This window comes from Malus domestica, chromosome 01 (genome assembly GCF_042453785.1).
Source record: "Malus domestica chromosome 01, GDT2T_hap1".
Lineage (NCBI taxonomy): Eukaryota > Viridiplantae > Streptophyta > Magnoliopsida > Rosales > Rosaceae > Malus > Malus domestica.
This window is the reverse complement of record NC_091661.1, coordinates 3230010-3302098: the sequence shown is the minus strand read 5'-3', so window position 1 is coordinate 3302098 and position 72089 is coordinate 3230010. Positions and strand designations below refer to the sequence as shown.

General features: G+C 38.0%; 1 protein-coding gene and 1 pseudogene across 1 annotated transcript; one reads left to right on the top strand and one right to left on the bottom strand.

Moving 5' to 3' along the window:
- Positions 1–12470: 12470 nt before the first annotated feature.
- Positions 12471–25128, bottom strand: LOC139196317 (uncharacterized). The gene is made up of 5 exons (XM_070822018.1): positions 24784–25128; positions 24285–24518; positions 13463–13594; positions 13299–13394; positions 12471–12845 (listed from the first exon to the last, which is right to left on the bottom strand). Exons 1-5 carry the CDS (start codon positions 25126–25128, stop codon positions 12471–12473), a joined length of 1182 nt encoding a protein of 393 aa, XP_070678119.1.
- An 18790-nt stretch (positions 25129–43918) lies between these two features.
- Positions 43919–52667, top strand: LOC103435915 (uncharacterized oxidoreductase At1g06690, chloroplastic-like; annotated as a pseudogene).
- The last annotated feature ends 19422 nt before the right edge of the window (positions 52668–72089 follow it).

The window sequence follows — 72089 nt, the reverse complement described above, 5'->3', positions numbered from 1 at the left end:
GTGATGAAAGATACGACTGCGTTTGGCTTCAAAATGGGTAATGTCTCACACAACAAAGGTAGGGAATTAGGCCATTTACTAGTTAAAACATGCATAGCCTAACATCATCTCAATGAATTCATTCATGGTTGATAATAAGTACAAGTATCCACAAAAGAGAATAACTCTTAGTATTCAATAAAAAATGAGTAATGAGATCATTTGAAATGAATTTGAAAGAAAAGGATAGAAGTAGAAACAGTTTAATCCCTCTAAAAGAAGCAAATAGGCACAAAATTTCACAAAAGGCAATCTCCATTATCTTTCTTCTAAGGATTGAACTAGTAACTTTTCACAAGTATTCTCATAAATGTGAGCAGTGGTATTATATAGTAGATACAACAACTTTCAAAACATAGCCAAAGTTATGATTGCAAGACTAAGTTAAGAATGTGCATTCTCATTATTTAATTGCAAATGGCTCTAACCATGACTCAAAAAGACTAAATATTCAATACCACACTCTTTGTAGCTACTCTAAAGCAATGGACTACTTGAATGGATTGAAAGATATACAACTAAAAACAAAATAAATTAAGTTCCTTTCGAGTGCAAATATAAGGATAGTATAGTGGCACAAGTCAGGGTGTGGAACCATAGGGACAAAGAAACAACTTAGTAAAACCTTTGACTCTTTCAAATTAGCATTAGTTAAAGACTCCTATGACTTAAAATGGGGGGTTTGAGTAATTTTGGAAAAGATATAAAGACAAAAAGAAAAGGGAAAAATTAGAACTATCTAAAAATAAATCTAGGACATGAAATAGGTTAGAAACGTTTTTAGAACATAAATCTAACTTCAAATAAGCAAAGGCCTTCCCCTAAACATTCTTGAATCAGTGATATGATCTTTTAACTTATCCCTTTCAAATGCACAACTAAGATGTCCACATATCTAGCATGGCATATAACTAGATTGTATGAATCCTCTCTTACGTTGCATGTTAGATGCATGACATATACATAAAACTTATATTTGTAAGTGCAACCTAGCATGGGATATATTCAGATTTAGCACCTAGAAACTCATTAAGAACAAAGAGGATTATGTACATCATATGAACCCTAGAACATGGCATTTATCCTAGATTTTCATGGAATCAGTTTACATGATTAGTTCTGAACCTAACCACATGTTGCTAATGAATGAAAGAAGATATGGCAGTCATCCTTATCATTCTCAACAGAAAGCAAACATAAACAAGGTAGCTAAGCTTGAAAATATGTGCTCGAAATAATTGAGACAGAAAATTGATTCTAGCTTGCAAATGAAATTGATAAACTAAAACAGCATCATAACATTAATTCAATCATGTCTAGGGCTTCAAAGCAACCTGAAGTATCCATAAACTAAACTAGACACATAACAAAATACATAAAAGTTAGGAAAGCTAGATCCTAGAAACGGCTCAAGGCTGAAGACTCATACTCTCTCCAGATTCTATATTTTTCTTTTTTTTTTCACCTCTTAAAAGGCTTAGGACTTATCTAACATTTGACACAATTACATCCTTGAATTGACTCTCATTTATAGCTCATAACAACTAGCTTTTAGTATTAGAGTAACTAAAAACTTGTTGTTATCAGAATTCGTAATTGAACAGCTCCTCTTTATTATATCATAATTTCTTGTCGAAACCTCCAAATCACAAGCTGGAAAGACCATCAGAAATAAGACTTCCAGGGCTTTCCCATTTTCTAATTCGTTCTGAGCACTTTGGGGCAAAGCTCGAAAGTTGGCTATTCTGCAAGAGCCTTTTCTGGTGGATCCTAGGCAACTTGTGTGCTATGGTCTGTTCTTGGGCGAGTTAGGCTTCAAACTATCCATTCTAGGCTCTTAAGATATTCAAAATAAGATGATTTCTTCAAGCCCTTACTTTCATCGTGAAATATAATACAAACAACAAAATACCTTGTGATGCATAGAGATTTTAAGTCAAAAACCTAAGTAAAAGAGGGCATAAAAATATAACTTTATGCACTCAACAATTTGCGTTGTTTTTGACATTAATAAAAACAAACGACCGTGTATTTGACACCCATTGTAACTTAAGCAAATAAGCACATATAATGCACTTATAGGACCATAAAAATGCGTAATCAAAAGATTAAAAGCTAATTGGGGTGTCAAAAGTACATAGTTTTTCTTTTTATTTGGAGTGCATTTTGACTATTTTTCGCATTAAAAAAATACAAACAAGTATGTGTTTGACAACCATTGGAACTCAAGCAAATAAACCCATATAATGCGCTACTAGGACCATAAGAGTGAATACTCAAAATATCAAAAGCTTACTTGGAGTAAAAAGTACACAGTTCTTACATTTAGGGTGTATTTGGACAGTTTTCGGCATTAATAAAAACAAATGATGGTGCGTTTGGCACCCATTCAAACTTAAGTAAATAAACACATATAATGCGCTACTTGGACCATAAGAATGAGTACTCAAAAGATTAAAAGCTTAATGGGTGCCAAAAGTCCACCTTTTTTTTATTTGGAGTGTATTTGAATTGTTTTAGGCATTAATAAAAACAAATGATTGTGCGGTTGACACCCATTGGAACTTAAGTGTAAAATCCCACATCGCCCAAACGTGTGAATCCTGTAAGCCTTATATTCCCATCTCTACCTAGCACGAGGCCTTTTGGGAGCTCACTGGCTTCAGGTTCAATCGGAACTCTAAAGTTAAGCAAGTTTGCACGAGAGCAATCCCATGATGGTTGACCCACTGGGAAGTTCTCGTGTGAGTTCCTAGAAACAAAATCGTGAGGGCGTGGTCGGGGCCCAAAGCGGACAATATCATGCTACGACGGAGTCAAGCTCGAGATGTGGTAGGGGCCCGGGTCAGGTTGTTACAATTTGGTATCAGAGCCAATCCTTGGCCGGGAGTGCGATGACGAGGACGTCGAGCCCCTAAGGAGGGTGGATTGTAACATCCCACATCTCCCAAAGGTGTGGATCTTGTAAGCCTTATATGTATATTCCCATTTCTACCTATAACAAGGCCTTTCAGGAGCTCACTGGCTTCAGGTTCCATCAGAACTCCGAAGTTAAGCGAGTTCGCACGAGAGCAATCCCATGATAGGTGACCCACTAGAAAGTTCTCGTGTGAGTTCCCAAAAACAAAACCATGAAGGCGTGGTCGGGGCCCAAAGCGGACAATATCGTGCTACGACGGAGTCGAGCCCAGGATGTGGTGGGGGCTCGGGTCAGGATATGACATTAAGCAAATAAACACATATGATGCGCTACTAGGACTATAAGAATGAGTACTCAAAAAAATAAAAAGCTCATTGGGTGTCAAAAGTAAACAGTTTATTTATTTGGAGTGCATTTGGACTGTTTTTGGCATTAACAAAAATAAACGAGCGTTGATAGGAGCATATTTATGCGCCTTAGTTAGTTAGTTCTTATGCATTTATGTTGTGTTTTCTTAGTTAAAGTTAGTCTTTTAAGCTATTTTCATGTGTTTTCAGGTTTTAGAGACAAAGTGAGCAAAAGGATGCAATTTGGAGCATTTTGGAGCAAAATTGGGCTAAAATGGAGTTCATGCACATGAAGCACAAGGGATGGACGAATTTGAGGAATTGGTGAAGCTAGGAAGGCGTTTCAAAGTTGAAGAATTGAAGATACAAAGTTTCCTAGTTGAAGAAGGAAATGACTTGAATGAAGGATTCCTAAATGAATTGGGATTCCTAATCACTAAAGGAGTCCTAATTGAAGATGGATTCCTAGATATATGAAGTTTCCTACTCAAGCAAGGTTTCCTACATGAAGAAGAAGAATTAAAGCCAAAGAATCAGCTCAAGATAAGGAGTATTATCCAAAACCTCATCCATAACCTTATCTTAGCTTATCTTATCCAATCAAACCTTATCCTATCCTATCTTATCCTTATCCTAAACTATCCACATTCCAGCCACTTAGGAGGGTTTCTAATTAGATTAGGATGCTTAAAATGGGATTTCTAGAAGACCTTATCTTATCCTACCAAGATGACACCTAGGAACCTTTCTAGAAGCCTAAAAATCTGCCTTGCATTATCTTCTAGAACCCTAGATCCTTGCCGCACCTAATACCTATTTCCCTTGGGATTTTTGGTTTCTAGAAGTCTTATCTTTTCACACTCTTTCTGCTGCACATTATCTCCCAATCCCTTTGGGTTTTTGACTTGTTTTCCTTATAGGATTGGATGTTATTATCCTATGCAATTTAGGCCTTTAAAACCTTGTCCTTTGCTACCTAGGAGATGGGATTTTCAGCCTATAAATACAAGGCCTTGCCGCACATATCACTCACCACCCTCTACCAGATTTTCACTACACCATTCACCATTCATACCTCTTGTGCCGTGAGTTTGCAAGGAGAAGAAGGAAGACAACTTGGAGCCGTGCATGCCATTCAAGGAGCTTGGATTGTGGAGCGTTTCTAGGTGTTTTCTATCTTTATGTCAATGTTTAAATTTATTTGTCTTTGTGTATTTGCGAACATGAGGAACTAATTTCTTTATAGTTAGAGGGGAATTCAAAGCCACGATCATATGTTTTATATGACTTGATTTCTTCCAATTATGATTTCATGAATCGCGAATGTGGTTTACTTATCTATTTGATTGATAACATGTTTATGTATGTTGATTGAGGGTCGACACTTAGTTTGCATGCATGAATTTGATGCTAGAGTATAAGGGAATTTCACCTAATCGTTATTAACTTATATTCATAAGTAGTAAAAGTCGCTAGTCACGATTGTGTTAAGTAAATCCTAGGCAAGAGTAACATGCGTATCCCATAGTTATGAATGCCTCGTCAATGCTTATGATTTCCATTGAACTTAATGATCTTTGATATGTGTCTCTATCATGCGTATTCCATAGTTAGGGTCCTTGATAAGAATAATTTGGTTGTAATGCGTATCCCATTCAATTCAATGAATCTAGGGAAATCTGAGAGTTAATTGGTCAATCTAGTTAATTTGGGGCATTGTCATTCATGGTTCGTTGAAAGAGTAATTGGAGATCGAGTCGTATGCATATGTTTCATGTGTGGAGAAGGAACCTTCTAACTAGCCTTTCCCCATTCTATTTCATCAAAATCGTTTTCATTAAAGTTTGTTTTTAAAGTTTTTGTTTTAAAAGTTAAATTCGTCCAAAATCAATCCCCATTTACTTAGTTGAGTCATAGTAGTTAGAAATCACTTTAGTTTATGTTTTTAAGTGTCTTAGGTCAAGATAAAACCAATTTTCGTCCAAGATTGAGTCTAGTGTTCAAAACTGCCCAGATTGTGGTTTTAAGGCAGTTTTGAGTGTTTTTGGGCTGTTTTGAGTCTTTTGGTTTGTTTTGGTGTTTTAAAGTTTAGTTTTGCATTCTTTGAGTTTAGTTTAGTGTTTTAAACTTGTTTTTACGTATTTGAGTCAGTTTTCAAGTGATTTTGCAATCCCTCCTAATCCCCGGTTTAGAACGATCCCTACTTACATACTTTGCTACAATTGATAAAAAGAGGGTTAATTTGAGTGTCAACATAATTTTCACATCAAGCGTGTGTTGACAAGCTTATTGGGAGTCAAAAGTACATAGTTATGATATTTAGATTGCATTTGGACTTTTTTTGGAAATAAACAACCATGTGTTTGACACCCATTGGAAATTAAGAAAATAAACACATAAAATGCGCTAATAGGACCGTAAGAATGAGTATTCAAATGGTCAAAGGCTTATTGGGAGTCAAAAGTACACAATTGTTTTATTTGGTTTGCATATTGGCTTTTTTTGGCATTAATAAAAACAAACGACCGTGCTTTTGACACGCATTGAAACTTATGAAAATAAACACATATAATATACTAAAACCTAGAAGGGTGAAAAACAAGGGTGAGTTGGCCTAAAAATAGAGCTTTCTAAAAACCTTTATGAAAACATAATAACCCCTCGCCGTAAAACAAGTATAGTCTCCAAAATATACATACTACGTATAGTATGAAAATACTTACCGTAGTCTGCAATATCTCAAAAATTCTATACCAATATTTCGTATATAAACACCTAACATCGGGCAATCACATAATCTTGCATAAAGAAAAATATCATATCAAGTGCTCATCGACATATGCTAACACACGAGTTCCTGAAGACATATTCTGATATTTTGACATTTGCGCTCTAGTACTACAATCACGTGAAACTGGTGCTACGCGAATCACATACGAGTCCTAATTTAGCAATCTAGGACAGGATTGGCACCTACAATGGATCCAAAGTGAGCGTACGGTGCAATGTGAAGATACATGTGAGCCTGGCCCTAGCCCGAGCGAGTACTAACATCAATGTAGCACACGATGAGCAGATAACGTAAATATGATAGTGCCATAGTAAATCAATAATTCTAGTCAAAAGAATACTATTCCTGGCCGTAAATATAATTCAGGCATCCCTGTATAGTATGCTTACATGTGCATCCCGTAAGATTATTTCATAATTTCCCAAGAATACGACATTTCTTATAAACGTTAATTTAATTATGGCAATCACGTATGAACTTCATTATTAGATGTATATATGGAACCTAAAAGTCAACTAAGCCGCCTTGGGTGCCAAATAAAGACTCGGGGCGTCGAAATTAGCCCAGGAGGGTTTCCAAAAAAATTTCCAAAAAGTCAACAAAAGGAATATTCTAGATACATTTGGTAATTGGGCCGACCGGATCTCAGGTTATTGGGTCATGGGTGAACGGCCCAAAGGTTTGGGTAGGGCTTGGATCCGGTTTTGGGCTGGGTTTGGGCTTAAGGCCTTTTTTTTTCTTCGGTCGGTTACCGTTGCAACTGTCGGAGACTAGAAAAAGAAGGTTGGAACTGGGCCAAGTTTGGCCAGGAAACTTTCAAAGGCTATAACTAGTTTATTTCTTAACCAAAATCAGAAATTCAAAAGCCAAAATGAAGCTCAAGAGGTAAGGAACAAAAATGTACCTAAGTGTGGCTAAGTCGTGGCCGGTACTGGCCAGAAACAACTTGCAACACCTCTGATGGTTCGCCGAAAAAATAGGGAGTTCTTCCCCGATGTGGTTGTCTATTCAAACATCACTATAAACTCTCTACATTACTCTAATCATACTCTAAAATATGATCAAAGAAGATTTAAAAGGTTTTAGAAGCTTACCTTCGCTGGTAACGGCGAGAATTCGCGGGAGAAATTTTTGAACAGAGGCGACACCACTGTGCAAAGAAAGAGAATAAGTGAGGGTCCTCCGCCCAATCTTGGTTTATGATGGGGAGGTTCAGTGGGTGGTCGGCTTACTGGAGAAAACTCACCGATGATGGTGGTCTTGGTGTGTAGTTCTCGGAGAGGGAGGGTGAGAGAAAGAGACGAAATGAGAGAGAGGGAGAGAGAGAGAGCTGGGAAATGACAAATGAGAGGGAAAAGGAAGATAAGGGAAATAGAGATGAGGGAGAGATTGGGAGAGGGACACGTGGCAAGAGAAGAGTGGGGAGTTTGGTGTGAGCGTTGCCCCACATGCCATAAAATAAATTATTAAAATATTTAAAATATCAAATCAAAATTATTAGAATAATAATATAAAAATATAAAATATAAAATAGTAATTTTTACAAAAGTATTTTTCGGATTCATTGTTCTGTAAATTCTTCATCGTAGCTCCAGATTCAATTCCGCTTGCGCCTATTCGTTTGTATCATTGAGTGCATCGGGGATATGATAAAATAATAGCCCATATGCGTCTCCAAATGATGGTCAACGAAAGTCAACAATCTCGCCTCTAGGGGCATTTTCATCCATTCACTCCTTTAAAATTAAAAAAAAATCGTAAACTGAGGGATGGGTTGTTACAGGACCATAAGAATGAGTACGAAAAAGATTAAAAGCTTATTGGGTGAGTAAAGTACACAGTGTTTCGATTTGGAGTGCATTTGGACTGTTTTCTACATTAATAAAGCCAAACGACCACGCATTTGACAACCATTTGTTGGAAATGTGCCCTAAAACCAATCATATGATGATACTTTACGGACATTTCACATGTTAAACTAATCTAGTTTAATATAAAGGGCAAAGATTATTGTTTTAAGCCGCCAATTATAAATCTTATATGCTTAAACAATAAGTCCAAGGAATATGCAATTGGAAGAATGTGATCTAAAGAAGTTAGATTCATGAGACCATTCTCTTTCGTATACATATCCTAAGCGTTCTTGATCATAGGATTGCCAATTGGGCATTGACAGTCCATTAAGATCAGTACGTATTATGTCTCTCTTATGAAGAGTGACTGGTCTTGAGTCATTGGTGTGATTGACACCAAGACAAACATGTAGGTGCTCAATAGAGAATGAGTCCACTAAACATGATAAAAAAGGAGTTCTTATACTCAAGTCACATGAGAACTCATGGTTGGGATAATACAAAGTAGTCATTTGACCTGAGGCATCATAGTTGTCTTGTGGTTAGGTCCTTGATCTTTGACTATATCAAAGTCACCCTGTCAGAGGGTGTCCATGACATAGTTGGGGTTAAGCCACTTAGCCATGGAGGCAAGTGAATGCACAACAAGGGATCTTTAACCTTCAAACCATTTGAGGGAGAATACTTTATGATATGATTAAGAATCTTTGGCCAGAGTATGAATGAAATTTAGGAAGTCGTTCCAAATCACATTCAAGGTAATCATATAAGTAAAAGAAGCATATTTGATAGTAGCCATGAATAAACTACCAAACCAAACAATGTGGTCAAGAGTATTGTATTAGAGAAAGACTGAATTGCGTTGTAATCCTAAACTGAATAGGTTCCCCACCTTTTCTGATTAGCTTGGGTAGCCATAACATACTGCTAGGTGTCATTCATGGTTTGTGGAAGCCCTGGTAATCTTCATCAAAGGGAGAATTGAAAAGTTGTTTCAATTCACAATCGATTGTTAAGAGTAACAATCGCCCACTGCCTCGCTAAAAGGAACCTAGTGGATCGTACACCGTGCAAGGTAGAGATTGAAGAAACAACGGACTTGAGTAAGAATAATTAAATGGTTTATTTGTTTATTATGGCTACGATTAGTTAATATGTTAATTAATCAAACGAATAAGTTTGCTTTAGACCTCGGGTTAGTTTTGGGCCTCAAGGCCTTGAATGTCAAGCCCATTGACTTAAGTTGTATGACAACTTAATGAATAAACATTCAAGAGGGCCCAAACAGCCTAAAGACCATAGAAGGCCGACCATATTGATGAAATAGGGGTTTGGTTCTGTTTGTCCTTAAGTGAAGTGTATATAAAGAACTTTATAGCCAAAATTCATTAAGGGTTCTTTTAGAGGAAATTGGATAGAACAAGTCTCTCCCTTTCTCTAGGAGGCCGGCCCCTTGGAGGAGATTAGCTAGCAATCTTCCCTCCTCCAAAGTTAGTCATCTCTTCTTCTAGTCTCTCCTTGGTGTGGAGACTTAGAGGTTATCTATTTTGGGAACTTGGAGAATCCATTCTACCATCCTCATCCAAGAAATCCATGGATCTAAGAAGTAAGGAATGGAGGCCCTATCTCTTGGGTGATTAGCCTTTGCTTATGCAAAGAGGAATCAACAAAGGTATAATATTTCTCAACTCACTTTGTTCTTGAGTTGAGTCTTGGTTCACCACACTCACTAGGCCTTGAATTTCATGGGTAAAGTTTTGTTTTTGAGTGCATACAAGCATGATTCTGCCTTTAATTGTTAATTGCATGTTGTAGATGTTGCTCAAATGAACTTGTTTTCACAAATATTTCCTTCACCATTGGAACTTAAGAAAATAAACACATATAATGTGCTAATCGGTCCACAAGAATAAGTACTCAAAGATGGAAAACTTTTTGGGTGTATAAAATGTACTTAGTTTTTCTATTTGGAGTTTATTTGAACTGTTTTTGGCAGTAATGAAAACAAACAATTGTGCGTTTAGCATCCATTGGAACTTACCAAACAAACACATAGAATGCGCTATTTGGAGTGCATTTAGACCGTTTTCTACATTAATAAAAACAAATGTGAGTGCGTTTGGCACCCATTAGAACTCAAGCATCTAAACACATACAATGTGCTAGTAGGACCATAAGAATGAGTACGCAAAATATTATGTGACACATAGAGGCAGCTTACCAGCTTAAAACTAATAAAACGAATACTTCTACTGACACACCTCGACTGGAGTCGAAGCGTGATGGCCATCACGCGAGAGTGACGTAACCAATATTGCAAAAGAAGTAATTAAAAATATGAACAAATTAAAACCAAATTAAAACTTATCTAAACTAGAAATAAGTAAACATGCAAAAGTAGTCAAACCCGAAGTACAACCATCCAGAGCATAGGTTACATAAAGGTGCAGACGAACTGATTAAGTACTAAATACACAACAAGAGAGGAACTATCCCTACATTATTTGATGGAGTGTCAGAACTCCCGATTAACCCTCGAGTGCCACAAAGGAGGATAGCTATCTAGGACCTGGAGGGGCGAAAAAACAGAAGGATGAGTGGGTAAAAACAAAGCTTTAGAAAACACATTTCTCTTTTCTGAAAGTAATAACCCCTCACTGTAAAACCCATATAGTTTCCAGAAAATAATACTACATAATACGAAAATGAATGTACAAGAGATGTGAAAACAGAGACATGCCATGCCACAATATCGCAACAATAGTAAATGTAAGCTAGGTGTAAAATCAATCTAAACCAGCGTACCAGTCGGAGTCACCTAATGTGACCTGTATGATTGGACCTATTACTCATCAATCTATGCTAGGACATGAGTTGGAATCACCTAGTGTGTCCTGTACGACAAGTTGGGTGTAAATATGTACGCTCTAGTGCCACGATCACGTGATGGCTAGCGATAAATTGCGGGTCAGCTACTAGTCGAAACTGCCTATTGTAATCTGTACGACAGGCTAGTACCTACTTGGATCCAAGGCGAGCGTGCAGTGCGGGAGGTGAACATACACGTGAAGGTTGTCCCTTGGCCCAAGGCGGGAGCACAATCACCGGGGTGCATCAATCATGAGCTCTAAATGAATATATGCATGCTCGTATAATGCAACCATTTCAACCACATAATAACTTACCTGAACTTACCTGCGCCTCCATAGTATCATTTGACATAATCACAATTCTCATCATAATGCAATATTTAAATATAGCACATTTAAATAATGGCATGCTATGCATAATCAATTTAAAACATTTCTGGAAACCATAAGATATATATATATATATATATATATATATGCGAAACAACTATTTTTAGTTAATTAAATAGCACATACACAAGAATCTAAGAATAACTTCTCATAGTTTTCTCAAATGGAAGGTTTGAATATATGAAAATGTTCTACTCGAAGTCACGGATCGGCACATAAAAACCACTTGCTAGCTAGAGGCCAGACTCGCCCTCACACGTCGTCCAACCCACAGCCATACGCACAGCCACGCGCAGGCACGTTCATGGCATTCGCGATGGAAACCCTAATGGACGTTAGGAATATTCAGTTAGAATAGGTGAAATATTCCATTAAATGGTAACGGCGTTACCTGACGCCATTAGAATATTTCGTTAACTTTAAAAGAATATACCTTGTCTTCTCCGGTCAGCTTCGCCATCTGCCGTTGCCAGCGCCGCCATCTGGTTCGTCGGTTTCAGAGAAAATTCGCCGGATTCTGGGAAAATCTTCAAACCTTAATATCAAGCTCATTTCTCAACCAAAATCCATGAAATTTATATGGATTTAACACTCTTGAGGAGTAGAACAAGTTCGTACCTCTTAAAAGTCCAAAATCGAATGAAAAACAGCCTGAAAATACCTCGAAAATTCTAACCAAAACTAAAATTCCTCGAACTTACTTGTTCGAACGTCAACTTCACTCCAAACTTACTCTAGGGTCCTTAGGGAGTTGTGTAGAGGCTTCCGCACGTCCTAAAACCTTGAAATCTCATCATGATCACAATGATACCAACTCGATCAAGTCGGAGCTTCCGAGTTGGCGAGTTAAAACTCATCCATTCATCGATCAGATAGTACGACTGGGTTCGTGGGGTCGAGTTGAGTACGATGGTGGTATTTGCAAGTTTGATCTGCAATGATTTGGGGATGGTTGTGTTGTGGTGGTGTCTCGGGTGCGAGAAAGAGAGAGAGAAAAAGAAATAGTACCTGATTGAGCAGAGAGAAGAGAGATATAATCTAATTGGGCTAGGGAAAATAGGAACTAAAATAATTGGTGAATAAGGTTAGTGATAAAAATAATGTAAAACTGCATATGTACATCCACGTCACTTAGGCAACCAGGGTATAATCGTCATTTTACACACTTAGGGAGAAAATTATATAGAAAATAGGGACGGGTCGTCATAGTCTACTCCCCTTAAGAAAATTTCGTCCCCACAATACCAACACAAAAACAAATCAATAATCATAGAACAGACATGGATAGAAGTCTCGCATGCGTTCCTTCGTCACCAAAGTGGCTTCTTCAACTGAGTGGTTCCTCCATAAAACTTTCACCACACGAACGGCCTTGTTCCTGGGAACCTTATCTTTCCAATCTAGATAGGTCACTAGAACCTCATCATAAGTCAAGTCTGGATTAATCTTTAGTGGCTGAGGAGGAATCACGTGTGAAGGATCAAACACATATCTACGCAGCATAGACACGTGGAACACGTTATGCATCTTCGATAATTTCGGAGGTAGCTCAAGCAAGTAGGCAACTTCACCAACTCGCTCGGTGATCTGATACGGTCCAATATAATGAGGACTTAGGTTTCCTTTCTTCCCGAACTGTACCACACATTTCCACGGCGACAACTTCAAAAACACCCAATCTCCCACCTTATATACCCTGTCTGTTGAATGTCTATCGACTATACTCTTTTGACAATCCTGGGATGCCTTTAGATTAGCTTTTATCACCTAAATGTCTTGTGTGGTTTCATCCACAATCTTAGGACCCACTAAGAGTCTCTCGCCAACTTCAAATCAATATAATGGGGTACTATAAGGTTTCCCATAAAGCGCTTCAAAATATGACATACCAATGCTAGAATGATAGCTGTTATTATAAATGAACTCGATCAAAGCTAAGCATTTATGCCAAGCGTCGCCAAACTGCAAAATTGAGGATCTTAACATATCTTCCAGCGTCTGAATAGTCCTCTCAGATTGCCCATCTGTCAGAGGATGATAAGTCGTGCTATAAAGCATATTCAAACCGAGAGCTTCTTGGAAAGTTACCCAAAATTTTGAAGTGAATCTGGGATCCCGATCAGAAATATTACTAACCGGAACACCATGGAACTTAACAATTGCAGAGATAAACTGTTCAACCAACTGATCAACGAGTAATTCTCATGAATGGGTTTGAAATGTGCTGACTTAGTAAGTCGATCAACTATCACCCAAATACCATCATAACCATTCCGTGTACGAGGTAACTTGTACACGAAATCCATGGTAATATTATCCCATTTCCATTGAGATACGGGAAAAGGTTGCAGTAATCCAAACGGCTTCTTCCTTTCTACCTTGACCTGCTGACAAATTGCACAACAACTTACATATTCTGTGATTTCTCTTTTCATACCAGGCCAATAATATAATGGACAGATGGTATGATACATCTTAGTACTCTCAGGATGCATAGCATAAGCTAAAACATGTGCTTGATCAAGTATTTCTTTCTTCAATTCTTTTGTCTGGCACATACATCCAATCACCCTACATAAGCATACCATTTGGTCTCCTATTTTCCTTTCTAACACTGCTTGTACCAACATTTGTGATTCTAGGTCATTTGCCTGAGCTTCGAGTACACGATTCAGCAAAATTGGCATAACTTGGAAATTAGCAAGTAGAGCTCCCTCGTGGTCTGTTCCCAATGTAACTCTAGTAGATCACAATTCAATCAAGAGTGGAGCACTGCGTGCATAAAGTGTGTTAAGTCGACCCTAGGATTTCCTGCTTAAAGCATCAACTACAGAGAAGATCCGACACTTTTCCCCATTCTTAATTGTGCAATCATAATCACTAAGCAACTCAATCCATCTCTGCTATCCGAGATTAAGATCTTTCTAAGTAAAAATGTATTTAAGGCTTTTATGGTTGGTGAAGATCCGACACGTTTCCACATACAAACAATGCCTCTTGATTTTCAATGCAAAAACAATAGCTGCTAACTCGAGATCATAAGTGCGATAATTCATTTTGTGGGGCTTTAACTATCGCGAAGCATACACGATCACTCTTCCATGCTGCATTAATACACATCCCAAACCATTCAAAACAGCATCACTATAGATCTCGAAGTTCCCACTATCATCAGGAAGTGCCAGAACAGGTGCATAAGTGAGACAACATTTCAATTGCTAAAAACTTTGCTCACAATCATCACTCCACTCAAATTTATCTCCCTTCCTACTTAACCTGGTCAGAGGCAGGGGTATAGCTAATAAATCTTTCACAAAGCATTGGTAATAGCCCGCAAGACCAAGAAAACTCCGTACTTCCGTGGCAGTCCGAGGCTATTCCCAATTCTCCACGACAGCTACTTTCTGAGGGTCCACAAGAATACCTGAAGGAGGATTTTGTGAAAACATGTTCAGTTGAATAACATCTATAGCATGCATTTAACAATTAAAAGGCGGAATCATGTTTGCATGCATTCAAAAACAAAACATTACCCATGAAATTCAAAGCCTAGTAGATTGGTGAACCAAGACTCAACTCAAATCAAAGTGAGTTGAGAAATATATACCTTTGTAAATTCCTCTTTTCATAAGCAAAGGCTAATCACCCAAAGAGAGGGCCTTCATTCCTTGCATCTAAAATCTATGGGTTTGGATGGAAGAATATGGTTCTCCAAGTTCCCAAAATTGAGAACCTCTAAGTATCCACACCAAGGTAAGATTGATGAAGAAATGAGTGACCTTGGAGTAGTGGGATTGCTAGATACACCCTCCAAGGGGGCCGGCCTCTTTAGAGAGAAAGGAGAGCTTTGTGTTCTCTCCAATTTCCTAAAAGAAAACCCTAAATGAATTTTGGCTATAAAGTCATATTTATACCTTTATTCATTGGAGTGGCAAACTTGTAATTAAAGCAAGTTCACTACCCTCCTCTAAATGGCCGGCCATAGGGTTTTGTTTGGGCTTTTTGGGCCTTTGTGAATTAAGTTGTCATAAAACTTAAGTCAATGGGCTTGACGTTCGAAGCCCATTGGGTCTTAAGGTCCAAAACTATCCCGAGGTCTTTAACGAACTTATTCGTCTAATTAATTAACATATTAATTAATCCTTGCCATAAATAATTAAACCATTTAATTATTCTTACTCATCTCCATTGTTTCTTCAATCTCCACCTTACACGGTGTACAATCCATTAGGTTCCTTTTAGCGAGGCAGTGGGCGATTAAAACTCTTTAAAATCGATTGTGAATTGAAACTTACTTTCAATTCTCCCTTTAGTGTTTATACACGTTTAGGGCTTCCACAAACCAAGAGTGACACCTAGCAGCATATCATGGTTACCCAAGCTAATCAGAAGAGGTAGAGAACCTATTCAGTTTAGGATTACAAATGCAATACGGTCTTTATCTAATACAATACTCTTGACCACATTGTTTGGTTTGATAGTTTATTCATGTCTACTATCCAATGTGATTCGTGTGCTTATATGATTACCTTGAATGTGATTTAGAACGACTTTTCTAAATCTCATTCATACTTTGGCCAGAGATTCTTAATCATATCATAGAGTATTCTCCCCCAAACGGTTTGAAGGTTAGAGATCCCTTGTTGCGCATTCACTTGCCTCCATAGCTAAGTGGCTTAACCCCAACGATGCCGTGGACACCCGCGGATGGGGTGACTTTGACATAATCAAAGATCAAGGACTTAACCACAAGACAAACGTGATGCCTCAGGTCAAAGGACTACTTTGCATTATCCCAACCATGAGTTCTCATGTGACATGAATATGAAAACTCTTCATTGATCGTGTTCAATGAACTCATTCTCTATTGAGCACCTACGTACTTGTCTTGATGTCACACACACCAATGACTCGAGACTAGTCACTCTCCCTGAGAGAATACACAACACGTACTGATCTTAACGGACTGTCAATGCCCAATTGGCAATCCTATGATCAGGAACGTTTAGGATGTGTCTACGAAAGAATGGTCTCATGAATCTAACTTCTTTAGATCGCATTCTCCCAATCACATATTCCTTGGACTTATCGTTTAAGCATATAACATTTATATGAGACGGCTCAAACAATAATCTTTGCCCTTGATATTAAACTATATTAGTTTAACATGTGAAATGTCCGTAAAGTATCATCATATGATTGGTTTTAGGGCACATTTCCAACAATCTCCCACTTGCACTAGAGCCAATCAGCTTAGTCATCAGTGATGATACCTCTTCTGTAGTCATTTCATAAATGGCTGAATAGTAGGCCTAGACAATGGATATCTATATGTTATCCATAGAAGCAACCTTGAGAATAACGACGTCACCATTATACATGATTCTCAATCATGTGGTTCAGTTTCTCATATGAGTTCGGACCTTGATGAGACCTTGATTCCCTGGCTTGAGCTATCGCCCCATTAGTGTCATAGTGTCAGTACACTAGATACACTTTCTGGTTGGAACCGAATAGAGAGTTCATAAATGAACTTTCCCATCCAAACAACATTGTTGTAAGCTTCTATATGGCAATATATTTTGCATTCATAATGGAACACACTAAAGTCATTACTTTAATGTTTCCATCCAAATATCACTTTAGTCATAATAAAGAGATATCCGTTTATCTCTTCATTCATAATGAAGAAACATCCAATGATGGATTAGATTCATAATCTAATACATTTACGCTTCCTTTACGTTACTCTAATTCTTCCTCATTCTTTGAGGAATCTATCTTTTAGTATTTCTTAAATACTTAAGGACTCACTTGACAGTTGCCATGGTTTTGATCCTGGGCTTGCACTGATATCGTCTTGTACCGTTCTAGGTACAACTCATATTAATGTTTTTCATACAATATGAAATACATAAATCACCTTTTTGCGTATGCATAAAGGATTATATTTACGCATTATTTCTTTGGGAGTCAAAGAGTACGTTCTCTTTGAGAAGAGCAACTTCTTAGTCTCACTAGAGTTGTCCTTCTAATTGAAGTTTATCATCATATGAGAAACTTTCTAGCATCTATTGTCTATTATTAGGGATTGATATAATCCAATTATATCATGAAATATATCATTATAGATTTCAATCCCATGTATATAGACTATATCTCCCATATACATTCTATCTTCATATAATGTTTCAAAGTCATAACTTTAAAGAAGAAGTATTCTTTTCATTTCCAAAATTAATATATCATATATATATATATTTAAATTTTTAGGAACATGATTAACTCCCACTAATCTTTTGTAAACCTAGTAAACAAAGGATTCATTTACATCTTTATGAGAAATCAAACGATTTGATCTTTCTCTCATAAGACGCTTATAGCTCCCACTAGCTTGCTAAGATCCATGATGGATGGATCTACACAACTTACATGTCTTGTGATTCATAGTTTTAGACATATATTATCAAGACTATCTTAATAATGGTTTCGAAAACCCATATTATGTCCAAACATTGAATCACCATTTAGTTGTAACTAGCAATCTTAGAATTAATTGAAACCAAGACTATCTCAAAGATGGTTTCTACAAAGTCAACCATTATCTTTGATTGCAGTCACCTTAAGCTACCAATTAGCTATGGGGGTTTCATTATTTCGGGTCAAATGGTACTTTACCATTTCCTTGAGTATATATCATATATACACTCAATGTAGTAATAAGGATTTTCATTCTTATTTCTTTCGAATTAAGAGGTGCAACTCTATGACATAGTCATAAAGTTCAAACCATTCAACTGAGACGGTTTATAAATCCTTCTCGACTACCTTGGAGCTTTTGGTATAGGAACTAGGTTGTTTATATTTGTTGATTACTTTCTTGTCTCTCAAAGAACCCATTCTTTGAGTTCTATCTCTTGTTCATTTGCTTTTAGGCAAATCACATTGTAGGATTACAATGAACTACCCAACAAAACAACATTTGTTAGTTGGTTTATAGAAGTGATATCCAAATGTTAATTTAAGGATATCCACAAGATAATTCTCAAACAAATATTGCTTATTAGCTCACAACCCCAAATCTTAACATGCTTGAGATTTGTCTTTCTTTCCAACTACATCTTATGGAGTCATGTAAAATTTGGAAGATCTACTAATTGACAATCATATTGTTTTAGAAGTATATATCCTATATATGGGTAATAGATAACATCCAACGAACTAAATCTTATTTAAGTTCGTTCTTCTCCTTAATGGAGAAATTTATTATCTTATGATGCTTCTTTCCTTGATATCTTTCAAGGAGACTCATCTAAAGTGTTTCTTTTCCTTGGATCAAATCTAAGGAGGTAAATACTTTAGACGTCTTACTCATCAACTTACATTTCTTGAATTCTTTGAAAACTTTTGCAAAACATTCAGACTTGTGTTTATTCAAAATAAACTATAGTCCAACCGAGAGTGATCTTCGGTGAATGTCATACAACATGAGTAGTATTATGTTTGTGGACAAGTGCCACTAACATCTAAGTGAATTAACCTCAACAACTTTGTGATTCTTTCTTCTTTCCAAAAGAATAAAGATTCGAACATTTCGCCTCTATACAATTTTAACAAGAAGGCATTGGATCCGGATCTAACGATCCAAAGCATCCATCTATCACCAACTCGTAACTTATGTTTTAGAGGTATCACAACTTTAGTTGGGATTAGTCACTACCTTGCAACCTTTTGGGTTTTAAGCATCATTATATTCTAAACAGTTAACACTACCATATCATCTCTACTATAGAGACAATCAATTAGATTACTATAATCCAATCATTGATTAATAAAGAACAATGTTTTGTCAAACAAAACATTCATCCATCTCTACTATAGTGACGGAATTAAATTCCTTAAAATTGGAATGTAAAGACAATCATCGGTTTTTCCAATTTCTTTGGTAGTTCATATGAGGAAGTAAGTACTATCTGCCTTCGCAGAGATCTATATTTTATTCACGTTCCGAATGTGAAGTACCTTTTCTTCTCTCATATATCTTCTACTTCTTATTAGTCACACTTTTACAACGATTGTAAAACATAGTTACTAATACGGAATCAAGCATTCAAGTAGAAGAACCAACTGTTTTGAACTATTCAAGAACAATTTACAACACCTTCGAAATGTGTGTTCTTGACACTTGCAAGACATTTCTTGCAAATACCCCTTCCAATGTCCATCCTTTCATAAAGAAAGTTTGTTCCCTTGGAGTTATTTTTACTTTCTTCATTTGATTTCTCCTTTGACTACAATAGTCATGGTCCCTAAACTCCCACTATCTCTCTTGAAACTTATTTCAATTGTGTTATACACATCAAACGATTTTGGAGAGTATGTGTTTATTGTTCACGATACAGTTTACAATAAACTTAGTGAACCATTAGGATAGGGACATAAAGGTGAAGTCCTTGCCTAGTTTCCGTCTCGTTAAGTGGTTTATCACTTCAACACTCAATGATTCAAAATCATCATAAGTCCATGTTGATGGACTATTTTTGTCAACCAACCATTATGTTCTAAACATAATTACAAACTTTCAAGAGTTGTACAAGGCAACTCTCATTTCTTCATACAACAATTTGTAAGTGAAGAATCATGGCACATTAAGTGTCCATGCCTTTGTGCTTTCTTCTCAAGTTCTTTGTTCATTTAACAAAGAAACAAGCACTAGTGTTTGCATTGACTAAGGGTTGTTCAAAGCAACTCTTATTTCTTCATACAACGATTTGTAATTGAATAATTATGACTTTAAAAGTGTTGTCCTCTTTATGATAGACTTTTTCTAACATATTCTTCTAATGATACATTATCAATAGGAAGATTGTGAGGATTAGACTACTTAGGTACATTTACAAGCCATTAAAGACAATCTATGGTTTTGTAGTACCAAGTACGGAAACTAAAGCTTTCGGCTTTTATTTGTCAAGTGTTGGATAGCGTTTGCAAATATATTGGTAAACAAATACATAACGAATATAAATTGATTGATTTTAAGCCATTTGATTCCGGTCTTTAAATCAAATAGCACCACCCACTATTTTTGGCAAATTCCATATCCCTCATTGGAATTCGAGAGTTTTGGATGAAACTCTTAGTAGGGTATGGGAGACTCACTACTACCAAGCCCACCTCACAATGATATGATGTTGGCTATCATTAATAATAATGAGAGAGTACGCTTACTCATTTGCATCTCTTGCAAGTACCCATCTTATTTGGCCTCTAGAGAATGTCACCTCACAATGATATGATGTTGGCTCCATTGCACTTAGTTAAGTCATTCCCACCATGCTTAGTTCGTGAAGGGATTCAAGAATAGCCTCACGATAATACGATGTCGGCCATCCTCGTTGCCTACACTCACCTCATCAAGTATGTATATAGACTCCTCCTGAGTATAAGCATGCACTTTGCACTCCCCCATGATAGGGTGAAGGCGGTGTACAAGTCATAAACGATTGGAGCCTACCACGGTGGAAGGCCACGAAAGAGTGTTCAAAGCACTCTCACGCTTATCAACTTAATAATGGTTTGGTTGAGGGTTTTAGGTCTCATCACATATAAATATTCATTTTAATCTTTATTAAAACAATTTTGGTCCTATTATAACTATTGGTCCGTTTGATTGTTTTAGTTGTATATAATACTCCCACTATGCTTATAAAACGGTTTTTAAAGCAAGAGTATATGATACTACTAACATAAGGTTTGCATTCATTGATGGACTATATAGTTGCCTTAGGGCCCTTAGGATGACTATGAACCTTTGTTTAGATTCAACACGAGCCTAGTGTTGAATCTCGGTCTAGGGATGGTGATTGATTTTAGTTACGCGTTTAATCACATTAAGGCGTGTTGTCTTAGGGGCGTTGGACCCAACTACTTCATTTTCATGCATATCAAATAAAGCAAGAAAGAAGTACTTCAAAGTAAAGGTGAGCTTATGCTCATTACAACATTTGCATAAATCAAATTACTTTAAAGTAAAGAAGAGCTTATGCTCTTTTACAACATTTGATCAAATCAAATTACAACCAAAATCTAATCTACACATTCCCATGGTTCAAACAAATTTGAAACGGCCTATCACATAGCTCAATTATCGTAGGCTTAGGTTCATAATCACCCTTTAATTAATTAACACTTTAACTAATTAAATTGAATGCAACATTTTTCATTTGGTTTTTGTATCCATAAAATTGATTTAAATGGAGCTAAATGAAATGAAAATCCAATTCTCATTTAAAGAGATAAAACAATTTTGTTCTCAACCTAATTTGGGCCATAAAGCAATTAACCTCAACTTTTGGGCTATATTGCAAAAACATAAACTTTTGGGGTCACTTTGTAAAAACACAAAAGTCCACTACTTCATGTAAATACAAGTAGAACCCAAAATTTAAACAATGCAAAAACTTCATTAAAGGAACAAAACAATTTGTCCTTTAGCGTTTTTGGACCTAAATGTAAAAACGTAAACTTTTGGGCCAAAGTGCAAATACACAAAAGTATCAAAACTTTATGTAATTGCATAAAAGCCCCAAAAGTACTCCCACTTGAGGGAGGGCCGGTTTTGGATAGGAGAAATGAGTGATGTGTGTGTTGATTGCAAAGTTAGACATAAAGCATGCAAGTGGTGCATGACATAAATGTCATGCAAGTGGTGTGTGTGAAATGGAATTCATCTTTACACACCCATCACCATTTCTTACACCATTTAAACAAATATCTAACACATTAAATCATTTGAAAAACATAAAACATAAACTTTATGAAATAAATCAAAACTTTGAATCAAAACAGAAATCTTTTTGTTCTTGGCAAAAATGTCAAGAACAATGAAGAACATTCATGAAAAACCCAAAAAATTTCCATGAACATTTTACTCCAAAAAAACATCCCAAAACCATTCAAACTTTAGGGAAATAACATATAACCAAACTAGGGTACATAGGGGTTCCAAAAGTTACTTGAAAACACTTTTAACAAGTCAAACAAGAACCCAAAAATCCACCCTTTGAATTTGGCCGAAAATTCCCAAAAGCATGGCACCAAATTTTAGCTCCAATATTCATGCTCATATGAACTACATCTACAACATTTGAGATGGCAAATTTTCTAACAAAAAAGAAACAAGAATAAAGCTTGTAACATATTACAACTTTTAAATCACAAACTATGAACCACAAAACCCAAAAGGATTCACCAACTACTAGACCTAGGCTCTGATACCACTTGAAGGAGGATTTTGTGAAAACATGTTCATTTGAGCAACATCATATAGCATGCAATTAACAATTAAAGGTGGAATCATGCTTGCATGCATTCAAAAACAAAACATTACCCATGAAATTCAAAGCCTAGTAGATTGGTGAACCAAGACTCAACTCAAATCAAAGTGAGTTAAGAAATATATACCTTTGTAGATTCCTCTTTGCATAAGCAAAGGCTAATCACCCAAAGAGAGGGCCTTCATTCCTTGCATCTAAAATCTATGGGTTTGGATGGAAGAATATGGTTCTCCAAGTTCCCAAAATTGAGAACCTCTAAGTATCCACACCAAGGTAAGATTGATGAAGAAATGAGTGACCTTGGAGTAGTGGGATTGCTAGATACACCCTCCAAGGGGGCCGGCCTCTTTAGAGAGAAAGGAGAGCTTTGTGTTCTCTCCAATTTCCTAAAAGAAAACCCTAAATGAATTTTGGCTATAAAGTCATATTTATACCTTTATTCATTGGAGTGGCAAACTTGTAATTAAAGCAAGTTCACTACCCTCCTCTAAATGGCCGGCCATAGGGTTTTGTTTGGGCTTTTTGGGCCTTTGTGAATTAAGTTGTCATACAACTTAAGTCAATGGGCTTGACATTCGAAGCCCATTGGGCCTTAAGGTCCAAAACTATCCCGAGGTCTTTAACGAACTTATTCGTTTAATTAATTAACATATTAATTAATCCTTGCCATAAATAATTAAACCATTTAATTATTCTTACTCATCTCCATTGTTTCTTCAATCTCCACCTTACACGGTGTACGATCCATTAGGTTCCTTTTAGCGAGGCAGTGGGCGATTAAAACTCTTTCAATACGGTCTTTCTCTAATACAATACTCTTGACCACATTGTTTGGTTTGATAGTTTATTCATGTCTACTATCCAATGTGATTCGTGTGCTTATATGATTACCTTGAATGTGATTTAGAACGACTTTTCTAATTCTCATTCATACTCTGTCCAGAGATTCTTAATCATATCATAGAGTATTCTCCCCCAAACGGTTTGAAGGTTAGAGATCCCTTGTTGCGCATTCACTTACCTCCATAGCTAAGTGGCTTAACCTCAACGATGCTGTGGACACCCGCGGATGGGGTGACTTTGACATAATCAAAGATCAAGGACTTAACCACAAGACAAACGTGATGCCTCAGGTCAAAGGACTACTTTGCATTATCCCAACCATGAGTTCTCATGTGACATGAATATGAGAACTCTTCGTTGATCGTGTTCAGTGAACTCATTCTCTATTGAGCACCTACGTACTTGTCTTGATATCACACACACCAATGACTCGAGACTAGTCACTCTTCCTGAGAGAATACACAGCACGTACTGATCTTAACGGACTGTCAATGCCCAATTGGCAATCCTATGATCAGGAACGTTTAGGATGTGTCTACGAAAGAATGGTCTCATGAATCTAACTTCTTTAGATCGCATTCTCCCAATCACATATTCCTTGGACTTATCGTTTAAGCATATAACATTTATATGAGACGGCTCAAACAATAATCTTTGCCCTTGATATTAAACTATATTAGTTTAACATGTGAAATGTCCGTAAAGTATCATCATATGATTGGTTTTAGGGCACATTTCTAACAATACCCTGGGCTGATATCATGTGTCCTAATAACGACACTTGATCCAGCCAGAACTAAGATTTATTAAATTTAGCATACAACTGATTTTCCCTTAACTTCTTCAAAACAAGACTTAAGTGTCTAGCATGCTCCGCTTTAGTCTTAGAATATACCAAAATATCATCGATGAAGACAATGATGAATTTGTCGAGATACGGCCGAAATACTCGATTCATCAGGTCCATAAAGGCTATTGGAGCATTCGTTAACCCGAATGGCATCACAAGAAACTCATAATGGCCATAATGAGTTCGAAATGTTGTCTTTGGAACATCCTCACGCTTGATCTTCATCTCATAGTACCCTGATCTTAGATCATTCTTCGAAAAGACACAGGCACCACGAAGCTGGTAAAAATGAACATCAATACGAGGCAACAGATAACAATTTTTAATTGTTACCCAATTTAACTGTCGATAATCATTACACAGCCTCAAAGTTTTATCTTTCTTCCGTACAAAAAAAACTGAAGCTCCCCAAGGAGAAGTACTCGACTGGATAAAACCCTTATCAATAAGGTCTTGCAACTGGGTTTTCAATTCTCTTAACTCAGTAGGAGCCGGTTAAAGAAATAGGATCTGTACATGGAATTAGACCAATAGAGAACTCCACTTCACGATTTAGAGGTAGTCCAGGTAAATCATCAGGGAAGATATCAGGAAAGTGTCTGACTACTCGAACATCTTCCACACGAGCAGAATTATCCTCATTCAGCACCACATAAGCTAGGTAGTCCTGACATCCTTTCCTCAATAGTTTCTTCACCCTCAGTGCAAAGACGACGCCTTCTCTCAACCCATAACGCACACCAACGAAAGTGACCGCAGGCAAGCCTGGCCGATGGAAGGTGACAACCTTCTCATAATAATCCAACTTGGCACGATTACAATGTAACCAATCCATACCCAGAATGACATCCAAATCGACAATATCCAAAGGAACAAGATTAGCTGGCATGATGACATCCTCAACAAGAACAGGACATCCGTGATACTCCTAACTTATAGCTAAGATGAGTAGGGTGTAGTTGAGTTTTTTGAGCAAAAATATGAGATATAACAGAATGCGTAGTACCTGAATCAATTAATACTCTAGGAAAATGACCAAGAATATTCAATGAACCCATAATTAAATCACGGTTGCTCTGAGCATTTTGCAAAGTGATATGATGAACATGACTCTGCGACTGCTACCGGATTCCATGACCCCTATTTCCCTAGTTACCACATCCCTGAATACCTTGTCCTTGACTGGGCTGATTAGACTATAGTCAAACCACCACGCTTGAGGCGACGTCAAGATTCTGGGATTGTGCCCCAGCATACCACTTTGATCCGCTGCCCAGATACGGTGCATACAGTGTATAGCCTCCCTGGTACTGTGGGTAACCACCCTGATAATACGGATTAGGTGGATACGGATATGCTCCCCCAAGATACTGAGTTACGTCCCCCTGATATTGGTAAACATCACCATAACCTGTCGAAGTATAAGCACTAGGTATCTGAATTTGCTGGAGAAGGACTGCATGTGGTAATGTAGAGGGCTGAGGTTTCTGCTGATTCTGCGGACACTAGTTAGCCATATACCCTCTCTGACAACAAGTGAAACATCCACCACTAGCACTTTTACACTCTCTGAAATGACGGTTATTACACCTATGACAAAGTGGAGCACTAGAACTACTAGGATTCCTCTGTTTCTGAAAGCGAGAACCACTTGTGGATCTGCCTCCTCTCTGTGGCATATTAGAACTTGAACCCCCGCTGGATGAACCAGAACTATTACCACTGCGCTTGAAATTATGAGTTTTTCGAAGACCATAAGATGGCTGCCCTTTATTATTATTTTTCTGAGCATTACCTTTTCCCTATTCATAATCAGTATCATCCAAAGCATTCTTGGAGTCCTCAACCCGAAGTAGAACCTCGAAGAATTCTGGACATGTAGAACATGGAGTCGAAGTTGCCATAGAACACAACCGTTTGAGAGTCCCTTTCTTAAAACTTCGGAGCATCTCAGCAAGATTTGCAGCAATCTTTGGACAATATCAGGACAAATCAATAAACTTTCTATGATATTCAGTAGCTGACATTTTTCCTTGCTTCAGTTTCGAGAATTCATCCCTCTTATGATCCAAATACTCTGGTAGTATAAATCTAGTCTGAAACCGCTGCTTGAAAACCTCCCAATTCATACCATCTTGAACAAACATCAGGCATGATTCTTGAGTCCACCAGGATGTAGCCTCCAAATGTAAAAAACAAGTGGTTGTCTCAACCCACCATTCTTCTGGAAGAATTCCCTGACGCTGCATAACTTTGAAAGTTTTCTCAACACGATCGAGCCAAAGCTCAGATTTCTCAGGTCCCTCATTGCCCAATAAATTATTGATCTGAAGATGGGATACTATTTCCAAAGTAGTCATTAGAGGAGGATGAAGTGAGGACTAAATATGTTGGAAGTATGCCCACAAATCCACTCGTTTGATGTAATAGCTTTTGGAATACTTATTTTGTTAAACTATTATATATTTAATGAAGGGAAAATCTTATTGTTAATCACTATTTTATGTATTACGCGTTTAACCAATAAGGGAATCCAAGGAATGTATTTAATCTAAGAGAGAAGTGATCTAAGTATGTTAGATTAACGCGACCCTTCTCTTATGTTCATTCCTAAAATGTTCCTAGCCATAGGATTGCCAATTGGGCATTGACAATCCGTTAAGGTTAGTATGTGTTATGTTAACTCAAGCATAAAATATGACTAGTCTCAAGTCATTCAGTGTTGGACACTGGGACAAACACATAGGTGCTCAAAAAGTAATTGAGTACACTGAACAACGATCAAAATGGAGGTTAGAGCTCAACAACTTGCAGTAATAGACTTATCAATTGCCCAAGTTTGGTCTTCGCAGCAAGCCACTTCAGAAGGTTGTCAAGCCACAGGGACTTCTTTGGGTTCTATCCAGGTACGTTTAGAAGCGTTGGTGCGAGAACAAGAATAGTTGGAAGTCAAAGCATCACAACTTCACGGTGTTCTCTCGGAGCGGGAAGCTACACTTTCTCAACATCAAAAGGAGATTTTACACCTAGAGAAAGGGAAAGGTGTGGCCATGGAAGTACCCACCTTGTCTCCTACCGATGTAGAAACTTTGAAGACATTGGAAGGCTTTCTTAAAGCTCATCGCCGTAGTTTTAAGGACATAGCTTTCAAGTGATGTTTTCCATTTTTTGTACTTTAAGCCTTCTTTGTTTTTTCTTTTTTTGTAATAAGGCTTTGTAGCCAAATTCTTCCCTTAAAGAAATAAAGTATTCACATTTTGAATTTGCTCTTCTTCAAAGTGTGCGTGTTCTGTTGATGATGTGACTGTACTTGATGTTTTGAAGTTTCAAGTTGCCTATGTACCCTCAATTGAGAAGGGATTAAGTCATGACGTAGTTCAAAGGAGTGATGGATTGTTTTTTGATGGGTTTGACTGTTTTGATGGTGATTTTGATTTTTTTTTTGTTTTGTTTTGTCGTACACAGTTTATGCTCTTGCGGGCCAGAAGTGTTGGGTGTCATCTTTTAAGCTCGTGCGAACAAGGAGCGTTGGGTGTCGCCTTTATGCTTGTGAGAACAAGGAGAATTGAGTGTCGCCTTTTATGCTCATGCAAACAAGGAGCATTGTGCCGTGTGCAGTTTAGGCTAATGTAGGCGAGGAGCTTTGTTTGTTTGTTTTAGTGGTAGTAGGGCTTCAAGAATCTTCCAAATGATGGGGCCGATCTTCAAGCCATTTTCCACCATGATTAAATAGGCACCGTTGGTGTAGACCTCTTGTATTACGTAAGGTTCATCCCACTTTGATGTGAACTTGCTTTTTGTCTAATGAGTTGTGATGATGGGCCTTCATAATGCCAAGACAAGATCTCAAATTTGGAAAGACCTTAGGCAGACCTTCTTGTTGACTGCATTCGATAGTTGTGCTTGGTAGCATTCCAAGTGTTCTTGAGCTTCGAGCCTTGTATTGTCGAGTGCTTCCAACTTTTGAAGTTATAGCTTTGCATTTCCTGTTTAGTCAAGCTTTCTTGTATAGCCATCCTTAGTGAGGGGATTTGACTTTCGAGTGGCAGAACAGCTTCCACGCCATATACGAGAGAATAAGGAGTAGCTTGGGTAAGAATTCTATGTGTCATCCTATATGAGCAAAGTGTTTCGCTTATTCTTACGTGCCAGTCTCTCTTTGTTCATCCAATCAACTTCTCCAGGAGGTTGCACAACATTTTGTTGAATCCTTCTGCAAGACTGTTGGCTGGCACGTGATACATGGAAGACTTGTGCTGCTAGAACTTGTATTTCTCATAGGGCTCGTCCATGAATGATAGTGCCTCATGGCCAGTGGTTGCATCCACCATGATTTCGATGATTGATAAAGGAAAGTCATCCTTTGGGCTAGCATCATTAATGTCTCAGAACTCTACGCAAACATGTATTTGTCCAGATTTGTTAAGGACAATGACGATGTTGGAGATCCATTTAGGGTATTGGACCTCTCGGATGAAGCCTGCTTTGATTAGCTTGTCAATATTGGCCTCAATTTGTGGGATGAGTTTGGATCGATAGCATCTTTGAGTTTGCTTTATCGATCGCATTCCAGGCTTGACTGCAAGACAATGCATGCCGATGGTAGGGTCAAGGCCGGGCATTTCTTTGTAGGCCTAAGCAAAGACGTCTTTGTACTCCATTAGCAACTAGTAGTACTTTCAATCTCGTCCACACTTAGTACTACACTTACGAAGATAGGCTTCGGTTCCTTGCTTATGCTTAGGTTGAGCTCCTTAAGATCATTGACCGTGGCTTACCCCCCATCCTCGAGTTGTGGTGGTTCAACAATGATGTCCTCTTTACGGATTTCATCTTTTTTGTCTTCATGGATCGTGATATGGACGACGTCTTGGGCCTCCTCTTTAATGTCGTCCTCTTGTGCTTGTTAGCGTGAAGATTGGCCAGTGCAAATGATGGTGCGCTTATTTACCTTCAGTTATCCCATTGTGTCAACTTCCAAGGTTGTTTTGCGCTTCATCTTTGAAGGAATTAAGCTTCGAACATTGTCTTTTTTTTGCTAGACCATTGAGCTTTTCTTCCTTTGGCATTGTCTTCCTCTTTTTAGAAGGCTTCTTGGTCTCTTCAAGTCTTTCCAAGACCAACCATCGCGGAGGAGAGCTAGCCGTGTTGCTTTGTTTCTTAGGTTTTGACAACCTTTTGAAAACAGAGCTTTGGGGTGTTGGCGTGTTAAGCCTTTTGAAAACAGAGCTTTGGGGTGTTGACGTGTTAAGCTTTGGGGTCTTGACCACCAATGCAATCAAGTGCCGAAGTTCTGGGTTTTGAACGATTCATCCTATGAAAGACTGACGTTCAAGGGGCGAGTTTAGGCTCATCTTGATCTTGTTCAATTCTCACGTTAATGTGTTGAGCACTAACGTTTTTTGTTTTTCTGGATATCTTCATGGGTGTATTTGGTGTGAAGCCAAGTCCTGCTATGTTGTTATCAACTCTGTAACCATGCTCCTTCAACTTTTATGAGTCTCGGTGAGGTCACGTTCTTTGTCATTGATGGCGTTTGCATTCTTCTTTTTGAGATTTAAAGAGAAGGTGAAATCGTACCCAGCCTTTGACTTGAGTTTGTAAGCGTTTGGGTGGAAACCTTCTTCGGTCCTCTTGGCTGGAAGAAAACATGGTCCTGCCCCATTTGGCAGGGGATTTACAAACCCTTGTGCTGGTTTTGAAACTTTAGTGTTGTCTAGCTGTTTCAGAGGTAAAAATGCATTTGTCTTGAGTAGCTTTACATCGTCCTTGTGCAGCTATGTGTTAGCTTTACTTGTTCCAATTTCGAATAGGAATTGCCCATTATTTCTTCTCGACATTGGGATGTATCGGAAGACGGGTGTGTTTAGCCCTTTTGAGGGTGTCACACTCCTTTTGATTGTTGTGGACTTAGCAGGCTCATCGTCTTTGCTTGAAGATGGCACGGCTTCCCCTTTTTGCTTCTTTTTAGGTGTGGCTTTGCTTGTGGATTTGATCTCCTTTGGATGAGGTTCGGGTACCATGTCTTCATCCATGTAGAATTTGGCATCCGTGAAGTGTGATTTAGCTTCGATGAACGGCTTGGTGTCGCCTTGTATCACCTTCACCCCTTCTCGGTAGAACTTTAGGCATTGGTGGAGAGTGGATAGCACTACTCCATTCTCATAGATCCAAGGCCTTCCTAAGAGCAAGCTGTAGGAAGTTCTTGCATCAATCACATGGAGTAGCGTGCTTAATTTAAATTCGCCAATGGTTATCTCCACTCGAATCATGCCCATTGTTCTTTGTCCTCCTTGGTTAAAGCCTTAGATTAGGATGTGGCTTAGGGATAGTTCATCCACCTTGATGCCGATTTTGGTCATTGTAGACTTTGGCATCATGTTTATGTCCGACCCACCATCCCCAAGCATACAGTTGATTTTGTTCTCTCTCACATACCCAGAGACGAAGAGATGATGGTTGTCAGGCTTTGACCCTAGCAGCAAGTCTTCATCAGTGAAGTTGATTACGTTATGGGTGGCACAGTATGTGGCATATTCATTGGCCGAAGCTTCAAGCCTTCGTCCTTGCTTTCTTGCACCTCATGGTCGTCGGGACTCGCAAAGACCGCTACTAGTGCTTTTCGCATCTACGTGGGCAATCGTAGTGCTTCCTTGATGCTAACGGGTTCTAGCAAGCTTTCTTTGGGCGTAAGGGTATTCTCTTCCTCAATGGCGATAAATTTTCCTTGTGAGGGCTCTTTTATCTCCATTTTAACCATGTCATAGGCAGCAGTAGTGCACTGTTGGAAGAAGTCCTTTGGGAAGAACTCATGCAAGGAGATGGGGGCTCTTGCTCTATAGGTTCCCTTATGTATGTTGGCTTAGCAACTCTTACGCTCCTTTTGGGCTTCCTATTGTTGCAGCGGCAGTGCTTCCTGACACACCCCAACCTGGGATGTCCACTTGGACTCTGAATCGAGAATGTGTTGGCCCACACCTGGAAGGTGATGAAGCCATAAAGTGTAATGATGTGGAAAATGTGAATAAATTTAAACCTAAAAGTGTCTAAATATAAGAGTGCCCCGGTGAGCGGGAATGAACCTATTTCACATGTGATGTCATAAGTAAAGTACAGTAAAGTAGGATGAGAATTATACCATTAAAGGTAGCCACCTTTAACAAGATTTGCCCAGAATCCTCGTCGACACAGAAACTCAGCACTAAAACCTTGAGGGTTGAAAAACAAGGGTGAGTGGGCCTGAAAATAAAGTTTTAATAAAAACCTTTTGAAAACCTTATAACCCCTCACCGTAAAACATGTATAGTTTCCAAGATATACATACTACATATAGTATGAAAATACTCACCGTGGACTGCAAAATATGAAGATATCAATACGACACAATATCTCATAAGTAACACATTATGTTAATAATCACATAATCTCACATAGGCAAACATATCATAACGAGTGCTCATCGACACATGCTGACACACGAGTTCATGCAGAGATATTCTGACATGAACAAGACTGGGTGTAATATATATATATATATATATATATGTTGTAGTGCTACAATCACATGAAGATTGGTGCTATTCACGGTCACATATGAGTCGAAGTTGCCTATTGCAACCTATACGACAGGACTGATGCCTACTTCGATCCAAGGCGAGCGTGCGATGCGGATGTGAACATACACGTGAAAGACCGGACGCAGCAAAGATAAGCAAATAACACAAATATAATCATGCCATAGTGATTCATTAGTTCTAATCAACATAATATCATTCTTAAACAGAAATATAATTAAGGCATCCCCTTAATGATAAGCTTACCTGTGCATCCCGTAGGATTATTTCATCATTTCCCAACAATAATGCATTTGTTATAAACGTTAATTTAATCATGGCAATCACGTAGAGAATTTATTAATAATTGTTGATAGGAGCATATTTATGCGACTTAATTGGCTTGTTCTCGTGCATTTACGTTGTGTTTCCTTAGTTATTTTAGTGTTTAAAGTCACTTTTGTGTGTTTTCAGATTCTAAGGACAAAGTATGCAAGAAGATGCATTTTGGAGCATTTTGGAGCAAAATTGGGCTTGGAATGGTTATCACATGCTTGGAGCAAAAGGAATGGACGTAATTGAAGATTTGAAGAAGTTAGGATTCCTAATCAACGAAGGATTCCTAATTGAAGATGGATTCCTACTCACATGAGGATTCCTAGAAGAACAAGGATTCCTACTCCAACAAGGATTCCTATTTGAAGTAGGAAAGTTAAGCCAAGATTTCCTATTTTGGTTTGACCTTTCCTAATTCTAAATGTCCTTATGTTCCAGCCGTTTTGAAGACTTCATATGCATTCTAGGACACAAAACAAAGGCCCTAGAACCCTCATGGACATATGCCACACTCCCTTGACCTTTCCTCTTCCTTGCCGTGCAAGGGAGAAGGTCCTTTCCTATTTCCTTGCATTAAAACACATTCCTTTTGTGTTTTAATGCCTTGCCGCATATCTTAGCCAATTTCCCTTAGTTTTCTGATTTGATTTCCTATTTCTAGAAGCTTTTGACTTAATTTCTGTTACCCAAAATAACCTAGGGTTTTAATTTCCTAAACCCTTTAAATAAACTTCCTTGTTGCAGTAAAAAATGATTCATTCACTCCCATTCACGCAGAAACCATCCAACCTCCCTTTGCTGTGCCCATCCTTCACCATAATGCATAACTTCTGACCCTAAACACAATCCATACACTCACCCACTTGTGTGCCGCAGCAAGAAGGAAGAAGGAAGGACCCTTGGATGTCCAAGCTTCATTGTTGGTGTATTCTAGGTGTAATTCGTTTTATGGTTTCAATGTGTAATTTTTTTTCTTTTCGTTTTGCTATGAACATGAGTGGCTAAATCCCTATTGGTTAGGGGTGATTTCAAAGCCATGACTATGTGTGCAATTTGATTTGATAAATTCCAGTTATGAATTCTTGAATCGTGAATGCAATTGGTTTAACTATTTGATTAATAACTTATTTGTGTTTGTTAATTAGGGGTCGACACTTGATTGGCATGCATAAATCTGATGCTAGAGTATAAGGATGTTTCACATAATCGTTACAAACTTATATTCATATGTAGTGAAGGTTGCCAGTCACAATCGCGTTAAGTTCAATTCCTAGCATGAGTGACATGATGTCATAGTTGCAAGTGCTTTGTCATTTCTTATGGTTTTCATTGAACGTAATGATCTTTGATCGTATCTCTATTATGATGTCATGTAGGGGACCTTTGAAGAATGCTTTGGGTTGTCGAATGATGCCATCCAATCCAATAATACAAGGAAAATCTGAGAGTTAGCTAGTGATGTCACGGTTAATTTGGGGCAATGTCGTTCATAATTCTATGAAGGAATAACTGGAAATCGAGTCGTTTGCATGCGTGTCATGTGTGGAGAAAGAGCCTCTAACTAATCCATCATCCATTTAAACTCCCAATTCGTTTTACAATCTGTTTTAATTACAACGTTTTGTCTTGTTTTCAATTTCGTCAAAACCAAATCCCCCTTTATTTTAAAGTGTTAGATTAGTTAGAAATCCATTTAGTGTGTGTTTTTAAGTGTTTTGATTCAAGTTGTAACCCAATTTCGTCCAAATTTGTGTTTGTGTTCAAAACTGTCCAGAAAGTGTTTTTAAGGCAGTTTTGAGTGTTTGGTTGCTGTTTTGAGTCTTTTGGTTTGTTTTAGTGTTTAAAATTTTAGTTTTGCATTCTTTGAGTCTAGTTTAGTGTTTTAAACTTTGTTTTTACGTTTTTAAGTCAGTTTTCAAGTGTTTAGCAATCCCTCCTAATCCCCGGTTTAGAACGATCCCTACTTACATACTTTGCTACAATTGATAAAAAGAGGGTTTAATTTGTGTGCTTATATATTTCGCATAACACAAATATAATCATGCCATAGTGATTCATTAGTTCTAATCAACATAATATCATTCTTGAACAGAAATATAATTAAGGCATCCCCTTAATGATAAGCTTACATGTACATCCCGTAGGATTATTTCATCATTTCCCAACAATAATGCATTTGTTATAAACGTTAATTTAATCATGGCAATCACGTAGAGAATTTATTAATAATTGTATATATGGAAACTAACCAATATATATATAAAGAAAAGACCCACTCACTTGAAGTTCGCGCTACAACTCCCCAGCATAAATATCGAGGCGTCACGAACGATCGTCGCCTAGAATAAATATTAAATCACGTCTCAGAATTCTTATCGATAGAACATGTAACTTACATAAAACACATCCCAAGGACGTTCTAGAATGATTTGTAACCCATTGACCAAAAGTCAACCGTCGGTCAAAGGTTTAAAGTAGGGTCCACAACCCCATGTAACTTGATCCGGAAGATCCGCACCTTGGATTTCCGATCTGTAACTACCCAAGAGTTTCAATAAGCTTCTAGAACAACATCCTAAAGTTTTGGAACGATCCAACGGTTAGATCTCCACCAATCGCTAACATTAAATGGAGGCCGACGTTTAGATTTACAAACTTAGAAAACCCATTTAGGAAGATCTGTAAGTCAGATTCCCGATCCGTCAGTTCCTAATATTCTTAAATATTATGTACTATTACGTAGTAAAGTATGGTGACGATCCAATAGTCGGATCGTCGAATCATATAATAACCAAGTGGCAGCCCTTAATGGAAATATAACCAAACAATGGAATTTCGTCAATCAGATGTCTAATATGCAATCGAGGCACCCATTTTAGACTAGGGAGGTCAAGTGGTGTTTTTGCCCATGCGCTGCTGCATGTAGTGGTCGGCAGCCCCGACTCACTAGAAAAAATCAACTATTTCCAAAAATTACCAAATGTCATAGAAATGAAGATCTTAATGAGTATAGTAAGTTTTATACATGTGACCAAGTCCCATTTGGTCGAGAAAAGCTCCAATTTGTCTCAAACCCGCCGAAAACCCTAAAAATGTGGCCTTCGATTTAGTTTCTCGGATGCTTCGCCGCCTCCAAGGTTGTTTGGGGTTTGTTCCTAGGTTCAATGAGAGTCTAATAGGGGTGGTGATTGATGGAGTTTGTTTCAGAAATGACGAATCGCCGCCATGGGTGCCCTCTAAGCCGTCGGTGCAAAATCACAAAGCCTAGGCTTAAAATCCACCAATTAATGGATGAAAATGGAAGAGGGGAGGTCATGGGATGGTTTTCAGGTGGTAGTTCGGGTTAATTCGCCAAAAATTGGCTGGGAAACCATTGGTTTCTATGGTTCTCTCCGGTCGGGTCGCACGGGTCAAGGGATACACAGTTTGGGTTCTCTCATGTTCTTCTTCTCTCTTTTCCCTCCTATTCTCCTTCTTGACTCATTCCTCACTTCCTTTCTCCTCCTCATTGGCCACCCATTCCCCCCGTTTCTCTCCTTTCTCCATTCTCTTCTCTGATTGGGTAGCATCCCTCTTCTTCCTTTTTTCTTTTCTTCTTTCCTTCTCTCATCTGTCCTTCTCCCTCAACTAATATTAAATAATAATGTAATAAAAAATAATGTCAAAATAATAATATAATAATTATAAGAAATATATAAAATAATAAATAGTAATCTTTACAAAAGTACTTTTCGGATTTGTAGTTCCATAAAACCCCTATCATAACTCTGGTTTCGATTCAGATTATGCTTACGTGATCATCTCATCGAGAACTTCGAGAGCACAGTAAAATAGTAGTTCATACGCGTCATGAACTAGTGGTCAATGAAAGTCAATAATCTCGCCTCTAGGACACTTTCGTCAATTCACGCTTTTAAAGATTAATAAAACCGTAAAAGTAAGGATGGGTTATCACACTTTCTCCCTTGTTCCACCTTTGGCCGTGTGGCTTGTCGTCTCGGCTTCCTTGTCTTTTTGTAGGTCACCAGTGTCCACCCTTCTTCATCATCAGTAGGTGCATTTTGGTCGCTTGCACCTAGTGATGGTTATGCAGAAGGTGTTGTGTAGGTTGAGCATTGACAGGAATGGGCATGTGTCAGTTGGAGAAGCATGGGATCGAAGGATCAAACGCAATAGTAGTAGTGTGCATCACGACTGTGTCTTCAAGGTCAAGCTTGATTTTCCCTTGTTGTGCCAGGTTCATGATAAGCTATTTGAGGACGAAACACTTGCCAACAGGATGGCTCACAATATGATGGTGCTTCCAATACCTAGGATCGTTAACACGATTCATCTCTTCAGGGTGCTTGCATTCCGGTAGCTCGATCACCTTATTTTCCAGCAAATCGTCTAGCATTGCAACCACGTCAGCGTCAGGAAAAGGGTAAGTCTCCAGCTCCCTCAAGGTGTTTTTATAGCTATCTTGGGTGCGAGAAGGCTCACCTTTCTTCATCTACTTCACTTTGTTCTAGGAGGAGATCTTGAAAGGCGCAGAAGAGGTCTTGAAGGGAGTAGTGTTGACTATAAAAGCTTCTTTGGTGGGCTTCATCCCAGTCTTGTCTACCTTTGGAGCAAACACCTTATCCTTCTTGAAGTCGGTGATTGGCTCATTTTTCCCATGATTAACAATACTCAACTCCATGTCATGGGACCGAGTTACAAACTCCTCAAACATTCATGGCTTTATGCCTTGGAGGATGTAATGTAACCCCTAGTGCATGCCTTGAACAAATATCTGAATAGCGGAGGTTTCAGAAAGCCAATCTTTGCAATCTAGACTCAATAAGCACCATCTATTGATGTAGTTGACGACAGGTTCGTCCTTCCACTACCTTGTACTCGTCAGCTCTAACATGATTACAGTGCGACGAGTGTTGTAGAAGTGGTTTAGGAATTCCCTTTCAAGTTGATCCCAGCTGTTAATGCACCCAGGCTTGAGGTCGATATACCAGTCAAAGGCATTACCTTTCAGTGAGCGGACGAACTGCTTGACGAGGTAGTCTCTTGCCATATGTTGTTTAGGATTGCCCTTTCCATCGAATTACATGAATTTGGCTGATAACCCATTAGCGTCCTTAAGGCGTCAATCTTTTTTTAGTACGGCTTTAAGTACAGCACAGAGTCATGTGATCTTCCTTCGTACTGTGCCTTGATTATGCTTGTGATCATTTCTTGCAGTTGTTGGATTAAGAGAGATCCCATAAGCGTCACAACTTGGTCCACCTCTAGCTTGTCCTCAACTTTGTCCATCAAATGCTCATCTTTTTCGTCGGTTTCCTCTTTTGGTGGATCAACCTTCAGGTCAACTTTCTCGTCATGCTGCACCTCTAAATGATTGACGATAGTAGCAATCTGCAAGTCCTTTTCCTCCACGGTCATTGTTAGCCTTGCAATTGCTTCATTCATTTGAACTAGCTGCTCTTCGATGGAAGTCGCATCAGTAGTCATGACTTGCATGGCTACGGGATACGAACTGCTGCTTAAGTCAACATCGATAGTCAACGACTCAAAGTACCTCCTAATGAGGCCAAGGTGATCATGGGCTCATGTCTTGGGTACTCGTGCTCTTTCGACAGAGTTGATGTAAGGGTGGAAGTCATGGCAGAGAGAGCTTTTACCATGCTTCGGGTTGCGATGCCAAAAATGCCACCACCTGCGGTAAGGTTGTTTATTCTTCGCGTTGGTTATGGGAACAGCTTGATCCTTTCTCGATGCCATATGTGTTTCTTGTGGCTTTGAAGACAGAGATAAGAGGCAGAGATATCCCACCGGGCGTGCCAAATTTGTGAACACGAAAATTCTGTAATGAGTGAAACGAGAACACGTGTACAAAATAGATTTGTACTGATTTGAATTTGTAAGTTACAATCTTTGTTTACAATTTTCTCGATTCAGTCTTCAAATTTGATGTAGATGTGTAGGTTGTTGATCCAAGGGTCGCGATAACTTGATCTCGAATGAACAATTTGAACAATTCCTTCAAGTTTCGAGCTTGAAAAACGCTTGGATGGTCTTCACCTCAAAGTTGCGGCAAAGGTAGTGTTAATGTAGGATTTCATTGATTCAAGGGTCTTGGTAACTTGATCTTGAATCAAACGTCGTTACAAGTTTCGAGCTTGCAACAAAGTCTTGAAGGAATCGGCACAGGTACTTGTTGATTCTTGAAGGGAATTCTTTGGCTTTGGTTGTGTGTTCTTTGAAGAGAGCTTTGGCAGCGTATTAGTCTTCAAAGATTTGGCAGAGGTTCTCCTTTTTTGAGAATTTCGGCCCTTTGATGTAGAAAATTTTTTTACCCCCCTGTGTCTTGGGACCTTGTATTTATAGACTTCTAAAGACATGCCTTTGGGTGGATTTGGCTTTGATTTGTGTCTTGATTCGTCCATGGGAGAATTGAGGCCTGTTTTGTGCCTTAATTTCAGCCACTTTCCCTTGCTTGGCCGAATTATAGGGCTTTCTTATCTATTTTGTGAGCAATCTTTAATTCTTACTTGTTTTGTGAAAATGCTTTAGTTTTCTTTCCAGTTTTGGGAGCAATTGGGCCCCTTGTCGATTTTAAGAGATATTTTCTCCCTTTTGTTGAATTTTGGGAAAGTTTAGTTCCTTCTTTGCTTGATTTGTGCCACATGTCATTGATAACTTGTCCATTTGTGATGAGTCATATGCCACATGGAGCTTTGTGATGCATCATTTGTATGCAACAAAATTTACATGTCTACAATAAACATATATCATGCGATCCTAGGACCATAATATCAAAAGCTTATTTGGGGTCAAAACTACACAATTTTTTTTATTTGGAGTGCATTTGGATTGTTTTCGGCATTAATAAAATACAAACGACTGTGCGTTTGACGCCAATTGGAACTTAAGAAAATAGGCATATATAATCCGTTACTAGGACCATAAGAATGGGTACTTAATAAATCAAAAGCTCATTGGGTGCCAAATGTATTTTGAGTGCAATTGGACTGTTTTCGACATTTATAAAAACAAATGATAGTACGGTTTATAGAAATAGGAAAACTTCCTCTGAGAGCTTTCAATTGTATTTACTTAATTAATTGTTTGTACACTGTGAAGGTATATATATAGCCTTTGGCTATTTACATAGATACCCCTTAACTGCCTAACCTTATAACAATCCTAACTAATCACAACCATTAGCACAGCTAATTACATTTAGTTGTAACAAACTATTTAACAGTAACTGAAATGGATGACTTGTCATTCTCCCTAATACACCCCTTCAAGCTAGAAGGGGAATCAGAAGATATTCCAATTGGAAGCTTGGAGCACAGATAGTGAAATCGACTTTTAGATAGGGACTTGGTGTGGAGATTAGCCAATTGGTTATCATTACAAACAAACTGCACTTTAAAAAGATTAGCCAAAACCAATTCTCGAATATAGTGGTAGTCTATCTCAACATGCTTTGTGTGAGCATATAAGACAGGATTAGATGCTAAAGATAATGTTGAGATGTTGTCACACCAAAGTTGAGGCAGTGTAGGTAGAGGAAAGTGAAGATCTCTAAGAATTTTGCAAACCCAAGTGAGTTCTACAGCTGTGTGAGCTAAGGAGCGATATTCAGCTTCTATAGATGACCTAGCAACAGTACTTTGTTTCTTGGTACTCCAACTAATGAGATTGGAGCCTTAGAACACACAGTAACCACCTGTAGAATGTCTATCAAATGTACAGCCAGCCCAATCAGCATCAGAGTATGCTGAAAGATGGACAAAACCCTTTATGAACCACAAACCATGTGAAAGAGAACCTTTAAGAAATCTGAGAACTCTTTTAGCTGCCTGAAGATGTTGTTCCCTAGGAGTATGCATGAATTGGCAGATCTGGTTCACAGTAAATGCAAGGTCCGATATAGTCCAAGTTAGATATTGTAAACCTCCTACAATAGAACGATATTCAGTGGGATTGGACAAAAGGGGCACACTATGATCTAATTTCTTGGAACTAAGAGATGTGCAGCACGATTTGGCACCCTCCATGTTTGTTTTCTTGAGAAGATCAAGTAAATACTTGGTTTGATGTAAAAAGATGCCTTGTGAGGATCTGTGTACTTCTAAGCCCAAGAAGTAGTGTAAAGGACCAAGATCCTTCACTGGAAACTGAGAACTAAGTTGTGTAATAAACTGCTAACATAGTTTAGAGTTTGGACCAGTTACTAGAATATCGTCAACATACACTAGGATAATAACCAAATGAGGACCATTTAGAACAAACAAGGAGGCATCAGAGGAAGATTATTTGAACCCAAGAGAATGAAGGGCTTGAAATAATTTATCAAACTAGGCTCGAGGACCTTGTTTGAGTCCATATAGAGATTTCCTCAACTTGTAAACATGACTAGGATAATTAGGATCAACAAACTCTGGAGGTTGTGGCATGTAGACATCCTCCTTTAAGTCTCCATGAAGAAAGGCATTACTTATATCCAATTGATTGAGAAACCAATTATATTGGACAGCAAGAGTGAGTAGGATTCGAATTGTAACCGGCTTGGCAACTAGACTAAAAGTCTCTTAGAAGTCAATACCTTCTTGTTGATGGAAGCCCTTTGCCACAAGGCAAGCTTTATACCTGTCAATAGTACCATCAGCCTTTTTCTTAACTCGAAACACCCACTTACATCCAACTATATTTTGGGAAGGATGAGAGGGGACTAGTGACCAAGTACCAGTAGATATCAAGGCATTGTACTCATCTTGCATTGTAGCTCGCCAATGAGCATGCTTAGAAGCTTGCAAGTATGTATTAGGAACATAATCAAGATCAACAGGAAAATGGTGCTTAGTTGCTGCATAAGCTTGAGGTTTAGACTTGCATATGCCATCCTTGGATCTTGTGATCATTGCAAGATAATTAATAGGGATAGAAGGATGTCTTGTCTGACTTAATGGCAAGGTAAAGGGTTCTGAAACAGAAACAGAACTAGAATGAGGTACTGAGATGGTTTGAGAAGAAGATGAATTTAGAGAATTGGAGACAGGGGCAGAAACATATGGTAGGGGGGTGATGCACTGCTAGTGGAGAGATTGGGAATATATTGATCAAAATGAAGATCCAAAGATGAAGAACTTTCTAGAGATGATGTATTTTGATTGAAACATTAAGGCTACATTGACTGAAATGGATAGGTACTTTCATCAAATACAACATGTCTGAAGATGTAAATTCTATTTGTAAGTTGATCAATATACCTATAGCCTTTATGTTGTTGACTATATCCGAGAAATGTGCAACTTTTTCTCTTGGCATCCAATTTGCTATGAACATAGGGTTTGAGCCAAGGGAAGCATTGGCAACCAAACACTTTGAATTTGGAGTAGCCAAGGGGTTGACGGAATAGTAGTTCCCATGGTGACTTTGAAATACTAGAGAAGGGAAGTTGATTAATGAGGTACATTGCAGTGGAGAAAGCTTCAACCCAGAATATACACGGAACTTGAGAAACAACTAGCAAAGTACGAGCTGTCTCAACAAGGTGCCTATGCTTTCTCTCAGCACAACCGTTTTGTTCAACAGTATGGGGACAACTAAATTGGTGAAAAATGCCATGTTTACTGAGAAATGATGCAAAGGATGTGCTGGTGAATTCACCCCCTAAATCTGAACGCAGAACTTTGATTTTATTTCCAAGTAAGTTTTCTACATAGGATTTGAAGACAACAAATGTAGAAAATACATCTGACTTTGACTTTAAAGGAAATAACCAACTATATTTGCTAAAGTCATCAACAAGAAGCAAATAGTACTAGAAACCACTATTTGATATAACAGATGCTAGACCCCACATATCACAGTGCAAAAGTTGAAGACTTTGAGTTGTTGTTGAAGAAGTTACTCCAAAAGGAAGCTTATGATTCTTTGCAAGTGCACAATATGAACAGAAGAAATCAACAGTGGACTTTCCTTGTAATGCCAGTTTATTAGTAGATATTACCCTTTTGAAAATAGAGGAGGAAGGATAACCCAAGCGTCGGTGCCAAACTTTAACAGGAGCTTTAACACTGAGCAAAGCTGAATGTGATGGAATTGAAGAGTTGCTAGAACCTTGAAGAGTGTAGAATCCATCTTTAACCGATCCCCACAAAAGCAACTTCCCCGAAATATGATCCTTGAAAGTGGATCCATAAGGGTCAAGGGTCAATGAACAATTATTATCCTTAAGAAACTGATAAGCAAAAAAGAGATTATGTTTCATGTAGAGAACATGTAAAACATTTTGTAGCTTAAAAGGAGTATGAGGAGTATGTAAGGCTGATGAACCAATATGATGAATAGAAGGGCCTTTACCATCACCAATATACATTTTATCCTCGCCAGTATAGGGAGTAGGAGAAGAAATATTTGCAACATCATTGGTAATGTGAGAGGTTGCACCCGAGTCAATCAACCAAGACTGAGATGTTTGGCAGAGTGATTGACACACATAGCAGCAAGTTTGGCTGGAGGAATCCGACCACAGATGTTAGGATTCATGCGATCAAAGCAGTCAATAGCCTCATAACTGGTATATCCACATATTTGATAAGGAACTTTGAAGGTGGAAGAACCTTGAGCATGGTGGGGGCCTTGATAACTACGATTTCCACGATTGTTGTAATTACCACGGTTGTTATGGAAGTTGCGATTGCCTCTATGAGAGAAGGAATTGCCCCTATTGTTCTTTCCATGATTATTAGATTTTGGTTGGTGCCATGGTTGAAGTTGGTGCTGAGCAGTAAAAATAAAAGAAGTGGGTAGTAGAGGGGGCTGAGATTGCATCGAGAAAGCTTGAAAAGGCTCAGATACAGAAGATCAACTGACATGTTTGCGTTGAGCCATAGACAATTCTTTAGTAAGAAGAAGACCATGGACCTCATCAAGAGATGTGTCGTAGTCCTTCGTACCTAAGCATAATGGAGACCCATTAGTAAAACTGAATTAAAACGTTTGAATTTGAAGATACGGACAGCGGATTTAGAATCGGCGCGTCGAAATACACTAAGAAAAGTCCAGGGCAATTTTTCGTAAAAAGTCAACGGTCAACCCCAAAAAGTCAACCAAACCGTCCCAATGGTCAACTACGTTAAAACTTTGGAATTTCACTAAATGGATGTAAAAAAAGGGCTCAGGCCATCAAAATTAGCCTAGGATGATTCCTGGAAATTTTTTGTAAAAGTCAACAATGGGAATATGCTGGATCCGGTTTAGGAAATGGGTAGGGTCGGACGGGTTAGATCCCCGGATTTGGGTCCTGGTCGGATCTAGGCTTGGATTCAGGTTAGGAAATTTTTTTTATTGGGTCGGGTTAACCCGGTCTGGGTTGCAGTCGCTTGATCGAAGAAGAAGAAAGCAAGAACTTCAGAGGCTTCAGTAGGGGTCAAAACTCAACCAAAGCCAATGCATAATATACGGTTTTAAAGCTGAAAATACAAGGAAGAGAAATATACCTATCCCACGGCCAACCGTGCCCGGAGTTGGCCTGAGAGTGACTCGAAAGCCGCCGAATCCTTCGTAAAAAAACTAGGGAAGTTTCCCCGAGGTATTTATGCATCAAAATGTCACAAAAACACGCGCCATTAAAATAAGACAAGGAAGGCAAATCGAGTGGTCCAAACCCTTACCTTGGTTGAAATCGATAGACTCTTGCCGAAATCCTCTATGATTCGAAAGAAGCTCTGCATCTAAGTCGTGAGCAATGATAGAGTGAGAATCTCGGTGTTGGTTTGGTGAAGCTCGCTAGAAGAGATGGCGAGTTGGTGGACTCAGGGCCAATGGTTGCAGAGGGAGGAGAGAGTTAGACTGAGAAGGATGGAGAGAGTTCAAGAGTCCTCAAAAATGGGGAATGAGGGAAAGTGGCAAAAGAGGTAAGGAGAGGTTGGGTGAGGTGTGGGCCCTACAGGCCAGAAATATTATTAAAATAATAAAATATCTCACCAAAAATCATCAAAATAATAATATAATAATTATGACAAATATATAAATATAAAATAGTAATTTTTATAAAAGTATTTTTCGGATTTGTAGTTCCGTAAAACCTCCATCGTAACTTTGATTTCGATTCTGCTTGCGCCTTATAGGCATTGAGTATTAGTGAGTACTTCGAGAATATGATAAAATAATAGTTCATACACGCCACGAAATGATGGTCAATGAAAGTCAACAATCTCGTTTCTAGGGGCTTTTTTGTCAATTCACTTTTTAAAATTAATAAAATCGTGAAATTAGGGACGGGTTGTTACATAGTTGGAGTGCATTTGGACTGTTTTCGAAATTAATAAAAATAAATAACCATGGGCTTGACACCCATTGGAACTTAAACAAATAAACACATATAATGTACTATTATGACCATAAGAATGAGTACTCAAAAAGTTAAAAGCTTATTGGGTGTCAATAATACACCGTTTTTTTATTTAGAGTGCATTTGGACTATTTTGGGCATTAATAAAAACAAAGGAGCATACGTTTGACACCTATTGGAACTTAAGCAAATAAACACATATAATGTGACACTAGGACCATAAGAATAAGTACTTAAAAGATCAAAAGCTTATTGTAAAATCCCACATCGCCCAGGGGAGTGGATCTTGTAAAGCCTTATATGTATATTCTCATCTCTACCTAGCACGAGGCTTTTTAGGAGCTCACTGGCTTCGGGTTCCATCAGAACTCCGAAGTTAAGCGATTTCGTGCGAGAGCAATCCCATAATGGGTGACCCACTGGGAAGTTCTCATGTGAGTTCCCAAAAACAAAACCATGAGGGCGTGGGCATGGCCCAAAGCAGACAATATCGTGCTACGGCGGAGTCGAGCCCGGGATGTGGTGGGGGCCCGGGTCGAGATATGACACTTATTGTGTAAAAACCCGCCCCTAATTTTACGTGTGAATTGACAAAAATGCCCGTAGACGTGAGGATTTTGACCAACGTGTAGTGAGACGTACCAAACATTATTTTTGTGTATTCTTGTAGTATTCGATGGTACGAACGTGTAGGCATTAGCGAAATTGAATTCGGAGTTACGATAGAGATTTTACGAAACTAAGAACGTGAAGGGCGTTTTAGTATTTTCACATTTACGGGAGATATTTTATTCCTATTTCGCCTTTTTGTGGATTGGGATGTGTTCCTTGTGGAGCCCACACCCCATTCCTCCACCTCTCTCCCATGTCTCCCCATATCTCCGCACTCTCATTTTCTCAACTCTCCCACACTTCATTCTTCTGCAGTGCGAGAGATAGCAAACAACCTGGTGCAGCATGATAGGACTAAACATGTTAAGGTGGATAGACACTTCATATTGAGAAACCAGATGTTAAGTTGGTTGATAATCTGTTTGTAAAAACAAATGAACAGTTGGTGGATGCTTTGACACATGCAGTCTCAATTATGAGGTTTCAAGACTCACTTAACAAGTTGGGTCTAAGAGATGTCTATGCTCCAACTTGAGGGGGAGTGTTGGCATGAGTCAAAGTTTTAGGTGGAATAAGAATGTATTTATATTTTCTCGTTTGATTATAATTCCCTTTAATATTACATGTCCACAAGGTGAAGTTGTGTATATATTACCTCCTAATAGGAGAAGAATAATAAGAAAGATTTGAAACAAATTATAGTTTTATCTAACATCTCGATCGTTCAGGCTATATCTTGCATCATTAGCATCCCTGGGTCACTAACCAATTCTTTTTAGTTACAGAATGAAGAACAAGGGGAAGATAAAATTTGCACCTAGGAAAAAAACTGATAATAATTATTATTGGAAATGTAATTTCATTTCATTTGAGAATAATAAAATTACAATAAGAGTATATATACATGTAAAATTAAAACATGTGCAAAGTAAACCAAGCCTAACAAACTAACTGTCCTCAGAAATACTTAGCATCTAAGTTTTATCCCTCGAGGACACATTTACAATTTTATCCTTATTATCCCCCTCCAAACTAAACTAAGGAATCCTAAGAGATAGTTTGTCTCTGAGGAGAAGGAATCGAGGTTGGACAAGGACTTGGTACAAATATTTGCAACTTGATCTTGTGTGCACACAAAATGAACTGGAACATGCTTGGCTAATACTTTCTCCCTTATATAGTAATAATCGATCTCAACATGTTTAGTTCATGCATGAAAAATCGGATTCTTTGCCAGTGAAATGGCAGAGATGTTATCATACCATAACTAAGGAGGAGTAGGAGGAGAATAACCAATGTCAACCAACAACTTGGATATCCAAGACAGTTCAGCTGCAGTATCAACAAGAGATCTGTACTCAGCTTCTGTAGATGATCTTGCTATGGTTGGTTGCTTTTTAACACTTTAAATGATGATTAAATTGCCCAGAAAAAACACAGAATCCACTAGTTGATCTCTTGTCTAATGAACATCTTGCGCAGTCAGCATCTGTAAATGCTTTAATTATCATGGGTGTAGAACTTTTAAAAAACCACAAACCAAGATCAATTGAATGTTTAAGGTACCTAAGGATTCTTTTAACAGCTTGAAAGTGAGATACCCTAGGACTATGCATGTACTAACACACAAGATTCATAGCAAAGCTTAAATTAGGTCTAGTCCAGGTAAGGTATTGTAATGCACCTACCAAAGACCTGTACTCAGTAACATTTTCAAGAAGTGGAGCTCCATGATCCAATTTTTCAGTACTAAGAGGAGTTGCCCAAGGTTTTGCCCCATCCATGTGTGATTTTTGCAGAAGATTAAGAATGTATTTTGATTGGTTGATGAAAATCCCAAATGATGATCTTTTAACTTCAATTCCCAAAAAGTAATGCAGAGGGCCAAGATCTTTGATAGGAAACAAATTGCTGAATTGTGCAATAACTTTTTGACATGCTTCAGAAGATGGACCTGTCACTAAGATGTCATCCACATAAACTAGTATGAACACTAAGTGAGGATCCGTTTTAATAAACAAAGAGTGATCATTTTTGGAACCAATAAATCTCAAAGAAACTAGAGCGCCATTCAGTTTTTCATACCAAGCTTTAGGAGCTTGCTTGAGTCCATACAAAGATTTGTGAAGATGACAAACATGGTGTGGTTTTGTGGAGTCCTCAAAGCCAAGAGTTTGTTGCATAAACACAGATTCAATGAGTGTACCATGGAGGAAAGCATTACTTACATCCAATTGGTTAATCAAATTGACAAGCAAGAGTGAGAAGAATTCTGATGGTTACTGGTTTGGCCACAGAACTAAAGGTCTCTGAATAGTCCAATCCCTCTTGTTGATTGAATCCTTTTGCAACTAAGCGTGCCTTGTATCTGTCAATGGATCCATCAGGCTTTCTTTTGACCCTAAATACCCATTTACACCCTACAATGTCGTGAGAGGTTGTGGAAGGAACTAAAGGCCATGTCTATGTACTTTGAAGTGCATTGTACTGTTCTTGCATAGCTTGGTGCCACTGGATGTTTTGATGATTGCAAATAGGTATGAGGTATATAATTTGAAGATACATGTGTTGAGAGTGGATGCTTTGTTGCATTAAGGGCCTTAGGTTTGAATATGCCTGATTTGGACCTTGTCTGCATTGGATGAGTGTTTGAAGAAGGTAATGGATTTTTTAGATTTGTAATTTGTAAGTCTGAAGGTGGCAACTCTGTAGGAATAGAGGTTGATGAAGAAGATTGGAGGTGTTGGTGAAGAAGAAGATGTTGTAGTTCTATTGGTAAAGGTGAGAGAATATGGGACGTGATGATGAATTAATGGAACATGAGTAGTTATGGAAGTAAATGATAAGTGGTGATATAGGAAGCTGGACTCATAAAATATCACATGCCTGGAGATATAAACTCTCTTGGTGACAAGATCTAGACATTTATAACCTTTGTGATGCAGGCTATATCCCAAGAAAACACAGAGTTTGCACTTTGGATGTAACTTGGTAGGAGAATTCCTAAATCTTATTCATACTCTAGCCAGAGATTCCTAATCATATCATAGAGTATTCTCCCTCAAACAATTTGAAGGTTAGAGATCCCTTGTTGTGCATTCACTTGCCTCTATGGCTAAGTGGCTTAACCCCAACTATGTCGTGGACACCCTTGGACGGAGTGACTTTGACATAGTGAAAGATCAAGGACCTAACCATAAGACAACTATGATGCCTTAAGTCAAATGACTACTTTGCATTATTCGAACCATGAGTTTTCATGTGACATGAGTATGAGAACTCCTTGTTGATCGCGTTCAGTGGACTTTGAGCACCTATATGCTTGTCTTGGTGTCAGTCACACCAATGACACGAGACCGGTCACTCTCTCTAAGAGAAGACATAGTACATACTAATCTTAACGGACTGTCAATGCCTAATTGGCAATCCTATGATCAGGAACATTTAGGATATGTATACAAAAGAGAATGGTCTCATGAATCTAACTTCTTTTGATCACATTCTCCCAATTACATATCCTTAGACTTATCTTTTAAGCATATAACATTTATATGAGACAGCTTTAAACAATCTTTACCCTTTATATTAAACGAGATTAGTTTAACATGTGAATGTCCGTAAAGTATCATCATATGATTGGCTTTAGGGCACATTTCCAAAAATCTCCCACTTGCACTAGAGCCAATCAACTTGGTCATCAGTGATGATACCTCTTCTGAATTCATTTCAAAAATGGCTGAGTAGTAGGCCTAGACAATGGATATCTATATGTTATCCATAGAAGCAACCTTGAGAATAACGACGTCACCATTATATATGATTCTCAATCATGTGGTTCATTCTCTCATTTGAGTTTGGATCTTGATGAAACCTTGATTCCCTGGCTTGAGCTATCACCCCATTAGTGTCGTAGTATGGGTACACTAGAGACACTTTCTGGTTGGAACTGAATGGAGAGTTCATAAATGAACTTTCCCATCCAAACAACATTGTTGTAAGCTTCTATATGGCGATATATTTTGCATGCACGATGGAGCCCACTAAAGTCATTACTTACAACATTTCCACCCAAATATCTCTTTAGTCATAATAAAGAGATATCCAATTATCTCTTCATTCATAATGAAGAGACATCCAATGATGGATACGATATTAGATTCATAATCCAATATATTTATGCTTTCATTGTGTTACTCTAATTCTTCCTCATTCTTGAGGAATCTATCCTTTAGTATTTCTTAAATACTTAAGGACTCACTTGATAGTTGCCATGCTTCTGATCCTGGGCTTGCACTGATATCGTCTTGTACCGATCTTGGTACAACTCATATCAATGTTTTTCATATAATATGCACATTTCTGTGTATGCATAAAGGATTCTATTTATGCATTATGCTTCTTTGGGAGTCAAAAGGGTACATTCCCTTTTAGAAGAGAAATTTCCTAGTCTGAATGGAATTGTCCTTTCATTTGAAGTTTATCATTTGAGAAACTTCCTACATCTATCGTCTATCAATAGGGATTGAGATAATCCAATTATATCTTGAAATCTATCATTATAGATTTCCATCCCATGTATATAGACTATGTCTTCCATATACATTCTATCATTATAGAATGTTTAAAGTCATAACTTTAACGAAGAAGAATTCCTTTCACTTCCAAAATTAATATATCATATATATGTTCAAATTTTGGAATATGATTAACTCCCACTAATCTTTTGTAAACCTATAAACAAAAGATTCATTTACATCTTTATGAGAAATCAAATGATTTGATCTTTCTCTCATAAGACGCTTAGGGGGTGTTTGTTAGACTTTCTTAGGTGGGACTGAACTAGACTACATTAATTGCTAGTGTAGTCTAATGTTTGGTATACACAAGGATTAAGTTTAATGGGATTAGATCGGACTCGCTAAGATTAAACCCCTCGCTAGGAGTTCTTAGCGAAACACCCAAAAAACCCCGGACTCCTAAGACCTCCTGCGCTCCTGCAAGAGAGAACCTCGCAGGATAAACGAGAGAGTGTCGTCAGCACCCTGCTTCCTCATCGTCGTCCTCCTCATCCTTATCTCTGCGTCCTGCTCGCCCTCAGTTGCATCCTGGTCACCCTCATATGCTCCTCTTGTCTGGTAAACTTTGAATCCGACATTATTTCTTCGATTTGTTTTGCAGATCATGATATTACTGGACTTTATTTGATTTAGGTGTTTTGGGTTTGAGAAATTTTCAATAATAGACCTTTTCACTTGAACAAATTAGGGTTTTGATTTTTAGGGTCAAATGGAGATTAGAATTTGGGGTTTTCACATTTTATGCCATTTTCATATTTCTTCGATTTATAACTGTTGTTGTAAAGGGATGTTGCAATAGCATCACAATTGAATCTAACCGTTGTTTATAGCTTGCTTGTAGATCAAACAATCATCCTGTTACTGAATCCTACAAAATCTTATCAAGTGTTTGTGTTTTTTTTCAGGCCTGGAATATGGGGAAATGAGGGTTGTTCATAACTTCATAAGTAATACCATTTTTTCATTAAATAAATTTGTCCATCTAATATAATTAGGAGGTTACATTATTTACATTTTGTTTCTGAAGAGGTGTATTTGGGAAATCAATTTTCAGGGTATCTCAATGGTCTTGGAGAAGCTGTTGAGCAGGGCCTTGTAAAGGTTGTTGGTGTTTCCAACTACAACGGTATAATTCGATCTTTTATCTATTTATTGTTGGTTAAAATTAGTAGTTCAAATCATGGAAAAAAATTTCTATCATAGATGCTCCTAACCATAACATGACGTATAAAGTTTGTTATTTCACAAAAGTGATTGTGTGAGGCACAAGCAAAACTTCAAAAGAGAGGTATCCAACTAGCATCAAATCAAGTGAATTAAAGCCTCATATACAGGGCACCAGAGGAGAATGGAGTGAAGTCTACCTATGATGAACTTGGGATCACTTTGATTGCTTATTCACCTATTGCTCAAGGTGAAGTTGGGACCTCATGTTTTCTTACCATATTCTCATATGTTAGCTTAAGATATATAATGTCTTCTTATTTTACATTATTTAAGACCTCTCTGTGCAATCTTAAACATTGCCAAGTTAGGACTTGGAAGAAATCATACTTGCTCACTTTTCTCAGTCAGCCTTTTAATGTGAAATTTCGAATTTTCGAGCATTCCTTGTCAAGTAGTTCTTAACTTCAACTTTATGATCTTATTTATTCTATGTTTCATAATAGTTCTTAACTTCACCTTTCAGGCTATCACCTTCCAACTATATATATGCCTAAATGAAACGATGAAGAAAATAAAATTTTGTACATCTTGTGCATTCATGTACTTTATCTGTTCATCATCTAGCTTGTATTTTTCTTTTGTTGAATTCAACTACCGCTGGGTAGTTGGCGAATGGCGATCTTGCATGGTAAAGCTTTAATGTGAATTCAAATGTGGCTGGATAGTTGGCGAATGGCTATAATACCTTACAAAAAATTCCAAACATCTGGTTTTCGAGTAAAATATTTAGTTTTTAACAAAACAATGGGGATGTAGTTATTTAACATAAAAAAATGTGGAATCTTGATAAAAGATGTCTGTTTGGATCTTATGTTATTATTTGAATCTCTGCACAACCCTGCTTACAACGATTACGGCCTTTAATTTCAGATTTTACTAGATTGGTTACCACATCAGTCAAGTTTGTCTATATGTTCCAGGGGTGAAAGAGATTGAGAAGATTGACTTTCTACTATTTATGCATATGCAGGTGCTCTTACAGGAAAGTATACACCTAAAAATCCCCCAACTGGCCCTCGAAGACAAATTTATACTCCTGAATTTCTTTCAAAGGTAAATCATAGTCAATACCTTAAAAGAGCTACACATTAAGTTCCAAATTGTTTTGCTAAAATATTGATGTTATCTGCAGCTCCAATCTCTGCTGAACCGGATCAAGGAAAAAGGAGAAAAGTACAATAAAACAAACACACAGGTTTGTTGATGCTCTTTTAACTTTAACTAGCTTTTATCTTTTCCATATTAGAAGCCCTAAAGTTTTCATTTATGTGGAAGCATGGCTGAAAATACCCCCAAAAGTACAGTATTTTAGTAGTTAGTCCATTTTGGACCCTATACGAGTATGAAACACTTCATAGATACCGTTGCAACTTCCAGTTCATGCTGAAAGAAACTCTTTGTTTCACCGTCCTTTATACATGTAGTCCAACTCTTGGTAGTTTCATGTTTTCCGTATAAGATCATTAAACTACATATTGATATATCAGGCAAGAATTCTGAAATGCAGAAATAGGTGTTGGGGTATTAAAATGTGTAAATATAGTTTGTTCTCTTTGCTGGGTTTTAATGCGAGTTGGGTTACTATTAACAGGTAGTCCTAAACTGGTTGATAGCCCAGGACAACGTTATGCAAATTCTGGGAGCCAAAAACGCAGAACAGGCTGCAGAATTTGCAGGTGCACTTGGATGGCAGCTCAACAGTGAAGAAGTAGGCGAATTGCGTGCTTTGGCTACAGAGATAAAACCTGTTACTGGTTTCCCTGTTGAAAAATTATAAAATCTTACACAAGCATCGGGGCTGTAAATTCTTCTATACAAAAATATGTACACACTTCACATCTAATGCAAATTTGACATATCTAATTTAAGAGTGATTGCAGGCTGACCATTGATGTAGCAAATTTGACATATTTCAAATCTATAGCCACATTATAACTAGTAAGCTCGATCACACACAGTAATTGTGGTCTTAGAACAAGTTCATAAGTGTTTCTTCATATGGAAATGATCCGGTCGGAGAACTAACATCAAACTGGTGACAGTACTGTTTTCATTATCTTGCTTCTTAGTCTTACACTGCACCAAACGCTTCACTATGCTAGTCCAGCTTAGTCTAGTCTAAGCTAGTCCAGCTTAGTCCTTGAAGCTAGTCCAGTCCGAGACAGTCTGGTGCAACAAACGCACCCTTATAGCTCCCACTATCTTGCTAAAATACATGATGGATGGATCTCTACAACTTACACGTCTTGTGATTCCTAGTCTTAGACAAATATTATCAAGACTATCTTGATAATGGTTTCGGAAACCCATATTATGTCCAAACATTGAATCACCATTTAGTTGTAGCTAGCAATCTTCAAATTAACAGAAACCAAGACTACGTCAAATATGGTTTCTTCCAAGTTAACCAATCACATTGATTGTAGTCACCTTAAGCTACCAATTAGCCATGAAGGTTTCACTATTTCGGGTCAAATGGTATTATACATCGTATATACACTCAATGTAGTCGTAAGGATTTTCATTCTCATTTCTTTCGAATTCAGAGGTGTAACTCTATGACATAGTCATAAAATTCAAACCATTCAACTGAAATGGTTTATAGATCCTTCTCGACTACCTTGGAGCTAGTGGTGTAGGAACTAGTTTGTTCTATTTGTTGATTATCATCTTGTCTCTCAAAGAACCCATTCTTTAAGTTCTATCTCTCATTCGTTTGCTCTATCTTAGGCAAATCCTATTGTAGGATTACAATGAACTACCCAACAAATAACATTTGTTGGTTGTTTTATAGAAGTGATATCCAAAGGTTAATTTAAGGATATCCCGCAACATTGTTCTCAAAAAAATAATGCTTACTGGTACACAACCCCAAATCTTAACACGATTAAGACTTGTCTTTCTTTCCAACTACATCCTATGGAGTCATGAAAATTTTGGAAGATCTTCTAATTAAAAATCATATTGTCTTAGAAGTATATATCCTATATATGGGTAATTGATAACAACCAATGAACTACATCTTATTCGAGTTCGTTCTTCTCCCAATGGAGAAATCCATTATCTTATGATGCTACTTTCCTTGATATCTTTCAAGGAAACTCTTCTAAAGTGTTATTTTTCCTTGGATCAAATCTAAGGAGGTAAATACTTTAGACGTCTTACTCATCAACTTACATTCTTGAATTCTTTGAAACCTTTTGCAAAGTATTCAGACTTGTGTTTATTCAAAATAAACAACAGTCCAATCGAGATCGATCTTCAGTGAATGTCATACAACATGAGCAATATTATGTTGTGGACAAGTGCCCCTAACATCTAAGTGAATTAACCTCAACAACTTTGTGATTCTTTCTTCTTTTCAAAAGAATAAAGATTCAAACATTTCACCTCTATACAATTTTAACAAGAAGGCATTGGATCCGGATCTAACGATCCAAAGTATCCATCTATGACCAACTTGTAATTTATGTTTTAGAGGTGTCACAACTCAATGGGATTAGTCACTACCTTGCAACCTTTTGGGTTTTAAGCATCGTTATATTCTAAACAGTTAACACTACCACATCATCTCTACTATAGAGACCATCAATCAGATTACAATAATCCAATCATTCATTAATAAAGAACAATGTTTTGTCAAACAAAACATTCATCCATCTCTTAAAATTATAGTGACGAAATTAAGTTCCTTATTCAAATTGGAATGTAAAGACAATCTTTGTTTTTCCAATTTCTTTGGTAGTTCATATGAGGAAGTAAGTACTATGTGCTTTCGCAGAGATCTATATTTTATTCACGTTCCAAATGTGAAGTACTTTATCTTCTCTCATTAATCTTCTACTTCTTATTAGCCACACTTTTACAACGATTGTAAAACATAGTTACTAATATGGAATCAAGCACTCGAGTAGAAGAACCAACCGTTTTAAACTATTTAAGAACAATTTACAACACCTTCAAATGTGTGTTCTTGACACTTGCAAGACATTTCTTGCAAATACCCCTTCCAATGTCCATCCTTTCATAAAGAAAGTTTGTTCCCTTGGAGTTATTTCACCTTCTTCATTTGACTTCTCCATTGACTACAATAGTCATGGTCCCTTAAACTCCCACTATATCTCTTGAAACTTATTTCAATTGTGTTATACACATCAAATGATTTGGAGAGCGTGCGGTTATTGTTCACTATATAGTTTACAATAAACTTAGTGAACCATTTGGATAAGGACTCAAAGGTGAAGTCCTTGCCTAGTTTCCGTCTCCTGAAGTGGTTTAACACTTCAACACTCAATGATTCAAAATCATCATAAGTCCATGTTGATGGACTATTTTTGTCAATCAACCATTAAGTTCTAAACATGATTACAAACTTTCAAGAGTTGTTTAAAGCAACTCTTATTTCTTCATACAACAATTTGTAAGTGAAGAATCATGGCACATAAAGTGTCCAAGCCCTTGTCCTTACTTCTCAAGTTCCTTGTTGATTTAACAAAGAAACAAGCACTAGTGTTTGCGTTAACTAAGGGTTGTTCAAAGCAACTCTTATTTCTTCATACAAAAATTTGTAATGGAAGAATTATGACACTAAAAGTGTCCATGTCTTTGTGCTAATCTTCTCAAGTTCCTTTTGTTCATACAACAAAGGAATAAGCATTTGTTTTTTGTGTTATCCTCTTTATAATAGACTTGTCTAACATGTTCTTCCAATGATACATTATCAATAGGAAGTTTGTGAGGATGAGACTACTTAGGTACATATATAATCTATTCAAGACAATCCATGGGATTGTGGTACCAAGTCCGGAAACTAAAGCCTTCAGCTTTTTCTTTGTCAAGTTTTGGATAGCATTTGCAAATATATCGGTAAATAAATATATAACAAATATAAATTGATTGATTTTAAGCCATTTGATATGGGTGTTTAAACAAATAGCACTGCCCACTATTTTTGGCAAATTCCATATCCCCCATTGGAATTCGAGAGTTTTGGAGGAAACTCTTAGTAGGCTATGGGAGGCTCACTATTACCAAGCCTACCTCACAATAATATGATGTTGGCTAGCATCAATAATAATGAGAGAGTACGCTTACTCATTTACATCTCATGTAAGTACCCATCTTATTTGGCCTCTAGAGAATGATGCCTCACACTGACATGATGTTGGCTCCATTGCACTTAGTTAAGTCATTCCCACCACGCAAGTTCGGGTAGGGGTTCAAGAATAACCTCACAATGATATGATGTTGATCATTCTTGTTGCCTACCTTCACAATATCATGTATGCATATAGAACTCCTCCTGAGTGTAAGTACATACTTTGTACTCCCCCATGATAGGGTAAAGTCGATGTATGAGTCACAAACGATCGGAGCCTACCACGGTGGAAGGCCACGAAAGAGTGTTCAAAGCACTCTCACGCTTGTCAACTTAATAACGGTTTAGTTGAGGGTTTTTAGGTCTCATCACGTATAAACATGCATTTTAATCTCGTTAAAACAATATGGTCCTATTACAACTATTGGTCCATGTGATCGATTTAGTAGTATATGATACTCCCACTATGCTTGTAAAATGATTTTTAAAGCAAGAGTATATGGTACTACTAACATAAGCTTTGCATTCATTAATGGACTATATAGTTACCTTAGGGCCTTAGGATGACTATGAACCTTTGATTCGATCCAACACGAGCCTAATGTTGGATGTCGGTCAAGGGATGGTGATTGAATTTACTTACACGTTTAATCACATTAAGGCGTGTTTTCTTACTGGGCGTTGGACCCAACTACTCCAATTTCATTCATATTAAATAAAACAAGAGAGGAGTACTTCAAAGTAAAGAAGAGCTTATGCTCTTTTACAACATTTGATCAAATCAAAATACTTTAAAGTAAAGAAGAGCTTATGCTCTTTTACAATATTTGATCATATCAAATTACAACCAAAACTTAATCTACACATTCCCATGGTTCAAACAAATTTGAGAGACGGCGTTTCACATAGCTCAATTATCGTAGGCTTAGGTTCATAATCAACCTTTCTTTAATTAATTAACGCTTTAACTAATTAAATTTGAATGCAACATTGTCATTTGGTTTTTGTATCCATAGAATAAATTTAAATGGAGCTAAATGAAATGAAAATTCAATTCTCATTTAAAGAGACAAAACTATTTTGTTCTCAACTAATTTGGGCCAAGATGCCATAACCTCAACTTTTGGGCTATATTGCAAAATACAAACTTTTGAGGTCACTTTGTAAAAACAAAAAAATCCACTACTTCATGTAATTACAACTAGAACCCAAAATATTTCAACAAATACAAAAACTTCATTAAATGAGCAAAACAATTTGTCCCTTAGTGATTTTGGGCCTTTACGTAAAAATATAAACTTTCGGGTCATGGTGCAAATACACAAAAGTATCAAAACTTTATGTAATTGCATAAAAGCCCCAATAGTACCCCCATTATAGGGGTGGCCGGTCATGGTGAGTAGTGATGGTGTGTGTGAGTTGATTTGTGTGCTTGAAAGGTGATTAAAAGTTGTAAGTGATTGGTATGGTGTGAATACTAAAAAAGTATGGATGTTGTTTGAAAAATCATGCCATCCATCACTAACAAAAGCAAATAAACAACCAAACACCCTTTTTGAATGAAAACAACAAACTTTTTGTTCTTGGTATGAACAAGAAGAACAAAGCAAGAACATTGAAGAACATCCATGAAAACCCATAAGAGCTCCATGAATGTTTTCACTCAATAAAGCTCAAATTTTAACTACTCAAAAGAGGGTTAACATCCTAGGGTACTTAAGGGTTCCTAATGTCACTTTAAAACACTTTTAACAAGACAAACAACAACCCAAAAATCCACCCCTTGGATTTGGCCGAATTTCCCCATAAACATGGCACCAAATTTTAGCTCCAAAATTCATGCTTAAATGAACTACATCTACAACTTTTGAGATGGCAAATTTTCTAACAAAATTTACATTCAAAGAAACAAGAATAATGCTTGTAACAATTACAACATTCAAATCATAAACTATAAAAATACAAAACCCAAAAGGTTCACCAACTACTAGACCTAGACTCTGATACCACTTGAAGGAATAATTTGTGAAAACAAGTTCATTTGAGCAACATCTATGCATGCAATTAACAATTAAAGGTGGAATCATGCTTGTATGCACTCAAAAAACAAAACTTTACCCATGAAATTCAAGGCCTAGTAGTTGTGGTGAACCAAGACTCAACTCAAATGTTAAAGAAAAGAGTTGAGAAACTTTTATATCATTGAAGCACTTCTTTGCTTAGCAACGGATATTCACCCATTTCAGAGCCTTCTTTCCTTAGCCTCCTTGCTCCTTGGCTCCATGGATGTGGATGGAGGAACTTTGCTTCTTGGCTCCATGACTTCTTGGATATGGATGAAGGAATGGATTCTTCAAGTTCCCAAGAAAGGGAACCTCCAAGTTTCCACACCAAGGATAGCATTGAGGAAGAGATGAGTGACCTAGGAAGAAATGGATGCTAGTCCATTCTTCCTAGGGTGGCCGGCCTCCTTAGAGAAGAGAGAGCCTTTTTGTGTTTTTCTCTTTTCTCTCTAGAAAACCCTTAATGAGGGAATGAGTTATAATTTCCTTTCTATAGCCACTTACATTGAGTGGCATAATTGAAATTAAGACCAACTCTCCCTCACACTCTCTATGGTCGGTCATGTGGTTTCATTGGACTTTCATGCCCTTTGTGTTTTCAAGTTGTCATACAACTTGAGTTATTGGACTTGACATTCAAAGCCCATTGGGCCTTGAGGCCCAACATTAACCCGAGGTCTAAAATGAACTTATTCATTTGATTAATTAAAAAATTAATTAATCCCAGCCATAAATAATTAAACCATTTAATTATCCTTACTCATCTCCGTTGTTTCTTCAATCTCTACCTTACACGGTGTATGATCCATTAGGTTCCTTTTAGCAAGGCAGTGGGCGATTAGAACACTTCAAATCGATTGTGAATTGAAACTTACTTTTCAATTCTCCCTTTAGTGATTATACACCTTTAGGGCTTCCACAAACCATGAGTGACACCTAGTAGTATGTCATGGCTACCCAAGTTAATCAAAAGAGGTGGAGAACCTATTCAGTTTGGGATTACAATGCAATTCAATCTTTCTATAATATAATACTCTTGACCTCATTGTTTGATTTGATAGTTTATTCATGTCTTCTATCCAATGTGATTCTCTTACTTATATGATTACCTTGAATGTGATTTGGAACAAATTCCTAAATCTTATTCGTACTTTGGCCAGAGATTCTTAATCATATCATAGAGTATTCTCCCTCAAACAGTTTGAAGGTTAGAGATCCCTTATTGGGCATTTACTTGCCTCCATGACTAAGTGGCTTAACCCCAACTATGCCATGGACACCCTTTGACGGAGTGACTTTGACATAGACAAAGATCAAGGACCTAACGATAAGATAACTATGATACCTCAGGTCAAAGGACTACTTTGCATTATCCCAACCATGAGTTTTCATATGACATGAGTATGATAACCTCTTGTTAATTGCATTCAGTGGACTCATTTCTATTGGGCACCTACATGCTTGTCTTGGTGTCAGTCACACCAATGACTCGAGACCAGTCACTCTCTCTAAGAGAAGACATAGCATGTATTGATCTTAATGGACTATAAATGCCCAATTGGCAATCCTATGATCAGGAACGTTTAATGATAGGAGCATATTTATTCGACTTAGTTAGCTTGTTTTCTTGCATTTTCATAGCTAGTTTCTACTTATTAGAGTGTTTTTAAGCTATTTTCGTGTATTTTCAGGTTCAAATGACAAAGTTGGCAACAAAGTGCAATTTGGAGCATTTTGGAGCAGTTTTGGGCCAATAATGGATAGCACATGCATGGAACAAGGTGGTGTTGGAAATGTGCCCTAAAACGAATCATATGATGATACTTTACGGACATTTCACATGTTAAACTAATCTAGTTTAATATCAAGGGCAAAGATTATTGTTTGAGCCGTCTCATATAAATGTTATATGCTTAAACGATAAGTCCAAGGAATATGTGATTGGGAGAATGCGATCTAAAGAAGTTAGATTCATGAGACCATTCTTTCGTAGACACATCCTAAACGTTCCTGATCATAGGATTGCCAATTGGGCATTGACAGTTCGTTAAGATCAGTACGTGCTGTGTTTTCTCTCCGGGAGAGTGACTAGTCTCGAGTCATTGGTGTGTGTGACATCAAGACAAGTACGTAGGTGCTCAATAGAGAATGAGTTCACTGAACACGATTAACGAAGAGTTCTCATATTCATGTCACATGAGAACTCATGGTTGGGATAATGCAAAGTAGTCCTTTGACCTGAGGCATCATAGTTGTCTTGTGGTTAAGTCCTTGATCTTTGATTATGTCAAAGTCACTCCATCAGGAGGGTGTCCACGGCATAGTTGGGGTTAAGCCACTTAGCTATGGAGGCAAGTGAATGTGCAACAAGGGATCTCTAACCTTCAAACCGTTTGGGGGAGAATACTCTATGATATGATTAAGAATCTCTGGCCAGAGTATGAATGAGATTTAGGAAAGTCGTTCCAAATCACATTCAAGGTAATCATATAAGCACACGAATCACATTGGATAGTAGACATGAATAAACTATCAAACCAAACAATGTGGTCAAGAGTATTGTATTAGAGAAAGACCGTATTGCATTTGTAATCCTAAACTGAATAGGTTCTCTACCTCTTTTGACTAGCTTGGGTAACCATGATATGCTGCTAGGTGTCACTCTTGGTTTGTGGAAGCCCTAAACGTGTATAAACACTAAAGGGAGAATTGAAAGTAAGTTTCAATTCACAATCGATTTGAAAGAGTTTTAATCGCCCACTGCCTCGCTAAAAGGAACCTAATGGATCGTACATCGTGTAAGGTGGAGATTGAAGAAACAATGGAGATGAGTAAGAATAATTAAATGGTTTAATTATTTATGGCAAGGATTAATTAATATGTTAATTAATCAAACAAATAAGTTCGTTAAAAACCTCGGGATAGTTTTGGACCTTAAGGCCCAATGGGCTTCGAACGTCAAGCCCATTGACTTAAGTTGTATGACAATTTAATGAATAAAGATTCAGAAAGGCCCAAAAGCCCAAATCCCTTATGTGGCCGGCCATGTGTGTTGAATTAGGGTTTTTGGTTCTTTAGGTCATTTAAAGAAGTGACTATATAAAGAACTTTATAGCCTAAAATTCATTAAGGGGTTCTTTTGGAGAAAATTGGAAAGAACATGTCTCTCCTTTTCTCTCTAGGAGGCCGGCCCCCTTGGAGGGTGTATCTAGCAATCCTACTCCTCCAAGGTCACTCATTTCTACTTAAATCTAACCTTGGTGTGGATACTTAGAGGTTCTCAATTTTGGGAACTTGGAGAAACCTATTCTTCCATCCAAATCCATAGATTTTAGATGCAAGGAATGAAGGCCCTCTCTTTGGGTGATTAGCCTTTGCTTATGCAAAGAGGAATCTACAAAGGTATATATTTCTCAACTCACTTTGATTTGAGTTGAGTCTTGGTTCACCAATCTACTAGGCTTTGAATTTCATGGGTAATGTTTTCTTTTTGAATGCATGCAAGCATGATTCCGCCTTTTAATTGTTAAATGCATGCTATAGATGTTATTCAAATGAACATGTTTTCACAAAATCATCCTTCAGGTGGATGGACGTTTTTGAAGTTCAAGAGGCTAGGAATATGCTGATAAGATAAAGAAAATAAAGTCTAGACAAAGAAGATAAGGAATCAGCTAAAAGGAAGGAACATTATCTTAACCAACCTTATCTTGTCTTGTCTTATCCTAATCTTATCCTACCTTAATTCCAGCTGCAAGGGGGAATCAATTTCACATTAAATCACTGAAATACCTAGTTCTAGAAGTCCTATCCTCTGCCTAAATTGGTGCCGCACCCTTTTATTCCTTTTCTTCTAGAAATCTGTCAGAACAACCGTTTCTAGAAGCTTTGTGCCGAATTTCCTAGTCCTTTTCCCCTAGGATTGTGTAATACATATCTCTGACCATAATTTCGCACTATACACATAAGAGATTAAAAATCAAAAAAATAAAAGAGTGCCCCAGGTTTCTGAGGGTATTTGGAGACTTGTACCGTGCTTGCAAAGAGAAGAAGAACTTGTGTCATGCCCTACAGCCAAGGATTGTGCCAAATCTGCCATTGGAGTGCTGGAGTGTTTCTGGGTTCTTTCTATCCTTAGTTTTAGTTCAATGTTTAAATTAGATTGTCTTTGTTTAATTGCAAACATGTGGAACTAATATCGTTTTAGTTAGAGGTGAATTTAAAGCCATGAATATATATGTGATATGAATTGATTACATCCAATTATGATTACATGAATCGTGAATGCAATTTACTTATCTGTTTGATTGATAACTTGTTCTTGTGTGTTGATTAAGGGTGCACACTTAGTTTGCATGCAGGGATTTGATGCTAGAATATAAGGGAATTTCACCTAATCGTTATGAACTTATATTCACAAGTAGTAAAAGTCACTAGTCATGATTGTGTTAAGTGAATTCTTAGCAGGAGTATCATGCAGTTCATAGTTACGAATGCCTTGTCAATGCTTATGATTTTCATAGAACTTAATGATCTTTAATATGTATCTCTATTATGCAATTCATGTGGGGAACTTGATAAGAATAATTTGGTTACGTCGCTGAGTCCAATTCAATGAATTTACGAAAATCTGAAAGTTAATTTGTGCAGTTCACAATTAATTTGGGGCATTGTCATTCATGGTTTATCGGAAGAATAACTGGAAATTGATTTGTATGCATGTGTGTCATGTGTGTAGAAGGACCCTCTAGCTAGCCATTCACCCATTAAATCACCAATTTCGTCCAAAGTTATTTAGAGTCTTTAAATCTGTTTGCTTTTACTTTAAATTCATCAAAAACCACTACACCCTCTATATTTTGTGTTTTTATTTAGAATATGTCCAAAATTCGTTTCTTTTCAGTGTTTTGAGTCAACATAAGTTAGAATTAGTCCATAAACATTGTTTTGAGTCTTTTTAGTTTAATTTTCGTCCAAAACATCCCTTTAGTTCCTGATTGAGTCAATTTAACTTAGTTTGTGTGTTTTGAGTTAGTTTAGTCTATTTTGAGTAGTTTGAGTTTAGTTTTCTGTTTTAGAGTCTAGTTTTCATTTTTAAGTTTAATTTGTGTTGATTAGCATCCCTAAGTAATCCCCGGCCTAGAACGATCCCTACTTACGCGTACTACAATTATCTTGATAGGGTTTAATTTGTGTGTTAGTTTTTACCACATCATTTAGGATATGTATATGAAAGAGAATGGTCTCACGAATCTAACTTCTTTAAATCACATTCTCCCAATTACATATTCCTTGGACTTATCGTTTAAGCATATAACATTTATATGAGATGGCTTTAAACAATAATCTTTGCCCTTTATATTAAACTAGATTAGTTTAACATGTGAAATGTCTGTAAAGTATCATCATATGATTGGCTTTAGGTCACATTTCCAACACATTATGCAATTGAAAATTATAATTGGCAGTAGGCAAATTAGAAGAGCCAAAGTGAGAAATAGGTAAACCTTTTCCATTGCCAATATAAACTTGTTTAGGACCTATATTTGCTTCTGGATTCTAAAGATCGGCATAAAAGTTGGTCATGTGATATGTAGCCACTAAGTCTACAAGCCAAGTATGAGTGGAGTTAGATGTGTTGGCCACCATTGTAGAGTGAGAAGACTTGGCACAATAGTTTGCATTCATCCGTTGAGGACAATCCCATGCTTCATGTTCAAATTGTTTGCAAATTTGGTAGGAGATTTTCTTGCCATAGTATTGAAAATTGTTGCAACCTCCACGATTGAAATTATGCCTCTGATTGTTGTTGTTGTTTTGAAAGTTGCCCCGATTTTGATTATAATTGTGATTCAAATTGTTGTGATCCAATCCATGGCCTTGATTGGAGAAATTTTGAGCAGTAAAGGCTTGAGAGTTAGGGTTTGTGTTTGGTGGTGTAGGAAGAATACCAGCCAATGAAGAATAAGCCTGAAATGGTGTTGCAAAAAAAGCTTTCTTGTGATTATTAAGTTGAATTTCTTTGCTCAGAAGCAAACCATGGAGTTCATCAATAGTTGTAGAACCAATTCGAAATTGTATCACATCCATAAAGGAATCAAATTCAGGAGCCAAGCCATGGATGAGTAACAGATATGAGTTCAGAATCCTCAACTGGAGCGCATGCACTTGCAAGAGCATCTGCAATTTCTTTAATTTATTGCAAGAATTGAGCGGCAATGGATTCACCTTTTGTAAGGTTGCGAAGACGAGATCGGAGCTCATGAATGTGTGACTAAAAGGCGGTGGTGAGTCTTGATTCCAATTTTTCCTTTCATGAGCATTTTGTAACCCCAACGATGTAAGGAATCAACGATTCTGAAAGCGTTGAGTTGATCCAGATGAGAATGTTCTGATCATTCTCAAACCAACTCACAAACTCTGGATTCAATGTAGTAGTGTGATTGCCTGAAACATCAAGGAGAAACTTAGGCAGTGCCTGATAACTCATATATTTCATGCATATATACCATCATTTCTAGCCTCTGTGTGATGTTTTTGAGTTAAACCGGTTGCATTTTACCTTATTTTGTGTTAGTGTGTAGTTACATGTACTTTAGGATCAATTTAAAGGCAAAAGAAGTGAAAACATACCATTTTTGGGGTTGACCCTTATTCAAACGTGGAAAGAAGTTTAGTGGCCTGTTTTGAAGCCCAAATAAACAATACAAGACAAATCTGGCCTGTTAGAAGACCAGGAACATAATAGGAAAGGAATGGGGATATCTAGCCTGATTTGGAGGAGCCAAATGGAAAAACGTTCAAAACTTTGGCTTAATGGTTAGGATCACCTTGCAATCAGCTACAACCCCATTTAGCCTATAAATACTAGGGTTTCAAATCCCTTTTTCACAAGCCCCCCTTGGGGTCGCCCAGAGCTCTCTCTCTTCTCTTTCTTTAGCCTTCTTCCAGAAACAAAACCCTATTTCCTTTCACCATCAGCTGCCACCAAAGAAACCACGCAGCAGCGCTATTCTTGGAGAAGTTCAACATCAAAATTGCTTCAAGGGGGTTTCTTCTATCAACTTTAATTTCACTCATGTTGTTCTTGATATTTATATATTCTATAATCATGCTGTGTAATTAAGTTCATAGTTGGGGATTTCGATGTAGCCTTGCAAAACTGTTCTATGTTATTAAGTTAAAGTATTTGATTCGTCAATCTGTTTTCTTGTTTCATTCACTAATTTTATAGTTTAATTTGTTTGTTTATCTTAATGTTTGATCACCATTAGGGTTGCTTATGAATTATTTAATCAAGGTTATATTACACATCATGCTTAATCTTGGTAGACATGTGAATGAATGAAGAAACTGCTATGCATACATCCTGCAATGTGCTTTCTTTGGTTCTTTGAAGTTTTCTTGTTCTTAATGGATTCTTATTTGGTAATCTAAGTTGAACATCACAACTAGGTTGCAGATTAGGAGTACTTGATCACAACCACACATCAAATGGATGATCATAAATGAGTAAAACGAAACCTAGTTGCAGATTGGAGAGTTGAATGCATTTTGACTTAATTTTTATGGAATTGGCTTGTAATCATGAAATCGGTATCCCTAGTTCCATTCCCATTGTTTCTGAATCATTCTATTCTTCATATTTACATTCTCTTGCATTTTAAGTTACTTTACTTCTCAAATCAAAATCAAAACTCAATTTGTTAGTTTCATTGTTTAGTTAGGATTCATATAAAGCTAGTAATTTGTAGAGATCTAATCAGTCCCTGTGGTTCGACACCCTTACTTGTGCCATTATACTATCCTTATATTTGCACTTGAAAGGAAAACAACAAAATTTTGTCACCGTTGCCAGGGACTGATTTCAGTCCCCTATAATTGCTTGCTTTATAAACCCTATATGTTTTTCTTTTCTTAGTTTAGATCTTTAATTTACATTTTAGGTTGTTTGATTTTAGGTGGTAAAGAAAGATGTACGGTGAATTTCTATTATGTGCTAAAACTGGCTATCCTCTTCAATTCTGCCCAATGAGAGATGAGTTTCCTACATTTGTCCGACAGCATTCACACCGTATGTGTTTCTCTAACCAAAGGCCACTGTAACCATTGCTTAATACATATAGCCCTATTTGGAGGAATCCTAATCATGACTCTTGGAACAACATACAAGCTCCAAATCAAACATTTGCACCTCCCCTAAAGAAGACCCCATTTGACACTTCATTGGAGGACACTTTGGAGCTACTTGCTCAAAGCACTTTACAATTTCAACAATCAACGAGTAACATTATTCAGAACCACTCCATAGCACTAACTAAGTTAGAAATTCAATTGAGTCAAATTGTCCAAGCTTTAAATGAACATCAATTCAGTGGTGAAGATCAAGAAAAGGAGGAGGAACAACCAAAGGAAGCTTGTTGTGCATATTTTCATAGTGAGGTTCCTGAGCTTTACGAAGATGAAGAACCTTACATTCATCCCAAGCCATATGTTCCACCAATTCCTTTTCCAGGGAGATTTGTCAAACAAAAGCATGATGAGCCACCCATAGATATGCTTGGTGAAACTGTCCAGCATATAGTGTTTGAAGCTATTCCTCTATTGTCACATCTCGGCTCGGGCCCCACCACATCCCAACTCGACTCCGCCGTAGCACGATATTGTCCGCTTTGGGCCCCGACCACGCCTTCATGATTTTGTTTCTAGGAACTCACACAAAACTTCCCAATGGGTCACCCATAATGGGATTGCTCTCGTGCGAACTCGCTTAACTTCAGAGTTCCGATGGAACCCGAAGCCAGTGAGCTCCCAAAAAGCCTCGTGCTAGGTAGAGATGGGAATATACATATAAGGCTTATAGGATCCTCACCCCTGGGCGATGGGGAATCTTACATCTATCCTCTAATTTAATTGAATGTTTTTCAAAATCTCTATCGGATTCTCCATATTGTTTTACATCTTTTCAGGTTCCATATTTGGAGTCTTTGGAAGATGTTTTGCTGCCATTACAAGATGAAAAAGAATTGAAGTTCGATAACGAGACCTTGCTGCCATCTCAAACGAAGGAAGATGATATGGTCTCTTATTTTATTCACAAGGAGAGACAAAAACGCCCTCACAACCAAGTCCTTGTGGAAATTCAACGCACCATATTCAAAATCCCTCAAAAGAAACCACTTCTTCTGACCAAGGTTCGGAGGTACCTTGACTTCCTGCCACCCTAGGCGTTCATCCATCATTCCCACCGCATCTTACCTAGACATTAAATAAAGCGCTTGCTAGGAGGCAACCTAGCTGGGTTTGTGTTCTTTCCTTTTATTCGTGTCTTTTAGTTTTATTTTATCTCCATTCCACACACTCTGCCTATTTGCACTGCATGCATTCCATTCATTTTTAAGCATCAAGGACAATGCTTAGTTTAGGTTTGGGGGTGTGGGATTGAAAATTTTTGTTTGTTTTTAGTTTTGGTTAAGTTTGCTTTTACTTACTAATGTGAATGTATATGAGGGCTATGTTTACAAACAAAACTACAGTGTTGTCATGAAAAAGTTTCGTATCTTATTTTCTTTTACAAAGTTGGTACTCTTGGAATTATGATGGTTAAAGTACCATGCGCAAATTCTCAAAGAAGAATAGTGGAGACTACCCTAGTGAGTTATTTTGAGCCTATTTGCTTCTTTGAGAGGGTTTAAAGTGTTTCTGCTCCTATTTTTTTTTTCTTTCAATTTCACTTTAAATGATCTCATTATTTCTCTTTGATTGAATGCTAAGAATAATCCTATGTTGTAGATACCATGTGTTTATTATCACCTATGAATGAACTCTTTAAGATGATGTTAGGCTATGCATGTTTTAACCACTAAAAGACCTAATTCCCATCCCATTGTGTGCTCCATTCACCCTTGTTGTAGCCAAACACTTTTAGCCTAGTTCTTTCATCACCCACACCAAACTCTACCCATTTTAGCCCATTACAGCCATACCTTATAGTTTAGGGAATACCAAAGAAGACAAAGATCGATTGAGCTTTAGATCAAGAATGTGGCGTGTACCGACGTAACATGTGCTGGAATTGCAAAACCAAAAAAAAAAAGAAAAAAAAATTTCATAAAAAAAAAAAGAGATGAAAAGAAAAGAAAAAAAAAACATGATCAAGAAAATGCAATTTCCAAATGCTTTCACTATCAGATATAGGTCTTGGACGCCAAGAACAAACAAGTAAGGTCAATTGAAGAGGAGAGCTCGCTGGTTTCACAAGGAAGACACTTTGGTATGTTTGTAGACATCGAAATTGCGGTGAAATAAATGTTCACCAACGCATTAAAATTTTGACGTGTCAAGGCATACATGGCATATGCCACGTGTCATACAAATTGTACACATGGTGTGTGACTCAACAAAATAAAAAGAAATACCCTTGGAGGATTACACAAGTTTTTCTTCTCATTTTGGGCAATGACAAGGCAAGCACATTTCAATCCATTGAAGATCAAAACAAGGTTTTCTTCTCATTTTGGGCAATGACAAAGCATGCACATATCAAGTTTAAAATGATATTAAGTGGAAAATTAGACCATAAAATTACCACTTCAAGTTTAAAATTGTATTAAGTGGGAAATTAGGCAATGGTGCTTGGAAAAGAAAAAAATATTTTGTGGTGGTGATTCATTCTCAAAGCCTATAAATAGGCTTCTACATCAAGGTATCATGAACCAATTCACAAATACATTTCTATACTCCCAAAATGGAAGAGAATACTCCTCACACATCCAAAATCCTTGAAGCTTTGAAACTCTAAAGCTTTCAAGCATCCAACCTCCCAAATTCAAGCAAATCCCGAAGGATCAAGAAAGCCCTCTTCGTTCTTCGTCAAATCCTCCTTCAAGATCAAGCCCTAACGGCCCTTGAAGAAATTTCTCCTTCAAGATCAAGCCCCAACGGCCCTTGAAGAACTTCCACCAATTCAAGATCAAGCCTCGACGGCCCTTGAAGAAAGTGTTCAACAAATCCACACAACTGTTCATCCTAAGATCAAGCCCCGACGGCCCTTTTGGATCAACAACATCACCAAATCCACATAACTGTTCATCCTAAGATCAAGCCCCAACGGCCCTTTGGATCAACAACATCAACAAATCCACACAACTGTTCATCCTAAGATCAAGCCCCAACGGCCCTTTGGATCAATAACATCAACAAATCCACACAACTGTTCATCCTAAGATCAAGCCCCGACGGCCCTTTTGGATCAACAACATCAACAAATCCACACAACTGTTTATCCTAAGATCAAGCCCCAACGGCCCTTTGGATCAACAACATCAATAAATCCACACAACTGTTCATCCCAAGATCAAGCCCCAACGACCCTTTACACCAACAATCATCCACCAATTCAAGATCAAGCCCCGACGGCCCTTGGATCAACAAGTCACCGTTCTTCAAGATCAAGCCCAAAAGCCCTTGAAGATTCGTTCATCACTGTTCTTCAAGATCAAGCCCAAAAGCCCTTGAAGATCCGCTCATCACCGTTATTCAAGATCAAGCCTCAATGGCCCTTGAAGAAACACTCATCCTCAAGATCAAGCCCCAACGGCTCCTTGAAGATTCGCTCAAATCCACCTTCAAAGATCAAGCCCACGGCCCTTGAAGAAACTTCCAACAGTTCATCCAAAATCAAGCCTCCACGGCCCTTGGATCAACAAAATATCCATAAATCAACACCTTACGGAGATCGAATCAGAGGATCAAATTTGAGAGAGATTGTAACCCAAATCCATTAACACCAAAATATTATTGTGTGCACGTTGTTCTTGTCTCTTTCGTTTCAGGAATTTTCCGTGTTCACAAATTGGCACGCCCGGTGGGATAATCTCTACCTCTCATCTCTTTCTCCGTTCAAGGAATCCAAACACACCTCAAAGTTAATGGCATCAAGCAAGGGACAAGCCGTTCTCGTAATCACTGAGGGAAGGATCCTAAGCACTTCTGCCGCAAATGGACAATCCATTGGCGCCACAACCGCTCCTCAACATGCCACTTCAAAGTTGGTGCTGCTAAAAGAGCAAATGGAGCATCAAAGGTGTTAGTCTGTCATCAACCTGACCTTGCTGGGGGCACCGAAGCATGCTGCTGAGGCACACAAGATGACATCCCAAAACAACCAACAACGTTCTTCGTCAGCATCTTGGATGTCTAAAGGAAAGTCACATCTATTGGTTGCACAAGTCATGACCATCGGCGTTACCTCCATCGAAGAACAACTGGCTCAAATGAATGAAGCAATCGCAAGGCTATCCCGAACTGTGGAAGAAAAAGACTTGCAAATCGCTGCACTCGTCAGTCGACTGGAGCCACAGGACAGTGAGAACCCTAACCCAGAAGATGAGCCTACGGTGGAGAGAATCGATGTGAAGCCGGAGCCAGACCAAAAAACGGCACTCATGGGATCTCTTTCTATCCAGCAGTTGCAAGAGATGATTGCCAGCACCGTCAAGGCACAGTACGAAAGGAGCTCAAATACCTCCGGGTTGTACTCAAAGCCTTATTCAAAGAAGATTGATGCCCTAAAGATGCCGAGGGGATATCAACCACCAAAGTTCATGCAGTTTGATGGAAAAGGAAACCCAAAGCAGCACATTGCACATTTCGTCGAAACTTGCAACAACGCGGGGACGGAGGGAGACTACCTCGCCAAGCAGTTTATGCGCTTGCTGAAAGGAAACGCCTTTGAGTGGTACACGGACCTAGAGCCTGAGTCCATCAACAGCTGGGAACAGTTGGAAAGGGAATTCCTCAACCGCTTCTACAGCACCCGCCGCACTGTGAGCATGCTAGAGCTAACGAGCACAAAGCAGTGGAAGGACGAGCCAGTCATTGACTACATCAACAGATGGCGCACTCTAAGCCTCGACTGTAAAGACAGGCTATCGAAAACCTCTTCAATCGAGATGTGCATCCAAGGCATGCAATGGGGTTTGCAATACATCCTTCAAGGCATTAAACCACGGACCTTCGAGGAATTGGCCACCCGCGCCCATGACATAGAGTTGAGCATCGCCCATCATGGGAAGAATGAACCGATCGCCGACTACAAGAACGACAAAATTTTTGAGACAAAGGTGGAGAAGGCTACGTGGAAATCCACCAAGGAAGCAATGACAGTCAACACATCTCCCGTCAAAATCCCTACACGAGGCAAGGCGATTCAAGCTGAAGTTTTTCGTGATCAAGAGATGCGTAGACGCACTTTGAAGGAGCTTGAGGAGAAAACTTATCCATTTCCCGACTCTGATATGGTTGCCATGTTAGAAGACTTGCTGGAAAAGAAGGTGATCGGCTTGCCTGAGTGCAGACGGCCAGAAGAGATGAATCGCACCGACAGTCCAAGGTACTGTAAATTCCACCGCTTCATCAGTCATCCGACAGAAAAGTGCTTCGTGCTGAAAGATCACATCATGAAGCTGGCTCAGAAAGGAATCATCGAGCTAGATCTTGACGATGTGGTGAAGTCAAACTATACGACCATCACTTCTGGCTCTTCCGACTCAAAATTTTTACCTCAACCTCAGGGGGCATCCTCCAAGACAAGCAAAGTTGAAGGATGGACTGAAGTCACTCCTAAGAAATTGCACAAGAAGCATACGTCTCCACCACAAGTCCGCCAATCGGAAAGGGGGCAAAGCAGCTCTTGTCAACCTTCAAAGCAACGTGAACGTGTTGAAGATGATGAAATTTTGACACATAGATCGTCCATCCCCATCACGATGCGCGATTTCTTTCCCAAAGACTTCTTCAATCACTCGGTCAAGGCTCCTTGCTATGAAGATTGTGAGGAACGCCTCTCCAAAATTGCTTGACAAAATTCACAAATTCTCCTCGCCCACATGAGTCTAAACTACATGGCACAAAGCTCCTGGTCTGCACAAGCATAAAAGGCAACACCAATTCTCCTCGCCCACACGAGTCTAAACTGCATGGCACAAAGCTCCTGGTCTGCACGAGCATAAAAGGCAACACCAATGCTCCTTGTTCG

Coding starts and splice junctions, on each gene's coding strand:
- LOC139196317 (XM_070822018.1), bottom strand. CDS start 25,128: ATGCCAGCTAATCTTGTTCCTTTGGATATTGTCGATTTGGATGTCATT. Junction 24,519..24,783: donor GACTACCTCTAAATCGTGAA/GTGGAGTTCTCT, acceptor CATTTTTACCAG/CTTCGTGGTGCCTGTGTCTT. Junction 13,595..24,284: donor TCTTCATCGATGATATTTTG/GTATATTCTAAG, acceptor ATTTGTCAGCAG/GTCAAGGTAGAAAGGAAGAA.